The following is a 71,475-nucleotide window of genomic DNA, read 5'->3' as shown; positions in this document are numbered from 1 at the left end:
CAGAATTCCTCAGCTTTGGGGCTCCTCACACCTGTGTGAGTGCTGCTGGGGGGCAGCTGTGTGTCCAAGTCGCATTCCCAGGCTGACGACCCCGATTTTGGCGTTGGGTGTGGATGCCAGCTAAATGCTGCAGGAGAGCCACCTCCTACCTCCTGGGGCTAAGAAACAACTCCACCCTAAGACCACCGAGGCCGGGAGCACCAGAGACAGAGGATGGGACACAGCCCGGGCCATTATTTTTCCCTCCTGGGGTTCCGGCCACTTTGCACTTGTCACCAGTGCCTGTAGTTACCCCAGCTCCACAGTCAACACGCCGCCACCACGGAGGGGCGGCTGCCCCGCCTCCCCAGTCCCCAAGCAAGAGCACGGTACAGACGCGCCGCAAGGCCGCAGGGGGCGCTGGTGTCTCAGCTCCCGCCCGCGGGTCAGCACCTGGCCTTTCCCACCGGGCCCCACCGTTCCGATAGCTGCACCTGAAACTCTCAGAAACAAGGAAGAGGCCAAAAGAAAGAAAGAGGGGAAGGCAAGCGGCCCCCATCCGGCAGAGTCTGGAGACAGGGTCAGGTCCCGCCTGTGCCACTGCCTGGCTGGCCTCAGTTTTCTCTGCTGTGAAATGGGCCTGGTCTCATTGCTCACCTCACGGTGTCATGGTGGGGACTGAGGGATGTGCCAGGGGGTTGAGCGCAGGACCTGAAATCTGCAGACTCCAGTTCAAGGGCTGGCCCCGAGTGGGCCCCACAACCTCTCTGAACGTCCGACGGGGGTCATTCCAAAGCTGCTGACCAAGCCTCTCCCACTCAGCCTCCCAGCTCAGCGGCCCCATCTGCACGTGTCATGGAGGGATGCTGGCAAGACCAGCTGGGAGGACGGACACACTAATGTTTGTGCGGTTGTAAACGGCAAACTCCGGCCTCTCCTTAGGTTTTCACGTGTGTTCGCTGAAAAGCTGCTCTTTCCGGGCACTGAGAAGGAGGCAGATAACTCTGGCACCTCAGGGAGCCCAAAGCCGAGGGGAGGAGACAGGACGGGCGCACACCCACCACCCCCTTCCCACGCTCCTGCCCTGAGCTCTGGGCTCCGCTGTGCCCCAGGCCGTGGCGGCTGCTGAGGACGCTAAGGGCCGGCCAGGCATCCCACGCACACTCCGCAGTCTGCTGTGTTTCCCACCGCCCCAAGCAGAACAGGCTCCACCTGGTTTTGCTGGAGAAGATCTGGGCTAAGAAGACAGAGTGGGGGCGGCATCTTAGTAGGGGGAGGGATGGGAAACACTAGATGGACTGAGTGGGCAGCAAGCAGGTCGGGGTTGGTGAGACCAAACTGTCCCAGGTTAGGGGGACAAGCGAGGGAGACAGGGTGCCGCAGAGGGTCTGGGGAGCCGAAGGCCTTAGCCTGAAGCCACAGCACTGTCATCTGCTCACCTGGCCATTCCCTCAGCTCGGAGCTGGGGCACAGAGAGGAATCAGACACCCCCCTGCCCCAGGAGCTCGAGACCTTGTCGGTGAGTCAGACTCATGCATGGGATGCTCAGGCAACTGAGGGAGCCCAGGGAGGCCCTGACCCAGCCCGGGGCACCAGCGAAGGCTTCGGGGTCCAGGGCCTGCCTAGGCCTGAAAGACGCACAGCCGGGTAAAAAGGGGTGAAGGACTCGGCGGGGCAGGAAACGATGTGCGCCAAGGCTCTGAGGCCATGGGGGGCACATCTGAGGAGGCAGGAGGGGCTAGATGGGATCCAGAGCCTGGGGAGGGGCCCAGCCTTGGACAAGAAGAGCAGGCAGGGGAAGGAGGCCGCAGAGGCTGGTCTGTAGACGGTGGGGGTGGGTGTCGAGGATCAGAGAGGGGCACGGAGCACGGGAGGCACCTCTGCTCTCCTTCCCACCGCTCCCTGCACCCCTCGCTTGCTCCGCTCCAGCCGTACCTGCTCTGGGCTGGTCCTCCAGTGTTTCTGCACTTGCCCTGCCTCCCTGCCGTCGCGGGCGCCATGCCCTCTGCCTAGAATGCCTCTCCCTTCGTCTTCGGGGCTCCCCCTTTGTCACCACTCCACTGTCTGCCCGCACGTCCCTCCCCTGGCTGGCCTTCCTTGGCTGTCCCCCACCCTCCATCACCCCTGTCTCTTCATCTTGCTTTCTTTCCTTTCTGGACACATCACCTCCTGACACAGTATAATCCCATGGGCTTACATGCGTATTTTCTGTCTCATCCATTTAGCGTATAACTCACAGAGAACTTGTCAGTTTTGCTCATGGCTCTACACCTGGGACCTAGAATAGTGCCGGCATATAAGAGGTGCTGGATAAAAGTGTGTTGAGTGAATAAAAGACCGACTACAGCAGTGACAGGTGAAGAGTGGCAGTCTCTGGGGACCAACTTACTTACAACTTTTCTCCCAAGACACGTTTGGAAAGACCCCCACTCTCTAGCACCCAGACGGAGCGGGTGTGTGGCTTCCACTGAGCCCTGAGGCCCAGCCCTGCCACCTCCACCTCCGGAGAGCCCCCGGGTCCCTGCACCTGGCCCCCAGTGCAGGCAGAAGCAGCCAGGCCTGGGACGGACGGAGGGCTGTGCTCTAGCTCGGGATGCTGGCATGGCAGGGAGGAGGGTTGGAGTCGAGAGGTCCAGGTCGGATTTCATGGATTTCACGGAGATTCTGTCCGCTTGGCTCCCACCACCATTCCCTACACCGCCCACTCCCAGGACCGCTGTCTGCAGTGAGTTGGCCCCGGGAATGGTCGGCTGGGCCCGCGGGGAAGTCCTGCTGCTGTTGGACTAGCGGGTACTCCTCTGTTGAGCTCCCACTGAGTGCTCGGGGCCAGTCAGGCGCCATGGAGTTTAACGTGCCCAGCGATCTGACAGGTGGGGCCTGACGCCTTCCTCTCCTCTCAGATGAGGACAGTGAGGCTCGGTGGAGGGGGACTATTTCTAAACAGCATTAAACCAGTGTGGTGAGAGGCGTGTGGGGAAGTCTCTGTCAATCAGAATCTCCGTCCACAGCTAGAGCAGTAGTTCAGGGTCGGTCAAGTCAATTTCCAAAGACCTTCCAGTGCCAAATGAGGACAAGGAAGCTGCGAGAAAGACTGAGGCAAGAGATGATTGATGTGAAAGAAAGAACAGGTGTGTGAGTGTGTATGTATAGTGCACGTGTGTGTGAGAGAGTACGTGTGAGTGTGTGTACACCTCTGGAAGCACTGACATTCCATAGTTAAACACACCTCTCTCTCCTAATCCTAAACCCTAGCCCGACCATAGGCTGATGCTGCGAATTCCACCACTAGAGCCTCAGCCCTCATTCTCAGATACTTTGGTCCCCAGGAAATGTGTAACTCTAAGCGGTAGATGGAAAAGAGTTTTTAACTTTGCTGCGTGAAGGATGGCTAGCTAGACAACGGTGTTGAGAAGGATTCTGAGGTTGTATTTAGGCTCAATGAGGAAAAGTGCTGTAATTGATTAGCAATGTCTGCTGAGGCAAGGGACGGAGGAGCATGAGCAGGTATGTCACTGTCTGCCCTCCTGGCTCTGAGTCGCTGCAAAGGAGATGGGGCAGGAAAGTCCGAGTGAGGAAGCGGAGAAGGGCGTCTCTTCCTCAGCCTTCTCTTCTCTAGCGATGGGTAATTTATTTGATCTTGTTCTACTATGCTATTCTTTTTCCTTTTTTTTTTTTTTTTTTACCTTTTTGGGCACTTTTAGTTAAATTTTACTTGTAGATTTTTTTTGAAAAGGTAACACGTCAATATGAATAAGTTCAGGACCTGCTCACGTGGACAGTGTAACAGGGGACCCACACCACAGTGGCTGGGACTGCCCCCACTCAGGGCTGCATCCTCAGGGCGGGTGAGACCTGTTGTGCATCTGAAACCTGACTGCACCCACAGCAGTGGCCCCAGGTTAGCGTGTCTATGGGGACCACAGCCGGAACCTGTGGCTACTCAGAAGGCCCTATGGGTGCACAGAGGGCGTGGGGCACACTCCCAGCCACAACCACCTGCCAGATCGCCATGTCACTGAGGGATGAAGGGGGAGTCATGAGACTTGGGGCCAGTCCAGCTCTGCCACCAGCCCATCATTGTACCAACAGAGAAACTGAGGCAAAGGAAGAAAAGGGCACTTGTCCGGCCCCCTCCTCTCAGGTCGGGCAGGTCGTTTGTCTCCCAGAGTCCTGTGAGTGAATGGGAGCGAGATCTTCTCAGGCTCAAATGGAGACAGGAATGAACGACAACACGCAGCCCTCTCTCACCACGTGGCAGGCATCACTAAGCAATCACATCAGTGTTTCCCTCTGACCCAGGAAGGGCCTGAGTCCTGCTCAGGACAAGCTCTCGGGAGGACCTACCAGACAACCAGTGCCCTTCCTGTCTGAGTGGAAACCGTGCAACAGGGAGGAGGAAGAAAAAACACACGTGCCGGGCACTTTCTAATTGTCAGCCATTATACACTAATGCTAACTCACAAATTAATCTCAGTTATCCGTCCCATTTTACAGGTGAGGGGAAAAACAAAGAAACAACCCAAAAGTTCACCAAGAAGGCACTGGACAAATAAGTCCTGAAGGGTCTCTACAAACAGAATACTCGATAGCTATGAGAGAGGGCGGGCTTGACCGGGATTGTTTAGCTAAGTTGTTTAGTTAAGACCCTAAGATTCTGAGGGCCAGCAACTGTAACAGGACTCCGTGGGTTCGTCTCTTGGTGAGTGCGGAGCCGAAAAGCACAGCCAAGGCAGAAGCGGGTGAAGGGGTTTACTGCTTGCACGAGCCATGGAGATACCGGGGACACTCCCGGAGCTGTCTCCCCCGGCTCAGTGCTGGTAGGATGCTGTAGACGAGAGAGCAGAGGCTAACAGGGTTATTCGTGACAGCTGTGTAACAACGGCGCTCATTCAGGACACGTGCGGAGCTGGTCAACATGCTGCTGCATAGATCGCATGGTCTGAAAATGGCTGTTTGGACCCGTCCAGAGAAGGAGAATTTAGGATGCTAATGAGTTAAGGTAATTTTAGGACCCTTGGAGCTGGAACATTTTGAGGAGTCTTGCGGCAAATATGAGTTTCTGTGCAAGATGGCAACATCTGCAAAACGGGGACATTGATTTCTGTAAAACAGAACACATGGTTTCTTCCTGTCCGGAAAACATCTGACAGACCATGTTAGCTGTGGGTCAGGTCCTCTGGCCCCTTCTTCGCCTGGCTCCTGGTCACACAATTCGGGTGGGCTCGTCTGGGCAGTCTCTGGTCTCTGCTGGGCTCCCCCATGCGCCTCCGGCTGCTGTGAGCGGCTAGTCATTCTCCTGGTCCCGGCTGGGCTCTCTGGTCTCTGGGGCCGGCACTGGGGCAACTGGGCTGACTCGTCTCCGCTCCCTGGGTCGCTCACCCTCCAGCAGGCTAGCCCCAGGCTGACTCACATGGGGTCGCAAGGCTCCAAAGGAGTTAGCACGGGGCCGGCCTGATGGCACAGCAGTTAAGTGCACACGCTCCGCTTCGGCGGCCTGGGGTTCGCTGGTTCAGATCCCAGGTGCGGACCTACACACCTCTTATGAAGGCATGCTGTGGCAGGCGTCTCACCCGGAAAACAGAGGAAGATGGGCACAGATGTTAGCTCGGGGCCAACCTTCCTCAGCAAAAAGAGGAGGATTGGCGGTAGATGTTAGCTCAGGGCTAATCTTCCTCAAAAAAAAAAAAAAGAGCAGAAGCGTAATGCATCCTCCTGAGGCCCAGGCTCCGAGCTGGCACACCATCTCCCCCTCCACATTCTACCAGCCACAGAGAGACACATGACCAAGCCCAGGTTTCAGACAAGGAGGAACAGACTGTCTCTCGATGGGAGGAGCTACAAAGTCACGTTAGAAACAGGGACTGGCTGGCGGGAAGGACTGTGGCCAATTTTGCAGCCGACCACATATATTAAGCCGCATAAGCAAGCTGTGAACTACTACCAAACAGTGCTCACCTCCAGGGAGTCGAATCAACAGGGCTGGGCGCTTTGGACCTTTTCTTGACCTTTATTACATGTCCTTTCATGATGTTTTAATTTTGTTTCAAAAATGAATTTTAAATCAAAAATAAAGAATTTATTCTTCAGGTATTTTCTCAGACTTGCAAAATGAGATGCGTGCAAGTGAGGTCATCTAGCACGGTTCGCTCTGGCGAGAGATTGGAAGCACCCAGCATGAACACGAGTGGGCCCCGAGGCCTCCAGGGAGCAGAACTCTGTTCACGGTGAAACAGAGAATCGGGCCCCTGCAAGGTTCTGAGCGGTGGCAGGACGCGTGGCGGGAGCAGGGGGGCGTGCAGGGCATCGCGCGTGCCCGTTGGCATGAACGGCGTGCAGTCCACCTCTGGAGGGCACACGGGACCGCAGCAGTGGCTGCCTGGGGGTCCGCCGTGGGCGGGGAGGGGCTTTCTCTTTATTCCCTTTTCTACCCTTAAAATTTTGTATCATGTGAATATGGCACCTCTTTAAAAACACATGGATAGATACAAGTTTGAAAATGATTTGTTTTTAAAGTAAATCCAAGTTTTAGGAAAAAAAGAACTCTTTTTGAAATGCCTGGGGGAAGGGAGATAAAGGATGACATAGATTTTGTTGCAACCACTGACTCACTTTGCCCCATGGGGAAGTCATTGGCTGTCTCTGAGCATTAGTTTCCACCAGCTATAAAATGGGCCCAGTCTCCCTGGCTCACTCCCAGGTCACTGTGAACGGGGCCACTGTGTTACTCAGCTCCAGGGGGTGCCATTCACGTTATAGTCCATGTGACACATGCCCCTTGCAATTGTGCAGTGCACAGCATAGGCAACTGGAGGAGGCAGCACTGATGTGAGGCTGAGATGGGATAATGGTCAGGGGAGAGCTTTGGACGCCGTGAGGGTGAGCGTGTGTCTGTGTGAGTGTGGAATGTGGCAGTGTACTCCTCTGAGTGGGTGTGGACTTTCTGCTGTCATATGTCCTGTGGACACAGACTAGGGAGATGGGACGATCACCCCTCCGCTCCCAGGCTCAGGCTCATGCGTCTCCTAGGGGCCATGCCTGAGAAGAGACGGGGCCACCTGCAGCCTGCTGAGGCTCCCGTGTCACTTCTGGCGGCCCGGCCCCCAGGCGGGCTGTCTCCTCAGGCCTTTGCCACGCTCTCTGGGAGTCTCTGTCCTCAGGCACATGACGCCAGAGAGGAATTCCTCACACACCAAGATGAGTCCTGCTGTTCAAAGTGCAGGGCTGTCAGCCCAGTCAGGGAGCAGGGGCAAATTCCGGCTCTGACACTTACATCCTTGGGCCCCCTGGGCCTCAGTGTTCTTGTCTGTGAAACGGAGATACAAGCCGGGACCGCCTCACAGGGCCGTGGTGCGGATGAAACGTCCGGTGAGGGCAACGCACCGCAGGCGCTCGGGCGGTGCCAGCTCCCGGGACTGACCCCCGTGCCCTCTCCGTGGTCCTCACAATCACGGGGCGTGGATGTTCGCGCAGACAGAAGCCGCCAGCAGGACACACACCGCACTATTACCAGTGCTTTTCCCAGGAACTCCACGGGGCCACCAAGAAGGGACTTCGTGCATGTTTTTAAAATGTGCAAAACTTAAAATTTTACCAATTTACATTTTTAAAAATTTACTGCCCAGTAAAGACATTTCTTTTCTGAAAACGGAGAAATAAAGTAAAACAAACAAACAAATAAGTGGAGCCCAGAGGGTGCTTGGGGTGGTGAAACCCCGTGTGATGCTACAGTGGTGGACGTGTGTCACCGTACATGTGCCCAACCCACAGAATGTCCAGCCCCAAGGTGACCCCTAAGGTAAACCATGGGCTCTGGGTGACAATGACAGTGTCAGTGCAGGTTTATCAACGGTAACAAACATCCCAGCACTCTGGTGGGGGACGTTGACGGTAGGGGTCGCTGTGCATGCTCGGGGCGCGGGGTGTGTATGAGATCTCTGCACCCTCCTCTCAGCTTTATTGTGAACCTGAAACTGCTCAAAAAATAAAGTCCATTTAGAAAAAGAAGAACAGCTGAAGCCCACACAGGGCAGCCGTGTCCGTCACGCGGAGAGAGGCACTGCCAGCGACAATGAATGAAGACCACACAGAGCCAGACACTGCGGCTCAGGCAGACAGGGAGGGCGCTGCAGTGGGAGGCAGAGGCCTGAGTTTGAGTTCCAGGTCTTTCTGGCCCTGGCCAGCTGGACAGCCGGCACGTGGCCTGTGCCGATCAGCGTCAGGTGCCGTTCTCACCTGGCCAGGCTCCGTCAGCAACCACACCGCCCCTCCACCCTCAGGGCTTCTTGGGACAACCCCTCATATATGAAGAAGACACTACCGCCTTATGTCCTCAGCAAAGAGGGGTGTCTCAGGTCAAGGCCCCGGGGTGAGGAAGGAGACATCTGAGTGCAAAGGACCCCGGCCATCCAGCGCTGGGCCGGCCCTGAGGGCACCCCTGACTCCCGGGCTGAGCATCCATTCCTGTCACAGCAGCCCAGCATGGTGGGTCAGACAGAGCCACACCAGGTGCACAGAGGCTGGGTGACTGCACGGCCCCACGGCCAGCTTCAGGAGTGGGGCGGCCAGGAGCTCCACGTCCAACTTCTTCCAGGCGACAGATGGCGGCCTCAGCCTCTTGGCTGCCATGTGATCTTGCACGGTGCCCACTCTCTCTGCCCCAGGAGGTTCTGATGATCCAGGTTTCTCATGCACCCCCGGGGCTCTCTAGGCTGGGGCTGCTGCCAGGGGTCTGTGTGGCCTGCAACCGAAGCAGGGATTTTCCAGGGTGGGCTGGGACCAAGACGGGAGACTTCTGACAAGTGGGCAAGGTGCCCGCGCCTCAAAAGTGCTCCAGGTCTCCCCGGGAGCCTCGTAGTCCAGGCCTCCAGAGTTCATGAGGGGCAGGGCCGGTGGACCCAGGGGAGACCACCAGGCACCTGGCAGGAAAGGAAGACAGGTGTCTTCTGGCCAACTGGCCAGCCTGAAATCTACGGAGGAGGAAATATACAAGAAGGACGGAAGTCGGCTCAGCACAGTGTGTGGTGTGTGAGTGGGTCCCCAGCCCACTTTCAGTCGGCTCCCCACTGCCCAGCTGAGTGCCCTTGGGCTAAGCAGCCACTTCCCTGGTGGGGCATCCAAGCCAGAATGATGGCCCTGCGGTCACAGACCATAAGTGCCCGACCCGATTTAGGGCCAGGGACTGGGAAAGGAGGCCCCTTCAGGAATAGCCAGGAGTGATCATGGCTGAGAGCTTGCTCAGAGGACAAATGCCCCTCCCCAGAGGGATGTAGGATTTACTGTGACCCTGTGTGTCACGTAGTTGTACACAGCAAGCTCTCCGTGAGCCACAGCCCCGTCAGTATGACCACTGTTGATAATAGCCATTGTTTTACGATTCTTAGCAGCAATAACAGTCATCAGGGAGCATCCCTCTCCCCTTTCATTTCCTCATCTGTAAAAGGGGGACAGCGAAAGGGCGGGGGTGGTTGCTGGGGGGATTATCTGTATAGAGTGTTTGGCACTGTGCCTGGCCCCGAGGGAGCGCTCAGTAAATGCTGTCATGATTATTATTACTGTTTTATTATCACCGTTGTTGTCATCTTAGCTCTGGAAAAGCTCAACAAGCCAGCACAGGCTCCTCCAGCAAGGACGCGTTCACATTACCTAAACCGGGAAAGGCAGGTTCAGGGACGCCAAGTCACTTGACCAGGTCACACAGCGGGCGGGGCGGGGCGGCGGAGATGGGAAGCGGACCTGCGCCCCCTGCTCCACCCCAGGTTCCATCTGCAGGCGTCTTGGCTCGTGCTCGCAGCTGGCGCGGCGCCCGCGGGCCGGGGAGGCGGGGGCGGGGCGCGCACGCGGGGCCGCACGTGGGGCGCCCGGGAGGGGCGCACGTGGCCGCGGGGGCCGGGCGGGCGCGCTTCCTGGGCGGCTCGGCTGGGCGGGGCGGGGGCGCGGGCGTGCGATGCCGGCCAGCCCGGAGGAGGGGCGTCGCATCCAGCCCCCCACCGCCTCCCCAGAGCCTGAGTCCCTGAGCCACAGCCTCCAAAGGACAATCCGAATGGCAGACTCAAGCTGCGAAGTCACCCTGGACGTCTTCCTTTTTTTCTCTCACCCCGCACGTTGTCCGCAGCGCCTGCTGACTCTCTCGGACTGAGTCCACATGGAGCCGCCTCTGCACGCCCTCGGCCCCGGCTGTCCAGCTGCCATCCTCTGTCCCCCACGACTGCGGTAGCATCCTCGCTGTCCCCCGTCTCCGCCGCACGGCCGGCGGGCGCTTTCCCAGCGGCCAGGGTGATTGTCGAAGCTCCGTTTGGTGTAAAAAGGGCAGAAAAGGAAGAATAGGGATTTTAAGAGCTTGTATTTGCATGAGGAAGCCACTCTGCCCTGGTGGCTGCGACCGAGGCAGTGCAGAGGAAGCCCGAAGCCTGTTCAGTTGGGGGCTCCCTTAAGAAAAAACAGAAAATTAGGTACAAAAGGTGAGATCCAGAATGAGAAAAGGAGTTACAGACAATTAGGAGTTTTAGAAAGCTGATAAAGCCACAAACATAAAATTCAGAAAAATAAAATTTGTATTAGTCAGCTGTCTGACATACCTTTATAATCCCCCCCCAACATTTCATTGTTCACCTTTATATGATGGCAATTTTGCCACATTGTTTATAGAGAATTAAAAGATAATTTAGTCTTTCCTCTAATGCAGCCTGTTGAATAAAGTTTTTATTACTATAGACTGTTTAGGAAAGTTCCTTTCAGTTTCACAACATGTACTTGGAAATTTTTTTATATAAACACTCCCGCATTTTGGCACCATTGTTAGATTTGGAAAAACGTCCATCAAGTTTTTTCTTATATGACCCATACTAGACACCTTTGTTGTTTTTAGTACAGCTGTAAGTTTGTGCCCAACAGACGCAGAAATTCTGATAAATCGCATTGTTCATGATCTTCCCCCCAAAAGAAAGAATGTGTTGTGTTTTTGATGCTTACACTGCGTTAGCCAGTCTGTTCCCGCAAGAGAGCACTGTGGTTTGGACGCGGCCTGGGTGGCAGCACCGAGAACCAGGTCCTCCACTTACAATTTCATGTGATTGATGGAAGGAAGAATTTTCTGCAGAATGGCTTCTGGCTTTTTCAGTTTCAGGCCTGATTTTCCTGCGCTTTCTGGGCTGGGTGACATGGAGCATGTTCATGTGGTGATGCAAACTGTGGACCAGTATCTGTCACTCATGATCCGGGAGGGGGGCCTGGGGAGCTGCAGGCTGTTTCGGAAGCTGTCTCCACACCAGGATGGCTGGCAATAACTTCAGTATACATGGAGTGACTTTGAACCATGTACACTTATCTCAGGAAACTCAAGTTAAATGTATCTCCAGCTTCACTTCCCGTAAGCTGGATCCCCAGAATGCCCCCAGCCGCTCCAACACTACTCAGCGTGAGAGAGAGGGGTGGGTGAGAATCTTAGTGGAAAGAGACGGTGGTCTTAGCCACTTGCAGGGAAATGTATTACTTTTCTGAATTTTGCCCACATGACCAGTGGACCTAGGGCTGGGGCCCCACCTGGGAACAAGGGAGAAGGCTGTGCACAGGAGAAGCCCTGAAAACTTGTTTTCTGAGTGCTGTGGTCTGAATGTGTCTCCCCAAAATTCATCTGTTGACTCCTAACCCCCAAAGGTAATAGTATTAGTAGGTGAGGCCTCTGGGAGGTGATGAGTCCATGAGGGTGGAGCCCTCATGAATGGATTAGTCCTCATAAGAGAGACCCGCAGAGCTCCCTAGCCCCTTCCATCCTGCAAGGACGCCTGAGAATCTGAGACCAGAAAAGGGGCCTCACCCAACCCTGCTGGCACCTTGATCTTGAACTTCCAGCCTCCAGAACCATGATCAATAAATTTCTGCTGTTTATAAGACACCCAGTCTGTGGTGTTTTGTTACAGCCGCTGAACAAACTAAGACACTGAGCTTTATAGAAAAGCCCCTGTGGAGTACAGGCTCCTCATCTGTAAAATGGGGATGATGATAATAGCACCTGCCTTAGGAAGAACACTTAGAACCATTTCTGGCACATAGTAGGTGCTTATGAAACATTTGCTGCACGAATGACCCCTGCAAGAACCTCATAACCTGGGAAAGAACCATTCAGGTTCTTTAGTCCAGTTAACGTTGGCATGAGCCAAACCAATTCACTGAAGCCTGGGCATAGTAGATTTGTAAAACCTGGTTCTAAGGAGGGAGGCAACCTTGTCTACCGGGGTAGGGGGCCCGGTTCTCCTGGGAGGGTGGAGCTGAAGCAGCTCCAGGCTGGGGTTATTCGGCTTCCACACATGGCCTCAGGGATGAGGACCTGACGCCCCTGAAGGCAGCAGGCTCCTTTTTCATCTGCAGCTCCTCCCACCCATGACTCCACGCTGGCTCCACGTGGCCCCTCCCCACCGGGTCAAAAACAAGAGGACCCAAGCCGACAGGCAGAAGTCCCGAAAGATGGGAAAGACGGAAGCTTAAAGTCACCCTGACCTTGAAGATGGAAAGAACAGGATGTTTTAAACTCTCTGTAAGACAAGCAAGGGAATCAAGAAAGAGCATAGGAAGTCATGCAGTGGGAGAGGAGGGAAATGTGGACCTAAAGAGAAGCAATCCCATGGAGAGACAGGGAGCCGTGCGGAAGAGAAAGAGCGAGGGAGCAAGGCAGGGTGGGCCGGCGGAGGGGCTCCGGGAGCTCGGAAGGAACTGACCTCCCGTCATTCTCCTCGCAAACGTTGTTCATGCGGCAACTGACGTTCGTTAGACACCTGCGGTTTGGGAGGCAGTGGTGAACAAGACACAAAAATCTCTGCTCTCGTGCGGCTTAGATTTTGGTGGTGGAGACAGAAAATAAGTGAGCAAAGAAATAAAATGTGAGAAAACAATAAAGGATAATGCAGAAAACTAAGATAGGGTGTGGCGGCAGGAAGCGCCAGGGGCTTAACTGAGGAGGAGACATTTGTGCTGACACCTGAGCAGGGAGAAGGACCCAGGGGTAGGGAGGAAGACATTTCCTCTACCCTCTCTGGGTTCGTCTGGCCGGAGAACGAATTAAATTCACATGAGACAGAATAGCAGGAGAAAATTAAACAAAGCTTTATAACATGTATACATGGGAGAGGTCAGGAAAACTGAGCAACTCGCCAAAATGGCTGAAATCCCCACTTAAATATCGTCTTCAGCTAACGACAAAGGAGGATGTTGGGGGTAGGGGGAATCAGTTACAGGAGGTTAGCAGAAACAGGAATAAGATTATTGTGCAGATTTAAGTCCTTGCCTTTCCCGTTGATTATGAGTTTCTAGAGAGAAGGTCATCCCCTTTCTTCTTCCTGGTGCAGAGAGGGAGGCACCTTTACAGATGGAGATTTACCTACAAATGTAAATGTTTCTGACAAACGGCAAGCAAGTTCCACCCCTCAGAGCCCTGTCCCAGTTTATCAAAAGCAACCAGCCCAATAATCCTCATGCCAAAGAGACATATCTTGGCGTGGCCAAGACCAGTCCCCCACACAGGCATGGGAAGATGAGGGAAGTGCATTCTAGGCAGAGGAACAGCAAGTGCAAAGGCCCTGAGGTGGGCATGAGCCTGGCATGTCCAGGGAAGAGCGAGGAGTGGAGTGAGCTGGGGGCATGTGGCAGGGCACAAGCTCATACTGGTAGTAGGGAATCAGAAACACAGGATTTTTTAGCCAGGATATTGAATTTGAGTTTTGTTCTAAGTACACAGGATTTCAAAGAAAAAACCCACATCCTAGTGTTCAAATGGCCTAGATATTTTAAAGCAGTGTTGAGAAAGAAATCAAGCATTTATAGAACGCCCACTGTGAGTCAGGTTCTCGGAGAGGGCCTTTCAAAGCCATTTTTCCATTCGATTCTTCTTTTTGCTGAGGAAGATTTGCCCTAACATCTGTTTCCAGTCTTCCTCTTTTTGTAGGTGAGCCACTGCCACTGCAGGAAATGCTGACAGATGAGTGGTGTAGGTCCACGCCCGGGAACTGAACCTGGGCCACTGAAGCAGAGCGCACTGAACTTAACCATTAGGCCACCGGGCTGGCCCTGTTTGATCTTTAAATGGCGACGGAGCTGCCCGATTTCCATTTTACAGCTGACCCGACTGAGGTCCAGAAAAGTGAAGGGATTCATCCCGAGTTTCAGAGCTAGAAAGTGGCTGAGTCTAAGACTGGCTTGTGTTCCTCCGTAACACACTTCATAGCATTTCCTAAAATGGGCGTGGATGCTTTCCAGTTATAAAGTGCTTTTATCAGTACCTTATCTCTGTGCTATTACAGAGTGTTATCACCTCTTTGCAATGGCCTGGGAAATGTTTCCGAGACCCTGAATGACTAGTCACAGCTCTGCAGCTGCTCTTGAGCCTCAGTTTTCAGCAGCTTCTCTCTGAACAGGATCACTGTGACTCGAACGCAGAGTCGGATCCAGCCAGCACCCGTGGCGGTTAGAGGCAGGTCGCTGCTGGCCCGTACAGCGTCTTTGCTCAAATCAGAGAAAGGCTCCCTTTGCTGAAGACACTTGACTTCCAGCTTTCAGAAAAGTGTTGTCATAAGAATTCTGTTAGTGCATTCTTTGAGGCCATCTGTAAACAGTTATCTTCACGCATATGTGAATCTGCACTCTCTTCGACGTGAGAGGGGCTCTCAGATGCAGTCCCCTTGTGCAGTGCACAGCCTGAGTGAGTGGGGTGATTGCCCATGCACCTGCATAAAATGTTTAGAACAGCAACGCTGTGAGTCCCCGCAGAAAGATTGGTTTGGAAGTGGCCACACTAGACCACACACATGGACACATGCTGTGCCCCAGGGTTGACCAGGACTGTCCAGATTTCCAGAGAACTGCCCAGCCCCTCAGGACACTGGGTTCCAGCTCTTCCCTCACCACCATGCTGTCCACCCCCGGTGCCAGGACTACGCCCCACCCCATTGCATATGCACTTGCTCCAGGGTGTGACATGTCCTGGGCAGCACTGGCTCCCAGCAAGTTCTCCTGATACTGTGAGATGAGGGCCCTGAATTGCCCCCTTGCAAAGAGTGCCCCACCTCAACATGGGTACCACGGGGCTCCGACATTCATCAGACTCACTTCGCCGGGGTGACCAGCACCGCCTCCAAATGATGGGAGCTCATCTTTGAAGTCTTCCGGCTCCTAAATTTAGAAGCGTGGATTAAATCCAAATAAATAGAGTTATGTAACTTCATGTCGCTCTTCCCCGTCCCTCCCCTTGGAGTAATCAGCCTTAATCAGCTAATGAAGGGGCGCTGAACGCAGCCCCAATCCGCGGAGAAGCCATCAGGCTCACAAAAGGAGTGACATTGGCCTGGTGTATGAGGGGGCTTTAGGATACATTCTCCCCCTGCTTCTCTCTCTCAATCGCTCTCCCTCACTCGTACATTCTAACACACACACACACATTCCTCCAAACGCGGCCGTCAAATGCCAAAGCTGCTTAACTAGTCTGGGATCAAATGCATGTGAGCTGGGAGGAGGTTTTAGTCATCAGGTGTTCAAATTTATCACCTAAAAATAAATCACCTCAATCCGTAATGACAGCTGGAAGGCAGCACCCTGCCTGGAGTCATAGATGGTTAGAGGGAAACGGACGTGCGGGAGGGAGATCCGAGAACTTCTGACCATCAGAACCACCCAGCAACAGGGTGGCCAGCCTGGGAGCAGCGAGCTCCCCGTCCCTGGAGGGGAGTCAGCAGAAGTTGGGGATGATGGATGAGGATTCCTGCACTCAGCAGAGACTGGACGGTAACTGCCATTTGTACAGGGTCAGCTGTGTGTCAGGAATTGCGCCCCACAGGCATTAGAACAGAGATGGCAAAGAGGTGTCATCGCAAATGCCAAATCCTATCTACTGGGAGTGGCTGCCTGCAGCTCTGGACACAGAAGCGTTCTGAGGCTCAGTGAGAAAGAATATCTGGATTTATTCTCAATGTTTTCCGTGGGTGCTAAAGGAGAAAACAGATGTCTTGATCGATTAGCAATGTCTGCCCTGGATGCTGGACAAGAGAACAGAAGGTATGCTATTTGCCAATGATGTATCTCGTCATTTATTAATCGCTTTATAGATGAAGAAACTGAGATTCAGAGGCTCACAGCTAGTAAGAGGCAGAGCCAAGATTTGGACACAGATTTGGCTCCAAAGTCTGTGCTCATGGCTGCTATACTATTCTGCCTCTCAGCGATGGGAGGAGTGGTCCTGGGGCTGAAGATGCAGCCACAAGCTGGCAGTGCACCCTCACTGTCGGATGCCACAGGATCTGAGTTTGCAACCTCTGAGTTGTGGCTTCAAGGAGGTCATCTACTGAGTCCGCAGACTGCCTTGAAGAGGAGGCACGCGGACACGCCCGCCACCCACCTCTGACTCTCAGCGTTACTGGAGATGGATGTCCCCACTGCAGGGATGAGGAAACTGAGGCCACAAGCATGGGCCACCTGCCCTTTTCAGATCCCGTGGTTGCCAGAGAGCACGTTCTGTGGCAAACGCAGTGCAGGAAACGCGAGGGGTCAGAGGGGCTGTGGCAAGGACTCAGCAGGCACGACACACCTCTTGGCCCAGCCTGCCACAGCTGGCTTCTCAGCCCCACCTGCTGCGTGCCAGCTCCCCGAGGCTGTTAGCACCATGCCAATACCTTCTGATCGGGTTTCACAGCAGCCCCCAGTTGCAAGTGGAAACTGCCCCTCCCCAACCATGGGACACTCATCCCTCTAGTCCTCAAACTGCTGGTACCGTGGCCAGATCCCAGCAGTGCTTTGTCCTCTCCCTGCCGGCCACTTTTCAGCCGTTTCTCACTCCCCTCCTGTCACCCTCCTTCCTGTCCCAGGGGCTTCTCTCTTCAGCTTATTGTTCAGCTTCTATCCCTATGACTTCCTTTGGCTGGGGTGTATTTTTTGCCTAATTCCTTGCTAATAAAGGCACCATGAGAACAGAGAAGATTTCAAATGGGGCCGTGCCAAGGCCTTACGCATACAAAGTCCTAGAACCAGAAGGAGAGGCTGGTGTGGGCTGGTCCTGGTCCCAACGGCCAACTCTCTCTGTGAAGACGGGGAACTGAGATGACAAAGGCAAGGCACACACATCAAGGCCACTCAGGACCTTGGCCAGGACCTTGGCCAGGCCCTCAGAGTTGCATAAGCCGGAGGGCATGGCCGCTTTTGTGTTCTGTGCAGATGGTGTCCTGGGACATGCAGGCAGTGCGCAGGGGCCCTGACCTGGCCGCAGAGGCTGGGACCGGAGACTGGTGTCTCCTCCCCTGCCGACATTTCACCTTGGATCCTCTTCAAAGTGGTCAAAGAGTTTTACTGACGCTACAGAAGTGTCCCCACCTTTAAGATAAAGCCCAAGGCTCACCCTCCCAGAGAGATAAGTCAGGGGGTGTCTGGTCATAAAAGGTGGACCCTGAGCCGCTGTTTCGGGGATGGACTTGAGCCTTTCTTCACAGCTTGTTAACTGGGAGCTGTCTGAAAGATCACTGAGGCCAGTTGTTTCTAAATTCTTGGCATCAGGTCCCTTTTTGCAAACAAACTCTTGGCGCCTTGGTCCATGAGACAGATAAAAAACACGAGATGTTGAAGTGGGATGGGCCGGTGACCCCTGCAAAATTGCACGCACAATTATGTGTGCGCGAGTGTTTCCCTGGGCGGGAGTCCCTGTGATCTTGACTCTCCAGGGCCGCTTGCCCCGGGAAGGGTTAAAGGGCCTGAAGCGCCCGCCGACGGGCTAGGATATTGTGATTGTCACGTCTATTTTTGTCACCTGTTTGCCTTTCTAGTTCTGTGTTGCTCCAGCTGACATTTCAATGAGTTTGCATTTGTGGAGCCCACACCAACTGGTGCTGTGGGCGCAGTGGGGGCGTGGGGGGTGAGGAGCAGGGCCCAAACCCAACAGATGGAAGGGGAGTGGCTGCCGGAGATTAGGTTGTGGTCCCAGCTCATCAGAAGTTGCTTGGAGCATGTGAAATACTTTAAAGGGAAAAAGCAAGGTGCCACAGAAAGAGCTAGAATGTGGGTGGGACAGCCCCATTCCAGTCTCTCTTCCTCTGATGCTCTGTGTGGCCTTGGACAACACTCTCCCTCTCTGTTGTCACCTGTACCACGAGGACCAGTGTCTCCTGATATGTCAAGTGTGTGGCATGCAACGTGGCCTTAAATAATGTCGGCTCACACGTGGAGAAAGGGACTCCTTTCTGGTTTCCTCTGAGCCCTCCTTTCTGATGCACCCAGGCCCAAGGGGTCAGTGCGGAGCTGGGGTTCTCAACGCCTTGCTGGCCCTGCGGCCCTCTCCGGCAGGGCAGAGGCCGGGCTGGCTGGCTGGGGCGGCAGGGGCGGCCCAGGGCTGGCTCTGTGTGCCTCCCTCAGCTCGGCCGTGCTCCGCTCCTGCACATTCTACCAGTGCCCTTGCTGGCAGCCAGGTGAACCAGGCCTCTGAAGTTTTTAGTAACTTTAAGTAAAGAATGAATATGTGTCAATTTAACACGAAATATTAAGAAAAGGAAAGTAGAATGTGACAAAAATGTGGAGTTGGGGTGAGAGTGCCCAAAGTTGGGGAAGCTGGCCTGCAGGTGCCGAATGCCCCGTGTGCCGACCGTCCACCCTGTCCTGCCCTGAACAGAGGGGCCCTGGGCCCAGCGGGGGGCAGGGGGTACTCTGGGCAAAGGCCAGGGTGGCAACAAAGGAGCCAAATACCCCTCAGGTGAGTGTCTCAAACTGGGGAACACACACCTCCCGGGGACCAGGGTCTGCTCTGGGAAGTCCGGGAAGCACTGGAGATTGAGGACCTGAAAACTGACTTCTGCGTAAAGACGGTCCCCTGTATCAAAGCGATCAGCCCGGCGGTAGCAGAGAGTGCACGCTTCACAGCCCTGTGGATCACGGCCCCGGGCCCCAAGAACGGTCTGTTCCCTCTGTCACCTGCGAGGTCCCACCACAGGCCATGGCTAGGACTGGACTGGGCGTCAGGCCGCCTGGGTTTCGTGCATGTCGCCTGTGTGCACTCCAGAGCGCCCTCGTGTCGGCAGGGACTTGGGCGTGCGAGCCACAGAGGCGGGCTCACTAACGGCAGCCGGGGCTGTGGGCGCCTTCCTGGAAGGACAGGAGTGCCCTCCTGGAACTGGCCGGGCTCAGATGAGGGGCCCGGGAGCAAGGACAAGCAGACACTCTTCAAGATGAAGTCATGTCACAGATGCAAGAGTCAACGTCCCAGGGGAGAGTGTCCCATTAGCCAAGCCTGGGCCACGGGCCACCCCTTAGTCACGGGGCACTGCCCACACAAGGGGCGGGGAGGTTCCCCAAAGGGAAATCGGGGTGCCCCCACAGAAGGAGGGGTAAAGGATGCTAGGCAGGCCAGGAAAACAAATGTCCATGAGGTCACTCTGCCTCCCCGTGCCTCAGTTTCTCCCCTGTAAACAGGGATGGAAATGGTCTGGCCCTTTGAGGGCGGTTGAGGGGATTCATTGATGTCACCGTGGAAGGGTCTGGCTCTCAGTGACTAACACTCCATAAATGTCAGTGATTGGGTTTTTTTTTTTTTATTGTTTGTTATAAAAAGACACAAAAACAAGCCATTGTCATCCAGATGTGAGCCTAATGGATGCCACATGCTCCTTGGGTTACAGCCATGGAGGACATGAGGTTAGCAGACGTGGGTTCAAATCCTGGCCCCACCACTGAGTAGCTGGGAGGCCCTGGGAGAGTGGTCTCAGCCCTCCGAGCTCTGGTGCTCACTCTGGCTGCCAGCTGCCGCCTGGCATGAAGCCCCATGTTGAGATGGCAGACGGCAGCGCAGCCAGGCCCAGGGCTGCGGGGCAGACGGTGCCTCCCCTGGAGGCTGAGGGAGGAGAGGCTGCATTCCCGTCCCTGGACTGAGGTTGGGCCCCTCACCCTGCAGCAGCCACGTGGTGCAGAAGCTGTCCTAACAGGAACCACATGCTCACGCCAAGGACTGGTGCTCCTGGCTGCCTCTGACCGTGGGCCCAAATCCGGAAAGCTGGCAACGTGGCCAGGGCTGCCAGGCCCGCTGCTTCCAGTGGGTGTGGAGGCAGACCAGGACAAGGGAAAAGGCCCTCTCTCTGGGCCACCACACAGGCAACCACCACTGAGCACCCACTGTGGTCTCCACAGCTTCATCCTACTGTCACTAAATATTCCAAGTCCCGTGGGTCAGAGGCCAGTGATCTGGCTGCCAGGAAGGAGCGAGAGGGACTCGCTTGCCCTTTAGGCTTCCATAGTGGGAGGTGGGCCCTGCCTTCGCTCAGGTCCCCACCAGTGAGGGCATGGGTTCACCATAGGTGGGGATTCAGTCAAGGGGAGCCAGGCAGACATTAATGGAACTGCGGTACTCTGAACAGCAGGCTCTCTAGGGAGGTTGGATCAGAGATGCCGCAATAAGCCACGTAACAAACGACCCCAAAACTCAGGGGCTGAAAACAAGAGCCATTTATTCTCAGGGATCTGCGGCCGCCTGGTGTCCCGGCTGGGCTGGGTCCTGCTGGGTGGCTCTGCTCAGACCGCAGCGCCTCGGGTGACTGTGCTTACGCTGCGGGTCTGACGGGGCAGCTGAGGAGGCTCTGCCTTTCGTGCCTCTCGTCCTCCTGGACCAGTGGGCCAGCTGAATTGTCCTTTTCATGGTGGTGGCAAAGGTGCAAGTGGGCAAATGATGGCACAAGGTCTCCTAGGGCCCAGGCCTGGAATTGGCACATTGTCACCTGCTCAGTTCCACTGGCCAAAGCAAGTCAGACGCTCAAATCCAAAATCAAGGGCAGAAAAGTACAGGGCACACTGGAGGAGACGTCCCTCCATGCAGAGATGCTGGAGCAGTGGGCAGTGGGATCCATGGTGCATCCTGTCAAGTCCTTCCTCCCTTCTCAGATGCTCCCGGCACTTCCACTCTCTGGCCATGAGCACGGACCACCTGGCTCCAGTGGCACCTGTTGGGCCCTCCCCTCAGTATATCTGTCAACTTGCTAAGGAGATGGCAGAGCAGGAAGATGAAAGGAAACTGAGTCCTTGAGGACGTCCTTGAGATGCAGAAGCAGCTCTGAAGTGACCGCCTCTGAACTCTCATGATGAGAGCCCACCTTTTTGTCATTTAAACCGTTCCCAGATGGACGCTCTGCTACTGGCAGCCGAAAGCGTCTTCTCCGAGCGGACCATCCCTCCAGCGTTGGGATCTTACGCAGGAATGGGATGATGATAGCAGCTGACACTTAGGTAGGTTTTGGGGCCATGTCACCAGCCCAAGGTCACACAGTTAACACACCGCTGAGTCAGCATTTGACTCAGCAAGCTGGCCCCATAGAGGCCCCCTAACCTACACCACCACGCGCAGGGCATACAAATTGCTCAGCACACAGCACGCGTGAAAAAACAAATCAGCAGCTCTGTTCCTTTTCGAGTCACAGGCTGTTTTACGAATCTGGTTTAAAAAATGAAAATCTTAGAGCTCCTACGTGTAACCCCAGTGCACAAGCCCACCCAATTGTGCCTCCAGTGCCAAGGGGTTCGTGGAGTAGCTGTTATCATTCCTGTTGGAGGGAACAGCAAGGAAGGAGCTTGGCATGGACCGTACCACCAGAGGGGACCCCGTTGCCTCCCCTGCCTGCCTGCCTTCTGCAGGCCTGTGGTGGCCCCACCTGGTCAGTGCTAAGCCACTGCCCCTCGTGCCCTGAGCGGTGGCCAGGGGTGGGGGAGGATGTCTGTCTCCTCCCCGAGGCCACAGGAGACTTTTGTAGCTGGTCACAAGTTTGGGTTGGGGCAGAAGTCAAGGTTGAGGCGAAAATGAGCAGAGAAAGATCCCTTCAAATCCAGAATTTCAGTGGGTTCCACCACTGGGAACACGTTTGGGAGGGTCCTTTCAGATGTCAAGCAGGGGTGGCATACAGTCTTTGTCTCTGGAGCCAATGCTGAAGCCTGGGAGAGGCTGCCGGGCCGCGCGGTCCATGATCTGAGGCTGGTCCGAGGCAGTGGGATGGATGGGGATGGACCCATTGCAAAGGTGTTGGGTAAGAGTTGGGAGACCCTGGTTCCAATTCAGAGTTTGCCAGGTGCTGCTGTGTGGCCTCGGGCAGTCTTCTGGGCCTCCTTTTCTCTGTGAAATGAGGGGGCGGGATCAGTGATCTCTCTGAAGTGCTCTGCTGGCAGGCCCCTCCAGGCTGCTGCTCTGCAGATGATGTTGTCCCACAGCCAGGCCTGCCTGTGACAGCGTGCCTCAGTCCACATCGACGGCCGAGCTCGGTGCATTCACTGCTCCCGAGCTTCCTCTGCAAAGCAATTCATGCACACCTCTGGGCCTTCTCCTGGGCCCAAGGGCCGAGTGGTCTGAGGTCCCTGAGGACAGTTCACAGGGTCCAGGCACGGTCAGAAGGGCAGGCATCAGCCCCTAGACCAAAATATTTCCTACAACGGCTTGTCAGGCTGCCTGAAGTCAGTCCTCAGCCCACGGGGTGGAGCCGTGGCGGCCCCAGGATGGCGGGTGCCGAGGTGGTAGTTGCTGATTCGCATCACACGTGCCCCCTTCCTCCTTTCACCCGGTCCGTGCCAGCCCACCGCCTCCCCACACAAAGCCGGGGCACCCCTCCGTGCCTTCACCCACGTAGTGCTCAGCCTGGGCCCCCCGCCTGCTGCGAGCTCACTGTCCAGAATTCCTGTCTGCTTGCTCCTGTGGCTCCCTTTGCAGTGCTCAGGTTTAGAACTTAGAACGTGTGTTTGCTTTACCACGAGTCCCTGGAAGGTGCCACTAGTCTGATTATCTCTGTGGCTGCACATACTACAAGCCCCCACCCCTCGCCAGTTGCCAACAGGGTTAAGAGAACCCATCCTCACTCTTTGCGCCCCCACCCGAGGCCTAGCAGGGCCCTCCCCAGGCTCAGACAGCTGTCCTCCCACAGTGCTCAATCTCCGTAACTCCTGGGAGACCCGCCTTGTGGAGAGGGCCAGGCAGCTCTTGGGTAACTGTGGCTGATCCTGGCGTGGGGCACAAATGGTCTCCCAGGACATCAGCGTTGGGAAAAACTCCCAGATGTTCCTGGGCCCTTGGTTGTCATGGGATTTCCCAAGGGCATTGGTTAAAATGCAGAATCCCGGGCCCCCCCCACAGACCCAATGAGCCAGCATCTCTGGGCGGGGGCCCAGGAGTCTGCATTGTAAGCAGTGCCCTAGGTGGCGTTCAGCGGACTGATCAGGCCCGGACTTCTCAGAGCCACCTCTGCTACAGCACCCTCCCCCCGCTTCCATACTTCTAGGTGATGCGGGGGGTGAGGTTACACCCTCCACCACCTCTGAACAGCCCTGACAGGAAAAAAGCCTCCCTCCCTGGGGGTCTACTTGGGTGCCACCGTTCCGGCACAGCTCTCAGGGCCTAGGAAACAGGCTCCCCCTCTGTCTGCTTTTCTCCTGGCTCAGCCACCTAGACGTGGCCAAGGCTGGGTGGATGGGGCTGGGGTCATGTGAGAGGTGGAGGCCTGGGGAGCTGGAGAGAGAGACCCCAGGGCCGGGCCCCACTGAGTCCAGAGAGAAGAAAGCAATTGTCCAGGAAAGGCGGGTCAGCAGGGGAGAGGTGGGGTGAGGAGGAAGGGAGGGCACTAGTGGAGTTGGGTTCGTGCACCAGGGAAACAGCCTCCTCTGGCCCCGGGTAGCTCATACAAGTCCTGAATCTCACTGCTTCAGTCAACAAACATTCACTGAGCTGTTCCTGCTCCTTTCGCACCTGCTTCTTGGGGTTGGCCCCGGGAGCCTGCTGCAGCATCCCTGCCCAGCGCTCCAGCCTCATCTCCTCAAAGACAGGGGGCCTCAAGTGGCCCTGTCTGCCCAGCACCCGGCCCCCTCTTCTGGCTCTAGTTGCCCCGCTCATCCCCCATTTTCCTCCCAGGAATTGGCCCCCTCTTTCAGGCCACGGTGGTTTAATGGCTGACTTTACCCCAACTCCAAGGGGTCCCTGAGACCCAGTTCTAGTCAGCTGGAACATCACGACCTCTGAGCCACAGTGACTGGTTCAGGGATGGGCACACGACCCAAACTGAGCCAATGGGCGCCCTCCCACCCCATTCTCTGGAGCCAGGGCTCCTGCAGAGAATGTCCAGATTGCACAGGGCAAGTGCACTCGGCTGGGGTGACCGGGAGGCAGAATCCAGGTCACACTCTGCTCATTGAGCCCCTTGACTGGCGTAGGACTGAGCCTACCCGTTTTTTTCTGGTTTGCACCCAGCCGCCATGTGAGCTGGCAGGGCCTGGCTGAGCTCTCAGGAAAAGGGCCATCGCTTTCCCTGGGGGCTGCACAAGGCAGGGACGTCAGCCTGAGCTGCTGGGGCTGTTTGCCACCTCAAGCGGGGAGCTGGGGCACAAAGACATGACCTAGGAAAGAAGAGCTGAGAACGGAGAGAGACTCCTGGTGACATGTTTTAATTGCCTGAAACCAGCTGTACCTTAAATCCAAACTAGCCCTAAATTTTTTTTCAATTACAGGGCTCAATAAATTCCTTTTTTACCACTGAAACCAATTCGAGTTCATTTTTTCTCACTTAAACCCAAGAGCTCACGCTTGGACAGAGACCATTCTTATCCAGCATCTCATTGTACATAAAAGGAAACTGAGGCGGGTAGGGATTTGTCCAAGGTCACCAAGCAAGGTCATGACAGAGTCACACCAAAAATCCACGTCTTTTTTGTTTTCAGTTTTGTTGAGATATAATTGACATATACAGCAGTGTATAAATATAAGGTGTACAGAATAATGGCTTGCATGTATTGTGAAATGATTACTATGGTAAGTTCAGTTAACATCCATCACCTCATATAGTTACAAGAAGAAAAAAATAGCTTTTTCCTATAATAAGAACTTTCAGGACTTACTCCCTTAGCAACTTTCGAGTATACCATACAGCTGTGTTAACCAGACAGTCAGGTGCCTGATAACGATGTATTGGTCGACGACGGACCGCACATAAAATGGTGGTCCATAAGATTAGTGCCATACAGCCTAGGTGTAGTAGGCTAGAGCATCTGGGTTTGTGTAAGTGCACTCTGTGATGTGATGTTCACACAACAATGAAATCACCTAAGGACACACTTCTTAGAAGGTATTTCTGTCATTCGGCGTCTCATGACTGTAGACGCTGTGCTGTACATTATAACCCAGTACTTATGTGTCTTTGAAGTAGAAGTTTGCAGCTTTTGACCACCTTTATCTTACTCCTCCTCCCCTCACCCCCTGCCTCTGGGAACAAATCTGAGCTCTTTTTCCATGAGTTGGGTTTTTATTTCAGATTGCACGTAAGAGAGATCGAGCAGTGTCTGTCTTTGTCTGACTCATCTCGCTTAGCATGACACCCACAAGGTCCATCCATGTTGTCACAGATGGCAGGATTCCCTTCTTTTTATGGCTGGGTAGTATTCCACTGTGTATACAGAGCACGTTTTCCCGATCCACTCTCCACCAGTGGGCACGTAGGCGGCTTCCATGTCTTGGACGTTGTGAATAACGCTGCAGTGGGCCTGGGCGCAGATGCCTCTTTGACATGGTGATTTTATTTCCTTCAGAAATATAAGTCCACACTTCTGACTTGGACTCTCCGATGTGCCTACGACCTTGTACAAACTTGTCCGCTAGAGCCCCTTGGGAGCAGCCAAAGCAGAAAGCAGGGTTGTGGGGGGGGCAGAGAGGACAGGCGCCTCTCAGCGTGAGCCAGAGCAGTTCTGCTTTTGTTTAAAGCGGGTACATCCTTGCCTTAAAACACACACACACATGCGCGCATGCACCCACACATACACACGGAGTCTGCGAGCTGCTGAGATGGACCCTCGTGATTCTCAGGGTTGGGGCCTTGTGGGAACCAAGCGTGAGATGCTCCAGGCCACAGGGCGTACTGCGGAGGGCAGCTGGTACAGTTGGTTGCCAGAGGCTGCGCTCCCCGGTGGGCCACTGATTCCCTGTGTGGCCTTGGTCAAGTCACTTTCCTAGCTGGGGCCTCCATGTTTTCCTCTTCTAGGAAATGCTCATGATAACGCCGCCTCCAGTGGCCGTGTGAGGCCTGTGGGCGGTCCCTGATGCGTCAGGCATTATGGGTTGTAGGGAGTGGCCACTTTGCCCATGGCCAGAGCCTCTGTGCTCTGAGGTCAACTCAGGCAACACTTGGTAGGGTCTGTCCTCGTCAGGGTAGGCCAGGCCACTTACCCATCAATGCTGGGCCTCGGTCAGCCACACGTCCCCCTGAGGGATGAGGAGCAGGACAGAGCCCTCTAGAAGCTCAGCGATGATTAATTAATCATAACGGCGGCCACTCCGGCCCCTTCATTTCATTGCCAGTGGCTTACCCCAATTCCGGCTCCTCAGACTCAGTACTTAGAGGCGGGAGGGGAGCCCAGGCCCCACGGACAGCCTCAGGTTCCAGCACGGCGCCTGCGCCTCGCCCCTCCCTGCCACTGAGGTGAATGGACTCCGACTCAGCGTGGCCCCTTCCTCCCTCGCTCTGCGCTGCTTTAGTTGGTGGCTCCTCTATTCATTCTGCTGCTCGGAGCACAAACCTTGGAGACGCCCTTGACTCCTCTCTCTCCTAATCCACCTCCAATCTGTCAGCAAATCCTATCAGCTCCACCTTCAGAATACCTCCCGAGTCCAACCACATCTTTACCATCCCCATTGGCACCGCCAGGCCCCAAGCCCCATCACCTCTCCCGGGGCCCAGTCACTCGCTTCCTCACTGTGTCCCCGTTCCTGTCTTTCTTCCCCTATTAGTCAGAACAGCCCAGGTTATGCAGCGGTAACAAACAGTCCCATATCTCAGTGGTGTAAACATACAGACTTGTTTCTTATTCCTGCTATGTGTCCCTCTGACTTTCTACCATCTGGGACCCAGGTTGATGGGGCAGCCGTCTAGACTGGACTCCAGGACACTGCCAGTCACTGTGGACGGGAAAGAGACCACACGGCACAGAGCCCACCCTTCGCTTCTCCCCCAGAAGCGCTGACAGGGCTCTGCTCACACTCCACTGACAGAAGCAAGTCACACGGCCATGCCGACTGTAGAGGGATCAGGAGGAGACCAAGCCTCTGACGCAGAGAACTGAAAGCACGCGGTGGGCAGTGCTGTGACCACATCCCCTTAGCGCCTCCTCCCAGGGTGCCCACGGGGACTCTGTTGGAGCCCAAGGTAGCTGCATCCCTCTCCTGCTCAGGACCCTCCCGCTGCTCCCCCGCCCTCCGAGGAAACGGCAAAGTCCCCACCACGATCCACGAGGGTGGGCACGATCTGCTCCTTGGGACCCCCGGCCCTCGCCTCCTCCTCTCCCCCGACCCACTTCACTCTGCTCCGTCTCCTTGCTGTTTCTCAAACCCGCCAGGCATGCTCCTACTTCAGAATCTGCTTCTGCTCTTCTCCGTCTGGAGTGCTCATCCTAAGACATCCGTGGGCCTCACTCCCTCGGCCCGTGACCCCCACGCTCACTGAAGCCTTCCTGCTTTGGGCTGGATTGTGTCCCCCTGAAATTCCTATGTTGAAGTCCTACCCTGAGACCTCAGAACGTGACCCTAACTGGAGATGGGGCCTTTATAGAGGTTGCTGAATTAGACCGAGGTCATAGGGATGCGCCTCGTCCAATCTGACGAGGTGTCTTTATAAGAGGAGATTAGCACGCAGACATGCCCAGAGGGAGGACACAGGGAGACGCCATCTGCGAGCCAAGGAGGGAGGCTTCAGAGGAAACCAAACCTGCTGACACCTTGACCTCGGACCTCTGACCTCCAGAACCTGAGACAATGAACTGCTGGGTAAGCGGCCCATCTGCGGTACCGTGTTCCAGCTCCCCAGCAGACTAATACAGCCCCTGGCCGTGTTTTTGAAGACTACAACTTCCTTCTGCCTCTCCTTCAATCATCTCTATCCCTTCTCCCTGCCTTTTTCCTCTGTAGCACTCTCGCCTTCTAATATCCAAAATAGTTTACTTATTTGTAAAAGAAACCCTTTCCTTGTTTGTGTTGCTTAATCTATGATCTCTAATAGAATGTAAGCTTGATCAAGGCAGGGACTGGAGTCTGTTTGAGTTATTGCTCTACCCCCAGGGCCCAGAACCACACCTGGTTCATAGTAGGTATTCGATAAATATTTATTGGATGAAGGAATGAGTGGATGGATGGAGAGATGCTGTAAATACTCGGAAGCCCTCATCATTTGCATAGTACTTCCACCTGACCCCCTTAACCACAAGGCTTTCTGTGTCCTTTTTCCTGGATGGATTCAATATTGGAGGGTAGCTGGGGGTTTTTGAAAGTCTGGCCTTTTGAATCAGGCAGTATCTATCAAACCTTGAAATACACACATCCCTGATCCTCAAGTTCACAGTGAGAAATTCATCTGCAGAGGTCCTTACATATGTGCTCAGAGACGAACGTGCAGGCATCTCAATGCAGAGGCGTTTATTACACTGAAAATACAGCCACGACCCAATGCCTGTCAAGGAAGGATGGAAGGTAAGCTGATGCATCCAGGTAAATGGCGACTATGCAGAGTTAAAAGGAGTAAGAGGGACCTGTGTGTGCCGAGGGGAGGATGGCAGAGACAGCATCAAGTGGAAGAGAGGTCTGCAGCCAGGATGGCATGGAAGTCACGCTCTCACTTGTGCACCACCCAGCAACTGAAAAGTGACCTGAGGGAGTGGGGAGTGAGGCTGCTGTCTCAGTCATCTGCTGCCAGAATGATGCCGGGTAAGGAACAGCCCCAAACTGCCAGCGGCACACGGTGGTAAGCTCTGCTGGTTTGCTCGCCTGGGGGCAGCCGCTCTAGGTCTGGATCCAGGCTGCTCTGCTGATCTTGGCTGGGCTTGCTCAGATATCTGGGTCGGCTGGCTACTCAGCTAGGACAAATGCAGTGGCTCAGCCTGGTGCCACGTGTCTCATCCTCCAGCCCACTCGCCTGGACATGTTGTCATGACAATGGCAGAGGCACAAGAGCAAGCAAGCTTGATCGTGCAAAATGCTTTTAAGCCTCTGCTTGCATCTCGATGGCTAATGTCCCTTTGGCCAAAGCAGGTCACACGGCCAAGCCCAGCATCTTGGAGGGAGAGGGCTGCCAAGTGATAAGCCCAGGCGTGGATACAGGGAAGGGTGAAGAGTCGGGGCTGTTTTGCAACTTGCCGCGGTTGTCTTCCACAAAAGCCACCCCTGGGACAAGGATTTGTGCATGAGTGACTCGTCCCGGCAGTGCTCCTCGGGAAACCTGTTGGGAGGAGGGAAACAGGATGAGGAAGGAGGAGAATCCGGGCCAGGCTGTGACCAGGCACAGCGGCAGTCTCAGGCTGATCCCCCCGGAGGACCCTGGGGCAAGTCACACCTCAGAGTCTGTTCTCACTCTGGTGTCAGCCAGTCATTGGCTAACGGCCACCTGGGGTCAGGGTGGGGGTCATAAACACCCGGGCACTCCCAGCTTTCTGCACACGGGTAGTGTCTCCAGCAGCCCAAGCACAGCCTTTGGAGAAAGTTCGGGTGCAGGCACTAGAAGCACATCACGCTGCAGCTGGGGACGGGGCCCAGAGCCCCGAGGGGACCTGCCTGGGCACCAACAGTGTCTACCCTGGGGGCCAGAGACGCAGGAAACTTTTATTTTCCACTTTAGATTCTTCTGTATTGTTTTAATATTTTACCGTGAGTGCTTATTGGTTCTACAACTTAAAAAAAAAAAAACCAATAGGGCCAACCTTTTCCATGAAAGTCTCTCAGGCTATCTCCAGAGGCTCAGTGGCAATGGGCGAGCTGGTCTAAAGCTTGCTCCGGGCTGACGGGTGGCCCAGAGGAGAAAAGATCAGGGAGTCCTGGGTTTGAGTCCCTCTCTGCCTTTTCCTGCCTGTGTGCCCTGGGGCAAGTTGCTTTCCCTCTCTGAGCTTCCCCTCTAAACAGTGGGGATAATTATGGGTCTGGACTGAGTATTCAGAGTGCCAGGGGGTGAAAGCATCGGTGTAGAGTGGATGCTCAGTTACTGACTGTGGCATTCTCCCAGGGCCACTCGCCGGGGAAGGCTGGCCCCTCCCCACGCCGTCCTGACTGGGAAGGTGATCTGGAAATCCCACACCTGCGAGCTCTAGGGTCCTGGGCCACTCCGTCCCTCGGCTGTCCTGTCCTGGCAATGAGCTGAGAATCCCACTGCTCTGGCCACTGGCCTGCGCTGACCAGCAGCCGCAGACCACCCGACGGGGATCCCAGGCCTTCTCTGCCCCGGGCCCTCCTTCCGCTCAGCACCCAGTCCCCCTCCGCTCTCCGCGTTCTACTCCAGAAACGCCCGGCGCTCATGGCGCCCCTTGTGCTTCACGCGGTCTCCCATCCCTCGGTCCTTGTCCACTCTGTGCCCTCTGCTCAGCACGCCCTTCACCCTCTCACGGCTGTTTTCTCGGCGGCAATGCTTCCAGGTGGTGCTGACGTATCACGTCCCTCTTGAAAACTTCACCTGACACCCACCCACGCCCAGGCCGCAACCTGACCAGCCATACCCCATCTTCTGCAAACCCGCTCCACATTTTAACTGCTCCAGTCCTCCTGGGCCACGCCGAGCTATAGTTTATCTGTCTGTGTCTGGCTCTACCCCTCACCACCACGTCTATGCCTTCCAAAACCAGCTTTATGAGCCTCAACTTCCCCATCTGTCAAATAGGCGTACACCCACTCTCTCCCAGGGCTGTTGCAAGGATTCTAGACAATGCATGTCTGCCAGTTGGCAAGGTGTCTGGCACATGGTAAGTGTCTAATAAACAGTGGTTTAAAAATGCCTTCTCTGTGCTGGGGGCTGCCCCCGAGTTGGTGTGGTTGTGTGTCCCTGTGTGGGACAGTGGTGCAGGGACATCATTTGAGCACCTGGCCCCAGCCATGCCTGAGACCCCAGGGCCTGTGGGTCATAGGAACCAATAAGTCCCGCCACCCTTTGAGCTGGTTTTCTGTCACAAACGATGAGCTGCCAGAGAATCAGCTCGTGCGACAGAGAAGCTGCGGTGTAAACCCAAACCTTTCAGGGCCTGGTAGAAAGCCCTCGAGGCAGGACTTCTCACTCAAGTCCCTCCCACGGCCCGGCCCTTGGAACCAAGGCTCACTTTGATAAAGGTGCGGTCACCACAACGACTTCCCGTGAAATCCATCACTTGGTGAAGAGGCGGTAAGGAATTTCTGGCAAATGAAACGCTACAGATGCCCTGTGAGCCAGAGGCTGGGCTGCTCTCGGCAGCACCCCCGGGGGGCGGAGCGGGGAGGAGACCACAGAACCAGTTGTTCTGCTTCCGGCACTCGTGAGGGGAGCCTGAGGATTTTCAGGCCAAGCAGCTCTGCAGGAGGAAGGGATGTGCACGCTGTGGTCTGCAGGCCGACTGTGGGGCCAGAGAGGCCACAGAGCTCTTCTCAGATCCCTTCTTGGGTAAACTGAGGCCAGGAGACGTGAGTTGCCTGAGGCGCCCAGGAAGCTGGTCAAAGCTGTGGAATGAGAACCTGGGCCTTCTGATTCCAGCCCAGGCTGGCCCCGCTCAGCTGTAAGGTGCAGCTGGAGAAGGTGCTCCCGAGGGGCAGGGGGCGGGGAGGCCAGTTCCCCACGTTCCCCGGGCCTGGCACGTGGTGGTGCTTGTTTGGGCTGAGCCCTGAAGTATGCACGGAATTAGACAGGTGGGGGCAGTGAGGAAGGTGCTCCAGGTAGAAGGCACGGTAGGGACAAAGGCCGGAGACCCCTCTCCTCAATAACCACAGTAACCAATCCCCCCCAAAAGGAGTGCTCTCTGTGCCGGGTACTGAGCTAAGCATCACAGGCACTGTCTCATCCAACTCTCACATCCGCTCTAGGAAGCAAATGCTATTGTCAGCCCATTTTACAGATAGGGAAACTGGGGTTCAGAGAGGTTAAGTGAATCTCTCAAGATCACACAGCCAAGAGACAGGATTCAAATCAAGATGCCCCAGCCCATGCTCTCGGTGGGGACACTGACCTGCTTCCCCAACTGGTCCTCTCTAGGCCTCCCTTCTTTCACCCCTGGGAGGGTGAAGGGTCCAGAAAGGCATAGAGAAAAAACATCAGGGTCAGTAGGGAAACCCTGAGCCTCTTGCTGAGATGCAGCCCAGACCAATACCCTCATACCTAGGAACTTTCTAGGACCCTGAGCTGCCACATCCAAGCCACTTCCCTCCCTGATTTTGACTGCACAATTCCCTGTCCCCACCCTGTCCTTGTTCAAGCTTCAGACAGGCTTGTCCCTGACACAGAACTGGGCATGCACGAGGGAGGTGGCCAGTGGCAACGGATGCAGCCAGCATTAGGAAGCAGCCTCCACGGGGCTCCTATGGCGATGTGGAGTCGTCTGGTGGCCATCTGCAGCCCTCTGAGTGGGCACAAACCTGCTGTGGAGGCAGGAGCCCCCCGCCACGGGGCGAGTCCCACAGGAGCGGATGGCTGCCAGGGTGCTGCAGGAGGACGCCTGTCTGCAGTCACGGTCCTTACCGACGGTAATAATAAAAGAGCTAGCACTTCTTTGTTTAAATTAGATATAATTGACATGTAACATTATGTTAGTTTCAGGTGTACAACATGGTGATTCATGTATGTCTTATACTGGGAAGCGATCTCCATGATAGGCCTGGTTAACATCCACCACCACATGTCGTTACCATTTTTTTTCTTGTGCTGTGACGTTTTAAGATCTACTCTCTTAACGGCTTTCAAATATACCGTCCAGTGTTAGGAACCATGGTTACCTACAGAGCTAACACCTCAGGGCACTCACCGTGTGCCAGGCACTGTTGTAGGTGCTTTCATGCATATTTACTCAAGAAATCTTCTCAACAGGGGCTAGGTGCTACTCTTGTCCCCATTTCCTACATGAGTACACTGAGCCCACACAGGGGAAGAGACTCGGCAGCAGGTCAGGAGGAAGGCGTGAACCCAGGCCTCAGCCCCACGGACGAGTGCGGACTGGCCTGGGAGGGTGTCCCCGCGACCCATGGCCTTTCCCGTTCACAAAGTGAAGGGTGGGCTCCTTCTGATCAACCAGGCCAGGAGCCTAGGAGTAGGAACGCACGGGAGAGAACTGAACGTTCACAGGAAAGAAAACACAGGCAGCTCTTGAAGAGAGAGCTGAAATAAAACCGCACCGAGAAACGATTCTCCTCTTCTCCACTTGGCACAGACTAAGTGTCTGATGGCATCCGGGGTTGGTAAGAGGCGGGGGACAGCATCACTCAGGCACTGTGGCACGAGGGCCAGGGAAGGCCCTCTCCACGCTACAAATGCTCACGCCTTCAGCCAGCAGCCCGCGTCTGGGCGCTCAGCCCGCAGGCACGGTGAAGCCACAGCGCGAGAGCGTGTGCTCAGGGTCGCTGTGGCAGTGCTGCTCACGGTAGCACAGGTCTGGACACTCAGGTCCCCCGACAGGGAACTGGTTAGATAAACTGCGCTTTATTTCTATGTTGGCATACTTGCAGCCACAAAAACACAATGAGGAAGCTCTTTCCACGCTGATACGGAACGATCTATGAGATATATTAAAGTAAAAGGCGAGATGCCTGGACAGGTCACCAGAGGCACCATCCAGAGAGAGAAAAAAATGGATAAATTGGACCTCATCAAAATTAAAACTGTTTGCTCTGCAAAAGACTCTGTTAAGAGGATGAAAAGACAAGCCACTGACTGGGAAAAAGTATTGGCAAACCCCACATCCCAAGAAGGACTCGTATCTAGACGATATAAAGAACACTCTAAACTCGATAGAAAGAAAAGAAAGAGTTCAATTAAAAAACGGGCAAAAAATGTGAACAGACAATTCACCTAAGAGGATATATAGATGACAGATAAGCGCAAGAAAAGATGCTCAACGTCATTAGCCGTGGAGGAAATGCAAAATAAAGGTCTAATGAGAGCACTGCAAACATTAAAATGGCTAAAATAAAAAATGCTAAGATTGTCAAGGGCTGACAAGGACACAGAGCAGCTGGAGCTCCCACACTGCTGGGGGAATGCAAAATGGCACAGCCATGCTGGAAAATGGCTTGGCGGTTTCTTTTCCAGCCAAACATGTGCTTGCCATACTACTTAGTAATTGGACTTCTGGGTATTTATCCTAGAAGAATGAGGACTTAGGCCCAAGCAAAAACTTGCGTATGAACATTCATAGTAGCTTGATTTGTAATTGCCCAAAACTGGAGACAACCCAAATGTCCTTCACCAGGTGAATGAGTAAACAAACTGTGGGCATCCATTAGACGGAATACTACAGAGCAATAAAAAGGAGTGAATCATCGATAAATACAACAAATTGAGTTGATCTCAAGGCATTATGCTGAACAAAAAGTGCAAATCTCAAAATCTTACACACTGCGTGATCCCATTTATGTAACTCTGTCACAGTGACAATTACAGCGACGGGGAACAGAGTGCTGCTTGCTGGGGCATGGGGTTGGGGAAGGGCGAGATCAGCAAGTGTCAGCGTAAGGGAGTTTCTTTGCGGTGATTGGAACAGTCTTATATCCTGGTGGTTACAAAATCTGCCCATGTGAGAAAATTGCAGAGAACTATGCACCGGAAAAGAAAACAAAACAATTGCTGCATGTAAAAACTGGCGGAATCCAAATAAGGCCTGATTTTGAGTTAATAATATTGTGCCAGCGTTCATTTCCTGGTTTTGACAATGCGCTACGATTATGTAAGATGTTATCACTGGGGGCAGCTGGGGGAGGCCGGGTGAAAGGGCCACGGGAACTCTCTGTACTATTTCTGCAACTTCTCGTGAGTCTTAAACTATTTCAAAATAAAAAGTCTTTAAAGTAGCAGTGGTTTGGGGCTGCTTTGCTCAATTCAATGTATTTGCTATAAAAAAAACTTATAGCAAGGTGAAGAACGTGTGTGGAGAGAGTCGCATTTGTGCGAAACTTAAATGAGGCAATGATTCCCGCCTATGACGGAATGTTTCTGGAAACGTGCACAAGGGGCTGGGAATACTGGGGCCACGTGGGAGGGGACTGGACAGCAGAGCACACGGGAGAGGGAGAGAGACGAAGCCTGATTTTTTAGTTTTCCTCTTGAGACTTTTGAATTTTATAATGGACACCTATTACTTTCAAAACTTTCTATTTAATATTTTGAAAAGCTAAGAGTGGGACCCGAGGCCGTTGGGGAAACAGGAGCCATCTGTTTAGCTCAGAGATCCTCGAAGGGCTAGTCCAGAAGGGAGAAGGGCAGTGTCCTGGGGACGAAGGTTTTATCGGGGGGGGGGGGGGGGAAGCATTTTACTAAGCTCGAGGGAGGCTAGAAACATGCAAGACTAATTGGCGGGGCAGGGCGGGTGCCAGCTCCAGGCGGCAGGGCCCAGAACCCACGCCTCCTTCATCTCCATGACAACTGCGAACCGTCGCAAGAAACACAGCCCCCACGACCATGGACGCTCACCCACCACTCAGCTGAGCCCTTCTCAGGGACTAACTCATTAATCTCACAACAATGGCATTCCAAGGAGGAAACCGAGGCTCAGCTCGGAGGGGAAGTGACTTGCCTGAGGCCTTGCACAGAGTCGCAGCACTGTAGCACCTGGCACCTCCTGCCCAAACTAGAGTGATTTCCACCTAGCATCTCCTGGCCAGAATTCCACGCAGCAGACACCGGGCCGGGCCTCGTGCTGGGGGCTGGGCCAGGAGGAGGAAGGCCCCCAGCCTGGGAGAGAGGGAGGTGGGGTGGAGGCAGGCAGGCAGCACACAGGCGCCAGACTCACTCCCTGAGCTTGCTGGGGAAGGGCAGGCAGACGACAGAGCGTGCGAGGGAAAGAAGACTGCGGAAGAGGGTGTGAGCAGGCCTGAGCTGGGGCGGCCTGCGCAGCTAGTCCCAGGCAGAACCCAGCTCTCGGCTTGGCAGGTGGTTCTGGCCTCTCTTCACATCCTCCCTTTCCTTCTCTCACAGCCCTGCTCCCAGAGCCCACGTCCAGGCTCCAGAGGGCACGAGCGGGGGACGCCGCGTTAACAGCAGCTCCAGAAGGTTGGCAGTTTCCAAACCTGAGGACAACCCAGACGTCCATCACTGACAGGCGAAAGGGGAATTTGTGTCAGATTCATCTGTGGAATATTATACAGCAATGAACGAGACCAGATTACAGTTATGTGCAATGATGAATCTCCAAGAGTGAAGAGCGAAAGAAGCCAGGGGAAAAAAAGAGTACATACTGTGATATTCCATTTATATAGAGTTTAAAAATAGGCAAAACTATCTATGGCGTTAGAAGTCAGGAGAGAGAAGGGGAAGGGACTGGGAGTGCAAACGAAGGAGAGGGACTTCCAGTCACACAGCCGTGCTCATTTTGTGACAATCATCAAGCTGTATACTTGCGTTTTGTGCATTTTTCTGTATGTATGTTACACTTTCATAAAAAAGTTTATTTAAAAAAACTAAAGTAAGGCAACCTATAGAATGGGAGAAATCATTTGGAAATCACGTACATGAAAAGGGGTTAATATCCAGAATACATAAAGAACTCCTACAACTCAACAACAACAAAAAACTAAACAGCTGGATTAAAAAGTAGGCAAAGGACTTGAATAGACGATTCTCTAAAGAAGATATGCAAATGGCCAAGAAGTATATGAAAAGATGCTAATCACTGTCTAATCATTAGGGCTGTGCCCATCGCTAACGTGAGGGAAATGCATATGGAAACCACAAGGAGATACCACTTTGTACTCATTAGGATGGTTACTATTAAAAAAACAGAAACGACAAGTGTCGGGGAGGATGTGGAGAAATTGGAACCCTTGTGCACTGTCGGTGGGAAAGTAAAATGGTGCAGCTGCTGTGGAAACAGTGTGGAGTTTCCTCAGAAAATTAAAAATAGAATTACCATGTGATTCAGCAATTCTACTTCTGAGAATATATTCAAAAAAATTGAAAGCAGGATCTCAAAGAGGTATTTGTACACTTGTGCTCACAGCAGCATTAGTCACAAGAGCCAAGAGGGGGAAGCAACCCAAGTGTCCACCAATATTTTTTCCCTAGTAATGAATGGATAAACAAAATGTAGTCTATATATGCAGTGGAGTACTACTCACCCTAAAAAAAGAAGGACGTTCTGACGTGTGCCACAACGTGGATGAGCCTGAGGACATTATGCCAAGAGAAATAAGGCAGTCATTAAAGGACAAACAGCGTACGATCTCACTTATATGAGATGTCTAGAGCTGTCAAATTCACAGAGACAGAAAGTAGAATGAGGGCTGTCAGGGGCTGGGGAGGGCAATGGGGAGCTGGTGTTTCATGGGGACAGAGTTTCAATTTGGGAAGATGAAAGAGTTCTGGAGTGGGTGGTGGTGATGGTTGCACAACAATGTGAATGTGCTTAATGCCACTGAACTGGACACTTAAAAATGGTTAAAATGGTAAATTTTATATTGTATATATTTTCCTACAGTTAAAAACAATCATACGAACAAACAGGTGAAAGGAACGCAGGCTGGTCTCTAACTGGATGGGAAGTGGGGACCTGAGCCTGGACCTCACCGAGCCTGGGTCTCCTCACCGGGCAAGTGGACGCACCCAGCGGCCACGTCTGCTGAGGGCGTGGTGAGGGTCAGAGGACAGGCAGGCCGTCCTGCGGGTACGAAGGCGTCAGTGTTCTCGTGATTCCGCGAGAGGCTACCTGGGATGCTGCAGAAGGAGCAGGTCCAGAGGAGGAGCCCAGCCCGACGAACCCCAGGTCAGGGGCCACTGCCCCTACCGGTGGCCCCCACTGATGCCGGGCCAGGAGCTGGAGGGGCTCGGGGCGGGCAGCGAGCTGAAACGATTCCACTCTGTCCTCCGGGCTTTCAGGTGAGGTCTGTTGGAGGTGCCCCCGCCCCTCAACACCCTTGTAGTCTTTCTGGTCACTTCCGGGGGTCATGAGAGGTCTTGTTTAGGTCTTAGGAAGTCCAGCCTGTGCTCAATTAAATCAACATTTGGATTTTGTATCCAAACTGAGACCTGCGCCACCACCAGCTGGAGCCCGCTGGTGAGTCCCACAGGCCAGACCTGGCTCCTCCTGGGGAGATGCACGGAGGGGCAGGAGGAGGCCCCTGGGCAGAGCCACTGTCAGCTGGCATCCGACACTTTCTGTGGCAGCTGCCTCCACCTGGGGGCTCACTCTCAAGGGAGCTTCATGTGCCCCCTCCACCATGGCATGGGCGCTCCTGAGGCCTCTTGATACCTGCCCTTAGAGGACACCCACACAGTCTGCTCCTGCCAGAGTCGCCTCACCCCACATGCCACTCTCTGTGGACAAGTCCCCGAGGACAGCCCAGCCTGGCCACGTTCCCAGCCCCCTCAGCCCATCTGCCTGCAGACTGCCTCTCTCTGATCTGCCTGTCTGATAGCCTCTGGACCCTTCTAGACTGGTCCAAGGCAGTCTGGGCCCCTGCCCCATGCCCCTCCCACTCCAGGGGGAAATGGGCATCTGCTCTCGGGGTCTCCACCATGCACTCCCTGGTTCCCTGGAGATCCTGGAGTCAGGATGTTGGCCTAGCGTGAGGTGGGGTCACGTCCCCTCCAACCTGCAGCCTCCTACCTTGCTCCTCCAAGCTCCGTCCTTGAGCTGCGCCTGCAGCTGGAGGATGGACCACTTTGTAGAACGTGCTCTTACACCTCTCCTTAGAATGAAGTGGTGCTTGTCCCCATTATTCTTGACTTTGCAGCTTTAGGGCAGATGAGGCAAAGCCCCATCTAACCAGCCATTTACCTGACAGTCTCAGAAGGCCACCTGCAGGGCCCAATGACCCTGAGAGGTCTGTTATAGTTCATGAAGGGGAAAACTGGGACTCAGAGAGGCAAAGTGACTTGCCCAAGGTCACACAGCCAGGAAGTGTTCCGGTCAGGATTTGAGTTCTCTCTCCTCTGGGCTAGTCTGCCCAGAAGCCGTTGACAAGGCAGGAGCTGGGAGGTCGTCGCAGGACCCTACTGGGAGCAGTGGTTTTATAAACTCCTCAACGGAGTCCCAGGTTCACTGTCACCTCCAGGCTCCCTCCACTCTGGGGGCTTTACGGCAGGTCGGAGTGGGTGGGAAGCACTGAAGGGAAGGAGGGCTCCCCAGGAGGGGGGATGCTCCTTGACTCAAGTGCTCCGCCCCTCCAGCTCCTCCTGATCCTCCGCTGCATTCTCGGGGCAGCCGGCTCCTTCACATGGCCGGACACCGCCCGTGCCCAGCAGTGAGCCTGGCGTGCAGGAGCCCTCTGCCTCGGCCTCTGCCTCTGCACAGGGAGGACGGTCAGAGGCCAGCCGCTCAGGCTGCTGCAGGCACAGGGCTGTGTCTTGGGTTTAGGGTGTGGACTCCGGGGGCCTGAATTCCTGGGATTGAATTCTGGCTCAGCAGTTCCCTGGCTGTGTGGCCTGCGGAAGTTACCTAACCTCTCTGCGTCTCAGCTTGCTCATCTGTAAAATGAGGGTAACTAGAACAGGTCTGCTAAGATTGTTGAGAGGGTGAAGTTCATTAATATGCATAAGATTCTCCCAGGGGTGCAGGCTACAGTGAGTCCTTGGCAGATGTGAGCTGCTGTTGTCACGTTACAGAGCAGGAATCGGGTGAGGAGTTGTGCAAGGCTCCCTGCCCCGGCCAGAGCTTGTGCTCAGATGTCGGCAGCGTCCTGACCCAGTGTGCGCGCCTCCCACTCACTGCCCCACCTCTGCGGCTGGGGACTGCGGGCACCTGGAGCCAAGGGGTCTGGCCCCCGCGGACCCTCAGGGCCTCTGCTGGCTGCCTCCAGCTTTCCCAGTCCTGGCTCCAGAGCTCCTGGCAGCCAAAGTCCATGTGGCCCAAGCCTCGCCCGGCCAAGTCCTCCTGGGGAAGGATCAGGAGGGCCCGGTCGGGGGACTGTGATCAGGGCTGCCTGGAACGCTGGGTGGGCAGAGGCTAACGCAAAGGCCGCCCCCTTCTCTCCACTCCCGAGGGCCCCAGCTCCAGTCTCCCGGGGCAAGCCACAGGGCCTCTCCGACCTTCAGGTCCCTCCTCTGTCAGAGGCCTGCTGTAGGGAGTCAATGAGATAACCACGTAGCAGGGCTGCAATTGTTGTTGTTATTATTATCTCGTTGGTAGGGGTGGCTGTCTAGGGCTCAGAGATTAATAGGATGATAGAGCCCAGAAGAAAACTTGAGAACTGTGGACATATCCCCACATACACTTTGCAAATGAGGAATCAAAACCCAAGGTACCACAGCAATTGGGCAAGGGAGCCAGGGGGCCCACACAGGGATCCAGGCTCTGAATCCACTGAACCAGCATGGTCACGTGGGCAGCTTCTTGCATGGCCCCAGGAGGGGTGTGCAGAGGGATGAGCGGCCTTGTGACTGGGATGTGGGGGAAGGACGGGAGACTCCCTGGGGCGTGTGCACACATGCACACACACACGCACACACACACATGCACACTAGAAGTAGCCATGGTGGGAATCCTGTATTAGTATTAGTTCTTCAGTTCTAGGACTGAGAGACATAAAGCAGAGCCAACGTGTGCCGGACGGAACGAGGGACACAGATGCACCATCTGTGACTGCCAGAAGCTTCTGGGTGACTCAGAGAAATGAAAGAGCCTTCAGTCATCAACTTCAATCCTTCGTTTGTGAATTTTGCGCCTTTAAATTATGGAATATTTCAAACATATATAAAAGTACAGAAAATAATATAACAAATGCCAGGGATTCCTCGCTCAGCTCCGTTGAATTCCAGCAGGTTGCTGCTGCTCCTCCTCCTCCTTTTCCTCCCCTTCCTCGTCTTCCTCCTGCTCCTCCTCCTTCTTCAAGGATCATAGTAGAGATACAGCAGGAGCCCCAGGTACCCCACACCGATTGCATTTCTCTCCCTCCCTCCTTCCCAAGGGAAATCATTGCGTGAATCTGGAGCAAATCCGCCTCACATTTTTTTAGCCCGTACATCTGTGTCTATAAACATTACTGGTTTTCCCTCGTTCTCTATCTTATATAAACGGGACTATCCTGCATGAGTATACGCTCTGCACCTCGTTCCACATCGAGCTGGCGAGGTTGTTCCACATTGCGCCCCAGAGCTCTAATCCATTCATTGGCAGTCTATAAATAAACCAAGGCTCATTAAGCCCTTCTCCCGCTGATGGACAGTCAGGCTGTTTCCAGTTGCTTGCCCTCACAAATCAGCTGTCCCGGGTGCAAACGCTGATCCGGGGGGGGCGATGGCTGGGACAGGCTCCGAGCATCTTGGCTTCCCCAGACGAGGCATGCTGCTTTCCAAGGCAGTGGGGTCCCTTTGCAGTCCCAAGCTGCCTGTCAGACTTTGCATCGCTCACGCTCTCACTAATGCCTGGGGACAAGCCAAAGCCTCAGTTCTTAAAGGAGGAAACTGACGTCCAGGGAGGAAAAGGATCTCAGATCTCAGAGTCAGTGACCACTGGAGCCGGACTCAACTCCACTTCCCTCCACTTTCCTATCGCTGTGTAACGAACAGCCCAACACTTAGCGGTTTAGAAAGTCAGTTATTTATTTGGCTCATGAATCTGCAATTCGGGCAGAGCTTGAGGGAAGAGCTGGTCTCTGCGCCACGTGCTGTCAGCTGGGGCCGCTTGACTGGGGGCCTGGAAGGTCCATTTCCAAGATGAGGTACCAACGGCTATGGGGCACCCAGCCGGGGATGAGGGTGGGGTCTTGTTCTCCCCGGGCCTCTTCACAGGCTGCTTGGGCTTCCTCAGGGCAGAGCGGCTGGTTCCACGAGCTGCTGTCCCCTTGACTTCTGCAACAAGCCTTCAGTAATCTGAGGTTCCAGATGCTCTAAGAGGTGGTGGAAAAATGAGCGGCAGAAGCAGCCATGGTGGCTGCTAAAATCTACCTTGTCATCTGTGACCGTGCCACCCAAACACACTCACAGGAGCAAGAGCCTGGAGCAAAGGCCACAAAGTATTGGTTCAAGGGAGAAATCTGTTGATGCGCTCTATTTGGCCTGAAAGGAAAGGTTTTATATAAAAATAATTATTAACATTTTTTAATTACCGGATTTTACTTTAAAAATCCAGATTTCCAGAAAAACCATAAGATTTGCTAACATTGGGCCCTCATTCCCAGGTGGCCTCAGTAGCTGGGGTGAGGAGTGACCATTCTGGTAAATCTTGTTTTCTGCAGTCCCCAACCTTTTGAACTGGCCCGAGTGGGCCCTTGAGTTGGCAGCATCTGTGTCACTACTTCTAAGATGTCAGAAGGGCACAGGGGAGTGACTGCTCCCCAGAGATTAGCAGCGAGCACAGTCTGGAAAGCACAGCTGGGAGACCAGTGAGGGCACTGATATGAAGCCCTTGGAAGACGTTCAGCGTTGTGGGGAGCAATCACTTCTCAGAGGAGGTGACACCTGAGCTGAGTCTTGCAAGGTGGGAAGGATTTGTGAATGTCCTGGACTCTAGAAGCTGGGGACTGCCATCTCCAGTCGGACGTCTGCACGTGGAGATCAGGAAGGATGTGACAGCAAGTGGTTCTCCCTGAGCAGGCGAGGTCTGCACCCCAAATCCCATCTCCTCTCCCCCGAGGGGGAGAAGAGCAAGAATTGAGGCTCTAAGTCGGTGGTGATTTGAAGGACAAGCAAAGACGCCAGACCTCCAGACACTGTCCTCTTTGGCTGGCCACCCGGCCTCAACCTCCGCTGTCAGCACCGCCCCGGAGACTGCAACATTCTGTGGGGAGCACACGCTACTTGCAAGAGAGGACATGTGTCTATAAAAGTCACCCATCTGCCCATTGATACTAGGCGGTATGGATTAATCAACCCTTCAGAGTAGGCGGCATAGAGAAGGAGCTCCCAGGAAGGACACAGAAAGAGTAAGTATTGATAAAGAGGAAAGAAAGAGCTGGGTGAGGATGCCTGGGTGGGGCTCACAGCTGGCAGCCCTGAGCATCCTGGGGAAGCAGGAGATCTCAGGCCACCAGGGAAGGCGAGGCAGAGGCGGGGGGTGAGAAGGAAAGAGCCTCCAGAGCCACCGTTGGGGAGGCTTCCTTCCGTCTCTCTTTGGACAGCAATTTCCTCCTCTGCCCAAGAGGAGATGGAAGCAGACCTCTCGACACAGGGCTCCGGGAGGCTCGGCTCCCCTGAGCCTGACCTTCCAAGATGCCGTGACTCCGTGCTCTCAAGGACTCTGAGAATTGTAAGATTCTTTTCTTAAATATTGTCTTTTGTGGTATTTTTGAAAATGCTGTCAAAGATTCTGTGGTTCGAACACTCTACTTTTAGGGCTCCAAGAGTTTATGTTTTGATGTTCTCCAGGGTCTACGTTTTAAAATTCAGTCATTCTAAGATTTTGTGACTCCATCCTACTTTCTCATCTAGACCCATAGCTGGAACCCCATGATTTGCAATGAAGCCAATGATTTATTTGTGTGTTCCTTGTACTACAATTTTTCTTTAGGTTTAAGTTTTAAATTAAGAGCCAGTCCTGATGGCTTAGCTGTTAGAGTTTGGCAAACTCCACTTCAGCAGCCCAGGTTCAGTTCTCAGGTGGGGAACCACACCACCCGTCTGCTGGTAGCCATGCCGTGGCGGCACGTCATACAGAAGAGCTAGAAGGACTTACAACTATACACAACTATGCACTGGGGCTCTGGTGGGGGGTTGAGGGGGAGGAAGGAAAAAAAGAGGAGGAAGATTGGCAACAGATGTTAGCTTAGGGCAAATTTTCCCCTGCGAAAAAAAACAAAACAAAAGAACCTAGCCTGTACTCTAAAAACAAAAATTAAATTAAAATTTAAAATTTTTTCTTTTAACTTAACCTTATTCTAAATAATAATAGTATCTGCGAAATCATGGACTTGAAGGACAAATTACCATTTTTCTAAAAACACACCAAATAAGCTTTGGTCATGGGGGTCCTGGTGCCCCCTCGAGCCCCTGCAGGCTCCATCAACAATTTGGATACCACATTTCAGAAGCCCTTGTCCAAAGTTCCAGCCTCTCATTCCTGCAAAGAAAGAAGTGCGAAGGCATCCATTTGCAAGGGGGCAGCAGGTCACCCTTAGGGCAGGAGATCTCTGGGCGCTGATGTGAGGTGGCCCACCCATGGGTCTCCGAGGCTCGCTGTCCAGTCCTGTTTGGGTGGAGGTCAGTGCCCTTCTCCTGAGCTCCCAGCCCTGAGACTGGACTGGGCCGGAACCACAGGGGGATACTATGCGACACCACCATCTAGTGGCCAAAATGCAAGACACGGAGGGAAGGAGCAGAGAGGGTGCAGGTCCTGCACACGGGAAAGTCAAAGAGGAGACAAAGGGACAAGTGACTGAGAAACAAGGCAATCTGGAGCTCATCAAGTACTAAATGGGCAGCACAGAAACAACGTGAGTGTCCACCCGTGGGGGACTGGTTAGACAAATTATAGTACACCTTACGAATCATCTGCAGGCATTGCCAAGGATGCTATTAAGATGTTATTGCTGAGGAATGATGCCCAGCCGAGGGGGGAAAAGAGCACCGATCAAAGCAATTCCATGCAGGTTACGTAAAATGGAAGTCTACGTCCACTTTGGGTGCCATCTAGAGAAAATGTCTGCTACCCCCTGTCTTCTCTACGGCGGTAACTGCACCCCATCCTCACAGCTGCTTAAGACAGAAACCTGGATATCACTCACCCTCTCTCTCCTACTAACCCCTGCTCCAGCCCACCCACTTCTTTGCCTCTCCGCAGCCACCACCTTGGGCACAACAGCATTGTCTCTAGCCTGGATGACCGTAGTGACCTCCCAAGTTCCAACCTTGTCCCTCTGCCTTTTCTGCTCCACAGCCAAGAGAGCTGTCCCAATGCCAGCCAGATCACGCTGCCCCCTGATTAGCATCCTTCAACGGCTTCCTGTTTCATGTGGGACAAAAGCCAACCTCCTTGCTGTGGCCCTCAGCCCTCTGCCAGCCTCCTCTCATACCCATGACCCTCTCTGACCCCGTCCCTGCTCGCTGAGCTGCTGTCACTGCCTCAGTCCCGGGAGACGCGCCTGGCTCTGCTTGCTCCTGTCGAATTTCTGCTTGAACTGCAGGCCTGGGCACACACCTCCCCAGAGACTCCTCTGTGGGTAAGGGGATTTCATCCTTGTGTTTTCTGATTTGTCAAGGGAACAAGTATTATTCTGATATAATCAGAAGAAAGCAATAAAATTATATTCATTTCAAAGTAAAATCAGATGTATAGACCCCTGGTGCATGGAGAGTTCTAAGATGGGGCGGTCTGTGTAGGCTGGAAGGCTGGGAAGTTTCCAGGGAGGGGGGATTGGAGGAAGAGAGACATTAAACCTGGGAAAAAGAATGACATTCCAGGAAGGGAACCAGCACAAAGGCATGGAGGTGGGCAGGGGCAGCTGGAGGAGGTGACGTCTGGTGCTTTTGCCTGCCTGGCACATTTAATTCTGATTGCAGAATTCCCTCTCAGGATCCACGCTTCCCACATTCTCAGACCATGTATTTCCAGTGGGGCTGATTCTCAATATAGGTGTGTGAATTGATCTGGGCCAATGAGAGCCTTTCCTGGGACTTTTGCCTCATCTATTGAAAAGGGATGTTATCTTTCCACTGGAGTTACCAAGCTGGGAGGATGTATGCCGAATCTTCATTGCCATTGCAAAAGGAGAATAAAGCTCATACAGGAGAAACCAGCATCAAAGACAGAGAGAGTCACCTTCCGGATGACAATGTTTGAACACCTGGATCCAGCCACACCTGAAGCCATTTCCATATAGACTTTTTAGATCTGTGAACCAATAACTCCCCCTTCTTTTGAGAGTTGGGGTAGTTTTCCCTCTATTTCTGTCACTTGTTACCCAAAGATTCCTAACTTTTTAAACTAGTCTGGCTGGGACAGAGACTTGCTATGGAAAGCAGTGAGGGTGCCCAAGCAGAGGCAGCACAAACAATAAATATTGTGGCCGTTCTTTGATGGAGAGCCTTTATTCCCAGTGGACTGAGGCATCTAGTGTGGGAATTGGAGAGTTTGGATCTTTGGGCCAAGGCAGAAATCTGAAACAACGATGGGCCCTCTCCCGTGACTGCCCACAAGCCACAATCTCTCTCATCTCTCTAGAAATCCTTTGAAAGGAGACCCAGGGACAGAAATGGCCTGGGGCAGCTCTCCTTCTTGGCTTCCTGGGGCTCTGGAAGGAAACTTTCTAAGTCTTCCCAGACCACATTGGGAAGGCCAAGAATCCACAAGACAACTGGGCAGGGGATGAAATGGGCGAGGGTGGGGATCATCTGATGCATTTTCCACTGCTCTTTCCCTGTTTATATGTGGTCCCACCGCTCCCGAAGGCCTTTGATCCCTAGCAGGGGGATGCTGTGGGACTGGAGGAGGGAGGGACAGGCCCTCTGGTTCTAGCCCAGATCTGGTTCCTTCTAAGAGCTGCATGAAGGCATGACATGTGGGGTTCCTTGAGGGCCCTAGAGGGTCAGTACCTGTGTCGTGAGTGCCTCCCTGATGCCCGGCACAGGGTTATATAAAAGGAACTTGCTTCCTTTTGGAAAACAGATCCCAAGTCCTGGCTGGGAGAGAGCGAGCAGCAGCTCACAAGAACTGAGATGGGGGCTCACATGCGTCCCTGAGCGGTCTCCTCGGGGTGCCTCGCGCTCCTTCCCTCCCGCAGCCATCTCATCGGGCTCTCGCTCGCTCGGGTACAGCTTCCTCTGAACCTCTGGCCTGAGGGCAGCCGCAAAACACTTCCTAGATTTTGAGAGCTGCAGCTGTAGCTGTGCGTTAAAATCAAGAGATACAGAAAAATATTTGTTGAAATTCAATGCCCATTCATGATAAAGACTCAGAAAAAGAGTGTCAAAGAGAACTTCCTTAGTCTGATAAAGGGTATTTGCCAAACACACAGACACTCAGACACACACACAGAGCTAACAGCATCACCAATGGTGAAATACTGAATGCTTTCTCCTAAGGATAACAAGAAAAAGGTGTCCACCACTAACACTTCTATTCAACATTGTGCGGTAGGACGCAGTCATTTCAATAAGGCCAGAAATGAAAATAAAATGAAGAAGGATAGGAAAGGAAATATACAGACTGTCGTTATTTTGGATGATAATACTGGACATAGAAAAATCTAAAATAACCTACAAACTAGTAGAGTGAATAAGGAATTTTAGCAAGGTTGCGGGATACAATCAAAACACAAAAATCAGTTGAACTTCCATATACTAACAACAATTAGAAAATGAAAAACTTTAAATGTCGTTTATAATAACACAAAAATCATCAAATACTTATGACTAAATCTAATGAAAGAGGCAGAAGACCTCTACACTGAAAATGACCAACATTGCAGAGAAACTATAAAACACCTAAATAAATTGAGGGCCATACCAGGTTCGCTGATTGGCCAACTTAACGTTATAAGATGTCACTTCTCTCCAAATAGATTTGTGTGTTCACTGTAGAACCAATCAACAGCCCAGCGAGTATTTTTGAGGAAAGTGCATGCTGGTTTTCAAATTTACACGGACATTTAAAGGACCTAGAATAGGGCAAGGCCAACGTCAAAAAAGAACAAAGCTGGAGGACTTACACCACCGGACGTCAAGGGTCTTTATAGCGGCCGGCCCCGTGGCCCAGTGGTTAAGTTCGCGCGCTCCGCTGCGTCGGCCCAGGGTTCCGATCCTGGGCGCGGACATGGCACCGCTCATCAGGCCACGTTGAGGCAGCATCCCACATCCCACAACTAGAAGGACCGGCAACTAAGATATACAACTGTGTACAGGGGGGGTTGGGGAGATAAAGCAGGAAAAAAAAAAAAAGATTGGCAACAGTTGTTAGCCCAGGTGCCAATCCTTAAAAAAAAAAAAAAAAAGAGTCTTTATAAACCCACAGTAGGTAGGACAATGTGGTATAGCCTCGTCATAGTCAAATGGACCAGAATGGGGAGCCCAGAAGAGACCAACAAATATTCAGTCAGCTGATTTACAGTAAAGATGCACTATACTTCAGTGGGGGAAAGATGGGCCTTTTAGCAAATAGTATTAACACAACTGGATATCCATATGGGCAGAAGATGAACCCACCTCATACTATACACAAATATCAATTTGAGATGGATCACAGAGCTAAAGTAAAATGATAGATATTGTAGAAAAAAATGGAAGAAAATCTTCATGACCCTAGGGTAGGCAAAACTTTCCTAAACAAAACAGATTGAAAGAAGATATTTGCAGTATATCTATGAAAAAGAACCCACACCCAGAATATATAAAGACCTTTTATAAATTAATAAGAAAAAGATAAACATTCCAATTTTAAAAATGGGCAAAATCTCCTCCCCTTTCTCTTCACAGGCGCTGGTCCCTAACAGACATCTTGCAACGCAAACTCCATGGCAGCACCTGCTTCTGGAGAAATGCTTGTGACAGCGAGGGTGTGGACGTGGAGCCCCTGGAACTCTCAATCATTGCTGTTTGCATCATAATTTAAAACCACTTCAGAAAACTCTTTGCAGCATCTACTGAAGCCGGAGGGGCATACAACCTATGACGCAGCCATTTCTCTTCGGGGTAGATACCCAGCCCAAATCGGGGCTTGTGTCCACGAAAGCCTTGCTCACAGAAGCTTTATTCATGATATCAAAAGTGGGGATCCACCAAATGGCCATCAACAGGAGAGCAGATGGACACATGGTGGTAAATTCGTACAATGGGATAGCACACAACACGTTAAAAGAAAAAACTACTGCTAAACACAACAACGTGGCTTAGTCTCACAGGCAATATGCTGAGCTGAAGAAGCCAGACACACAAGAGTGTGTCTTGTAGGGTCCCGTCTATGTGAAGCCCGAAACCGATCTCTGATGATAGAAGCCAGAGAAACTGATGCTGAGGGAAACTGCTGGGAGCTGGAAGAGCCCAATATCTTGATCTGGGTGGTGGCTACATGCATGTCCACACGCAAAAATGGGTCAAGCTCTGCAACTAAGATCTGTGCACCCTAGTGAGTATTACACCTTGATAAAGAAAATAAAGTGAAAAACATAAGAAATCTCAAGCCTTCATAACGACCCACATTTATCAAGAACTTACTATGTTCCACACCCAGGGCTTTACGTGCAGTAGCTCATTCACTCCACACACATCACACACACACACAACACGGGCACACCAATGAATGCATATGCCAAACACACACACCAACACACCGCGACACACATACCAAACACACACACAGACACATAAAACCCCAAACAATACACACCTACTCACACACACCCACATGCGTGTGCACACACACCCACCAGCTGCAAGGTACAGCTGAGCGCTGAGCCTTCGGGAGGATGAGAACACGGGCAGAGCTCCAGAGTCCTGCTGTCTAAGCTCCCTGTGCTTCAGTCTTCCCATCTTTGAAGTGGGAGTGAGCACAGACATATGGTCACATGCCCCAGTTAGCACAGGGCCAGGTGCACCCAAAGCGCTCACAGCCAGCCCTGCTGAGGGAGGACACACCAGGAGAGAGTGGTGTGGGGGGCCGGGCAGGTGGATGGCCTGGTGCAGCGTGTCCTGGGAGGGGGCGGGGTGGGGGCACCTGTTGGTGTGAGTGTTCGCATCTCTCTCCCATGTCAGTTTTCTAATACCTTTCAAGCTTGTCACTGTATTCCTTCCTCCCAATAGCCGGGAGGGACCATCATGCTAATTCCACCTAAAGAGAAGTCACGCCTCCCCTTGTTGTGAGGGGATAACCGACTACACAGCAGTTCTTGTTCTTTATTTTTGAAAAGCAAGGAAAATTGTGATTTCTTTTCAAGGACTGGCAGGTTTGGAACTCACAGAATCACTAAGGCACAGCCAGGTGAGGAATCCGAGGCACAGAGATGGAGAGTGGCCACTTGCCAGGTCACACAGTGAGTGAGGGGTGGGACCAGAACCTGTTCAAAAGTCAGATTTTGGGGTCAGGCCAGTGGTGCAGCAGCTACATTCACACGTTCTGCTTCGGCAGCCCAGGGTTTGCCAGTTCGGATCCCAGGTGCGGACCTACACACTGCTTGTGAAGCCATGCTGTGGTAGGCGTCCCACATATAAAGCAGGGGAAGATGGGCACGGATGTTAGCTCAGGGCCAGTCTTCCTCAAAAAAACAAAAGTAAGATTTTAACTACACTAAAGACTGGCTTTTAATGCAACAGCATGAAATGAAGGTGGGGTGAGAGGAGAAGTAAAACCCAGCTCTGCTTCCTCCCCAGTTCTTCAAAGACCCGCCTCCCTGTCGACTAAAACCCCCACACAGCTCCTGTTAGAACAGACACCGAGTCCTGACCTCCTTTCTTGCTGGAGGGTCACCAAAGATGCAAACAAGAATCAGGCTCAAGACTTTCCCCACCCACACTCAGAACCACATCCCAGCCAGAGGGAACAGAGGAGAACTCAGACCTCATTAGTGTTGCTCCTGGGACCCAGGCAAAACACATTCCCAAAGGTCTACGGCTTCAGACGAAGCTGTCTGGGAACAAAAAGATGGAAAAGTCCCGGATCTCAGGGCTGAGCTGTCAGGCGAGCATCAGTCAATAGGAAGGATTGTGGCCTAGCCATCCTGAACACTGAGGCTTGGCCGACGTGTGGGTAGGGCAGTCCACAAAGGAAGCTGTCTTGGCAGTGGATGAGAGAACTTCTAGCAAAATCCAAACTTGGTGCCATCCCTGAAGTCTTAAATTGAGCTTCTTACGTGATGAGTTAGTGGTTAATCCACTCAGCTGAGACCTTGGGCCTTCAGGCTGCCTGGAAGGAAGGCAGAGAAAGGACCTTGGTTTTGGTTACTTAGCCCCAGTCCAATAACCGCTGGGAAACAGTGCAACAGACACATCCCACGCCTGCCCGCAAGTCTCTCCAGCAAGCAGCCTCGAGAGCTCCTCCCACATCTTCGCTTTATCCAGTCTTCGCCGTGTACCTCTTGCCCACGCGAGCTCCACTTGCCAATGCCTCTGGGCCCACTGTGTCGTGATCTTCCCAGTTACGACCCACGTGCTTTGGCCAGCACACAGGGTACTCTCCATCCTTTCTGACCTGCGTTTCCTGATTTCAGCACCCCTTCTGTCCTGTGTAACAGCACAGCTCAGGCAGGGGCGGACAGTAGCGCCCCCACCAGTTTCTCCCCAGCCCCACGAATAGGACCTGATAGGGGGCCCTGGGGCTGAAGCCATTGTCTCAAACACAACCAAAGGGTATGAGTACACCAGTCCCTCTGCATGGCCGGGGGATTAGTTCTGCCCCCCTCCCCCAAATCTGTGGAAGTTCAAGTCCCTTATCTAAAATGGTGCAGTATTTGCCATCCTCCCACATACTTTAAATCATCTTTAGGTTACTTATACAATGTACGTGCTATGTATGGAGTTGTTATACTGTATTATACAGGGAACAATGACAAGAAAAAGAAAGTCTGTGTGTGTTCCATACAGACGCAACCATTGTGGATCTTCCATCTGCAGTTGGTGGAGGTCTGGAACGGCGGACGTGAAGGGCATCTTGCAACGCCCTGGAATGCTTCCTGTAGGAAAAACGAACTAACAAATCAAGTCACCCGATTGACCCATGCCTGTTGGGGACAGGTGTGGAAGCTCGGAGGACGAGCCTGATGACAAGAGGTTCCTGCCCTCCAGATGCTCCCGTCCTTGGAGTGAGGCTGACACACAAAGAGGGAGTGACCCCACAGCTTTGGGGACATTTTTAGAGCTGCACAAGGGAAGCAGGCCTTCATTGGAAACAAGCACAGCTGAAGGTTGGGGCGGTCCTTACAGGGTTGTGGAAATCCTGCAGGAGGAAAGATGGCTTCCCTGGGGGAGGCCACATCCAGTTGTCTGTCTCTCTGTGGGTCTCGGTCTCCTTGCCCTTCTCTCAGGCTCTCTCTTTGTCTTCCTTTGTCTCTGTCTCATTCTCTCTTCCTCCCTCCTTCCCTCCTCTTTGGGTATCTGCTGCTGTTTCTTGCCACCAGCTCGCCTCCTCTGCTTCCTGCTCCCCTGCAACTCTGCAGGCCAGCGTCCAGTGCCCAGGTCTCTGGACTCCTGTCCTAGCGCCCTTCCAGCTACAGGACACCACCCCCAAAGGAACCCAGAGAAACAAAGAACGATAGCGGTACTCCTCCCAGAATCCTAAACTCAAGAGAATTAGAAAGACTTAGGAGAGAATCTAATCCAACACTTAAAAAAACCCATTAAGGTATAATTTACATATAGTAAAGTGCACACATCTTAAAGGTACAGCTTGATGGCTTTGACACACGTATACACACACGTAACCACCACCCAGATCAAGAAGAAGACACTTCCGGCTCCTCAGAAAGTTCCTTCATGTCCCTTTCCAGTCAATTCCTACCTCCCCAGAGGCAAACCCAATCTGAACCTTTCACCATAGTTTTGTTAAGCCATCCTAGAACTTCCTTTAAATGGAATCGCACAGTTTATAGTCCTTGGAATCTGGTTTATCACGTTCAGCATAATGCCTGTGAGATTCATCCGTATTGTTGTGCGTATCAGAGTTCGTTCCTTTTATGGCTCAGCGGCTGAGCAGTATTCTGTTATATGGGTTTGTTGTATGGATATATCCCAACAGGTTTATTCATTCACCTCTTGGTAGACATTTACGTTGTTTCTTGTTTTGGACTATTATGAATAAAGATGCTATGAACATTTATATAAAAGTCTTTATGAGAACTTCGGTTAAGCAACAAAGTGAATATGCTGGCGCAAATCACTGAAAACTCCAGTGATGGTGAAGGCTTCAGGCGTGGCTTGATCTGGAGGCTCCCAATCTCATCAGCCTCCCCTCCATTTCTCTACTATGATTTTAACTTTGCTTTCCTGTACGCGTGAGCTCATTCTCAGACTGGTTGACCTCTCCAACCCCACTAGTAGCTCAACCTTTGTCCTTTGCTTATCCAATTAGCAAACATTTATGTAGCCAGCTCTGTGCCAAGCACTGAGCTATAGGTGGGGAAACAATAAGTGAGCAAGATCTGTCTTTGCCCTCATGGAATTCACGATCTCCTGGGAGAGACAGAAAGATGAAAACATAAGCCCACAAATAGCTATATAGAAGCCAGGAGCTCCAAGTGAGATGAGGGATTCTGGAAGAGGACGGGGAGACATGTCAGTGACCGGCCTATTTGGGGACAATAGGATAAGGCCATAAAAGTTTTATTGCTTTCAGCTCTGTGTGTTTCTCTGGGAAGTCTCCCTGCTGCTGCCCAGATGGAATCTTCCAGACGTCCGATGTCCACACGGGCCTGTTTGCCTCTCACAGACTTGTTTATGAGGCAAGCCTTGGGGAAAGCATTCCTTGTTCAAATAGATGATTAACCCCCTGCAGGAGAATGCTGTGGCCTTGAGGCTGGAGAACTCTATGTTCCACATTAGTGTTAGTCTCTCCTTAAGGACCTTCCGGTCAGCCACCGGGGCTGGTGGGATGGGTTATTTATTGGCCAGATTAAGTGTGTCCTGTCTGCTGGCTATAAAACTGGTGCCAGAGTCCCAGGCAACACTTCCAGGGACAGACCAATTTGTCTCCCAAGGGAAGAGCTCTAAGGGTTGTGGCCTCACTCCCCTCCCATATCATTTCAGGATGGAGAAATTCCAGATGAGCATGGATAGTCTGCCCCAAAGGGGTTTCACTCAAGGGCATCTATTCATTTTACAACTATTTTGTTCGTGCCTGGTACACACCAGGCACTGGGCCAGGCTCCGGGGCATGGTAACAAGCGAGACAGACCCAGCAGAGCTCACAGTCAGGCAGGGAGACAGATACCCATCAAACCATTACCCGTATGTTCCGTATGTAGGTATAAACCGTGGTAACTGCCACAAAAAAGCACAAGGTTTTTAGGTGGATATATAAGGGTGATCTTAGATTAAGGATTCAGTGACATCTGAGTTACAGAGATCTGAAGCACAAGTCATGCAAAAAGGAGGGGAAGGCAACAGAACAGCATGTGCAAAGGCACTGAGGGAAGACACACCAGGGCGTATCTAAGGTGCTAAGAGAAAGCAACGTGGGTAGAGCAGTGTGAGCACAGGGGAGAGAGACTCAGCTCGGGGGAGGGCAAACCTCACAGCCCGTGTGTGGTCTGAGGAGTCCGGATTTTCTTCTAAGAGCCATGAGAAGCTATGGAAGGTGGAAGGAGGAGGCTGACATCGTCAACCTCCCTCCTTCAGGCTGTCTCTCTCTCTGATTCTTCTTGCGCACTGGAGGATCTTTCTAAACTAGCTCTTATCCCACCGCTTCCAGCTTAGGACCCGTCAGTGGCCATTCATGGTGGATATGAAATCGAATCTCCTGAGCAGGGCCTTGAGGTCTTCAGGATTGGTGGGGATTTTTAAGAACAAAGAAGTGACTGTGAGTTCCTTGGAAGTCAGTTTGTTGCCTTTCTTTTCCTGTGAATAACGTCGTGCCATGAGCTGCTTTAGGGCAGAGGTCGTGAAACCACCTTGTCTCATATTCCTCGCAGAGGCCTGAGCACGGACACTGTCATCAACATCATCATCATGGCTTCCATGATAAGCTGTGATTACTGTGCTAAGCATTTTACAGGCTGTATTGGTTAGCTGTTGCTGTGAAACACAACAGCCTAAAATTAGTGACTTATAACCACAATCATTTTTTTAAATCTTTTTTACCTCCTTTGCCCATTTCTCCCACCCCCAGCCCCACCTCTGGCAATCACCAGTCTGTTCTCTGTATCTATGAGCTTGGTTTTTTGTTTTTAGAGTCCACATATAAGAGAGTACATATAAGATTTGTCTTTTCTGTCTGACATTTCACTTAGCACACTGCCCTCAAGGTCCATCCATAATGTCACAAATGGCAAGATTTCCTTCTTTTTTGTGGCTGAATAATATAAATATCACAATTTCCTTATCTATTCATTTATTGATGGACGCTTCAGTTGCTTCCATATCTTGGCTATTGTAAATAATGTTGCAGTGAACATGGTGGGTGAAGATATCTTTTCGAGTTAGTATTTTCGGGTTCTTTGGATAAATACCCAGAAGTGGAATTGCTGGGTCATGTGGTAGTTCTATTTCTAATTGTTTGAGGAACCTCCATATTGTTTTCCATCTGCACCAATTTACATTCCCTCATCTCCACATCCTCGCCAACACTTGTTATTTCTTGTCTTTTTGATAATAGCTATTCTCACAGGTGTGAGGTGATATTTCACTGTGGTTTTGATTTGCATTTCCCTGATGATTAGTGATGTTGAGCCCCTTTTCATGTACCTGTTGGCCATCTGTGTGTCTTCTTTGGAAGAATGTCTATTCAGATCTTCTGCCCATTTTTTAATCAGATTGTTTGTCTTTTTACTATTGAGTTGCATGAGTTCTTTGTATATTTTAGCTATTAACTCCTTATCCTTATTTTCTCCCATTCCGTCAGTTGCCTTTTCATTTTGTTGATGGTTCCCTTTGCTGTGCAGAAGTTTTTTAATTTGATGTAGTCCCACTTGTTATTTTTGTTTTTTGTTGCTTTTGGTGTCAGATCCAAAAAATCATCACCAAGACCAACGTCAAGGAGCCTACTGCCTATGTTTTCTTCTAGGTGTTTCACAGTTTCAGGGCTTACGTTCAAGTTGTTAATCCATTTTGAGTTAATTTGAGTCTATGGTGTGAGGTAGTGGGCCAGTTTCATTCTTTTGCCTGTGGCTGTCCAGTCTTCCCAGCACCATTTAGTGAAGAGACTGTCCTTTCCCCATCATGTACCCTTGGCCCCTTTGTTGTGAATTAATTAACCATATATGCAGGGCTTTGTTTCTGGGCTCTCTGTTCTGTTCCACTGATCTATGTGTCTGTTTTTAAGCCAATACCATATTCTTTTAATTACTATAGCTTTGTAATATAGTTTGAAATCAGGGAGTGTGATGCCTCCAGCTCTGTTCTTCTTTCTCAGGATTGCTTTGGCTTTTCAGGGTCTTCTGTGGTTTCATACAAATTTTAAGATTGTTTTTTCTATTTCTGTGAAGAACGCCATTGGAATTGTGATAGTGATTGCATTGCATCTGTAGATTGCTTTGGGTAGTATGGACATTTTAACAATATTAATTCTTCCAATCCATGAGAACAGAATATCGTTCCATTTACGTCTCTTCTCCAATTTCTTTCATTAATGTCTCGTAGTTTTCATTACGCAGGTCTTTCACTTCCTTGGTTAAATTTATTCTTAGGCATTTTATTGTTTTTTGATGCAATTGTAAATGGGACTGTTTTCTTCATTTCTTTTTCTGATATTTTATTGTTAGTGTATAGAAATGCAACACATTTTTGAGTATTGATTTTGTATCCTACAACTTTACTGAATTCATTTATTAGTTCTAACGGTTTTTTGATGGAGTCCTTTAGCTAGCTCACAATTCTGGGGGTTGGTGACACAGGCTGGGCTCAGTTAGCAGTACTCCGCGTATTGACCAGTCTCTCTAATGCATCTGTGGTAAACTGGAGGCCAGGAGGCTAGCTCTGCTTCTGGGGATTGACTGACTGTCACTGGATTGATGCGGACGACTGGTGCTATGTCTCCCATCATCCTTCAGGTTAGCTTGGGCTTCTTCATATGGTGATGTCAAGGTCCCAAAGTGAGAAGGTGCACTCACTCAAAATGAGAAGGTATGTTCGGTTGGCCAAATCAAGTTACAAGGCCATCCTGTACTCAGGGAAGAGGAGAAAGAGACTCCACCATGAGATAGGAGGCATGGATATCAGGGAGGGTGACAAACTGGGGTCATTTTTACAAACAACCCATCTCACAGGCATTATCTCATTTTATCCTGAAAAAGGCAAAATTGAAGACCTATTTTACAGATGAAAGAGGCCAAGGCACAAAGAAGATAGGTATCTTACTCAAGAAGCTAATATTTAATAGAGTTGAGATTCAAACCCCAGAGTTTATGACGCCACAATCAACATGTGGTCTTAACTGATAAAATGTACTGCCCACTCCCCACCTCCTCGTATAGAAAGACTTAGGAAGTATGTTTCCCACTAGGCCAGTTGTCATTGTCGTTGTCATCGTCATCATCATCATCATCTTTATGAAACGTCAGTGATATGCAGGCACTATTCTAAGTGGATTACATATATTAACTCATTTAATTCTCCCAACAGCGCTATGGGGTATACAGATTAATAATCCTCCCATGTAATCTAGGTCAGGATTAGAAATTTCATGACAGCAGGGAGATTGTACTCATTTTGACATTCCCCACAGGTAGCACAGAACCTGGCACACAGTGCGTACACTCTTACCAGATGTTTGCTTCAAGAGTCAATGAGTGAGTAGCAGCCCCAAGGGAACAATCATTAGTCCAATGTTACACGAAGTGGGACTAGACCCCGGATCCCTGACCTCCGTCCCACGGAAACTTTGTCATCAGGACCTCCTGCTGCTTCACTTCCCCAAAGTGGCTGAAAAAAGAACAAACAAAAGATTTGGGATGTGCTGTTTCTGTCTTCCAGAAGGTGCCCCAAACCACACATAGCTCCCCAAATGTACATCTGCGAATATTTGGCATCCGTATTGCACGTGGAAACAGCACTGGGCCCAGAGTCCAAAGACTCAAGTGAGTCACCCACTTGATGTATGATCCTGGGCAAGCCACCAGGGTAAGACTTAACTTCCTTTGTCGGAAACACAGGGCTATGAATCCCTGCCTACACATCAGGGCCACAGCGGAGAGCAGGGGAGCTAGCAGACACAAACTACCACACAGCAGGAGATCGCACCCAACTCAGCCTACAGACCTCCCCCGGGTCACTCAACTCCACCAACCGTGTCCCAACCTCGGCCTCATTTGCTTGCTCAGGGGAGCCCTGGCCCCACCGCAAGCTCATCTCCTAACTGCTGTGGGCCAGCCTCCCCCAGAGTCCTGTCTGGATGTCGGCATGGCTTCCCCTCACCTCTGCTGCAGGAACCACACCGCCCCAGTGCCCTGGTCCAACCAGACCAGACACTCAAAGGCTCTTGTTTCTAGATTCAGGGGAAGCGCTGTGCCCTGGGGTGTCCATGCTGTGCCCTGGGGTGTCGAACCTGGATTCCCCAGTAGCTGTCCAAAAGGGCCGCACAAAACATTCAGGGGAGTTAAAGCTCCATGGGGTAAATTTGGACCAATGAAAGACAGGAGATGGGAAACCATCATTGGATAAATTCCTCTCCTTCCCCTCCCAGACACTCTTCAAGGTGTCCCAGTTCCATATGGCTTCTCTGGAGACAGGGCGTGGCTGAGAGACCTTTCTGGTGCTGCTGTGACCAGCTTAGCAATGACCACCTTGTGTTTGCTTTCTCTCTTTCCCTGCTTCCCCTCCCATTTTCCCTCTATCTGTACACCTCACCCCCACCCTGCAATGAAATATTGGTACCTAAGCTTTCCTTCCAACTCTATTGTCTGGGCAACCCAGCCTAAGATAAAGAGAAGAAATTGAGAAAGTTGGCAAACTTTCAAAACTCAGAAACTCATAGGAGGACTGCCCGTATCTAGTGTTGGCGAGGACGTGGAGCAACTGGAACTCTCGTACACTCCTGGTGGGAATGCAAAATGGGACAGCCACTTGGGAAAACAGTTTGACAGGTTCTTAAAAAGTTAAATATACACCTACCATGTGACCCAATATTTCCACTCCTAAGTCTTTATCCAAGAGAAAAAATACATATATCCACACAAAGATTTGTATATGAATGTTTACAGTAGCTTTATTTATGATAGCCCCAAACTGGAAACAACTGAAATGTCCCTAAACTAGTGAATGTATAGACAAATGGTGGTATATTCATGTCATGGAGTTCTACTCAGCAATAAAAATGAAAGAACTATTGGTATACACAAAAGGCGTGAATTTCAAAATAATTATACTGAGTGAATGAAGCCAGACAAAGAAAGAGCACATACTGTTTGATTCCATTTACATGAATTCTAGAACATGCAAACAAATCTATAACAGCAGAAAGCAGGTCGGGGTTGCCTGGGGACAGGGCTGGAGGAGGGATGGATTGCAAAAGGGCACAAGGAACCTTTTGGGGGTGATGGAAATATCTGTCATTTTGATAGTTTCATGGGAACATACTTAAAAAGATATAAAGAAAAAAGTCACCAGGCCCGAAGTGAATTCAACCAAATCCTTAGAGAAACAATAACTCCAATGCTATTTAAAGCATTTCCGTGCATAGAGAAAAAAGGAAAGCCTCTAAATTCCTTTTATGAAACCAGCGTAACTTTGATACCAAAAACCAGGCAAAAATAGCACATTAATGAAGCGTATGCTGCTCTGTGTGTGCTTGTGGAGTTATTATTAACTCTGTAAATCAGCTACACTGCATCTGACCTAGTTTCAAGATTTTTCTTTGTCTTTGGTTTGCAGAAGTTTAATTACACTGTGTCTTTGTGTGTGAATATCCTGTTTGGGGAAATTAGCAACCAGGTAAGACGGGAGGAGGAGGCACCGGGACCTCTAAGACGGACGCCGATGGGAGGGCTTCTGACTGGCGGGATCCAGAGCTAGGAGGGGAAACTCAGGCCTCCAGTGTGGTTGACGCCTCCATGCCTCTCTTGGAACATCTCTCCTTGCCTGATCCACCCCCGCTCGCCGGGCCCACAGCTCCCACCTTAGGTTGTGCCTTCATCATCTCCTGCCTTTTCTTAAAAAATCTCTGGCAGTCTCTGAGCTGCTTCTCCCTGCAATTCATCCTCTGTGATGTGCAGAAATCCAATTATGTCACGTAGCTATAATCCTGTCACTCCTCTGCTCATTTCTTTTCACAGACTCTGCTCCCCTGTGGCCCACAGGACCAGGTGCAAACTTAGGTGCACAGCCGGACACCACAGCCTCATTCTCCACAACACTGTCACCCCACGTTCCGTAAAATGTTCTGGCCAAAAGACTTCACCATATTGTTCATGTCAACAAAATGAAAAGGCAACCTATGGAATGGGAGAAAATATTTGCAAGTCATGTATCTGATAAGGGGTTAATATCCAAGATATATAAAGAACTCATACAGCTCAACAGCAAAAAACAGCAATCAGATTAAAAAATGGGCAGAGGATCTGAAAAGACATTTTTCCAAAGAAGACATACAGATGGCCAACAGGTACATGAAAAGATGCTCAACATCACTAATCATCAGGGAAATGCAAATCAAAACCACAGTGAAATATCACCTCACCTCTGTCAGAATGGCTGTTATCAAAATGACAAGAAATAACAAGTGTCGGCGAGGGTGTGGAGAAAAGGGAATCCTTGCACACTGCTGGTAGGAATGCAAACTTGTGTGGCCACTATGGAAAACAGTATGGAGATTCCTCAAGAAATTAAAAATAGAACTACCATATGATCTAGCAATTCCACTTCTGGGTATTTATCTGAAAGAAATGAAATCACTCTCAAAGAGATATGTGCACTCTGATGTTCATTACAGCATTGTTTACAGCAGCCAAGATATGGAAACAACCTAAGTGTCCACTGATGGATGAATGCATAAAGAAAACGGAATATTGTTTAGCCACAAAAAAGTAGGAAATCTTGCCATTTGCAACAACATGGATGCACCTTGAGGGCAGTATGCTAAGTGAAATAAGTCAGACAGAGAAAGGCAAATACCATAAGATCTCTCTTACATATGGAATCTGAAAAGACCCAAACTCATAGAATCAGAGAACCCATTGGTGGTTGCCAGAGTTAGGGGGTGGGGGAAATGGGTGAAGGGGGTCAAAAAGTACAAACTTCCAGGGGCCAGCTTGGTGGCATAGTGGTTAAGTTCACGCGCTCTGCTTTGGCAGCCCGGAGTTCGCAGGTTCAGATCCCAGGCTCAGCCCTAGCACCACTTGTCAAGCCACGCCGTGGCGGCATCCCACATAAAATAGAGGAAGATTGGCACAGATGTTAGCTCAGTGACAATCTTCCTCACACACAAAAAAGTACAAACGTCCAGTTAGAAGGTTAAAAATTTCTGGGCATGTAATGTATAGCGTGGTGACTATAGTTAATAATACTGTACTGCATATTTGAAAGTTGTTAAGAAAGTAGATCTTAAAAGTTCTCCTCACAAGAAAAAATTGTAACTATGTGAGGTTATGGATGTTAACTAAACTTATTTTGTTAATCGTTTCACAATATATCCATATGTCAAATCATTATGTTGTACACCTTTAAACTAATACAATGTTATATGTCAATTATATCTCAGTAAAGCTTAGGGGGGATGTATTAAAAAGTAGAAAAAGTCAATGGAACAAAGATCTGGTTCTTTACACAAGATAAATAAAATTGCTAAACCTCTAGCAAGACTGATAGAGAAAAAAAAAGACACAAATTGCCAACATCAGGACTAAAACAGAGGATATGCCTCCATACCCTGCACACATCCAAAGAATAATACTGGAATTGTATGAGCAACGTACAAACATAAATTAGACAACGGACCAATTTCTTGAAAAACACAAACTACCACAACTCCCTCAATATGAAACAGATAATTTCAATAACACTATAACTATTAAGGAAATCAAATTTATAATTTAAGAAACTCTCAAAAAAGAAATCTCCAGGCTAGACAGTTTCACTGGAGAATCTACCAAACATTCAAAGAAGAATCAACACCGATTCTATACAATCTCTTCCAGAAAATAGGAGAGGAAAGTATCAGTCAAGATTCAATCAGTGAAACAGAATCAGGGACACCATATACATATGTAACATCATGTAGATATCATTCTATATATAAAAGGACTTATTGCAAGGAATTGGCCTGCGCTGTCGCAGTAGGCAGTCAGTAAGGGCAGGCAGAACTGTTGGCCACATCATGAAGCTGCAGTCCATAGGCAGAATTACAGAGAATTTCAGGGAAACCTCAGTTCTGCTTGCAAGACCTTTCAGTTGATTGAATTAGGCCCAGCCAGACAATCTAGGATAATCCCCTTTACTTACAGTCAACTCGTTATGAATATGAATCCACCTACAAAACATCTTCACAGCTGCACCAGATTAGTGATTTGCTGAATAACCGGGGAACTAGAGCCCAGCCAAGCGGAGGGAGAAAACTGAGCCCCACAGTCCACCCCTTGTTAACTTGGCACCCATACACACCTCCTGAAACCATACACAAGCTCCGAAAAAGGAATCGCTAGATCTTCCACCTAATATAATGTAACTATTCTGCCTACAGCTGAAAACACGCTAACCTTTGCCCCAGGAGAGAATGCAAAGCCTCGGGTGATGATACTCCCCTTGCTACGCTGAGACTTAAACACTGTGATGTAAGATTAACTGTTATTAATACGTCTCATGTTAGATGACAGGGGGATAAGGGAGGAAAGACAACAAAAATATTTGCCTAACAGATATACACAAATATTCATAACAAAATAAGGAACGAATACTCATAACTATTCAATCCTCATTTCTGCAACTGGTTATGTGGTTGTCTGATATATATAACTACCTACTTCTACTACCCATGCCATATTCCCTTTGGCCTCAGCTGGTCATGGTTCTTTATCTGGTGGGGTGATCCAAACCGTCATAGCTGAAGGGTCTGGGCCATTAGCAGTTTGGCCTGAATTGGGGTGTCATAGTTTTCCGTTGATGTGAATCACAGGACATGGTGGCATTAAGAGACATCCTAATGGATTTCTTATATTCCAGACATGCTTTTCCTTATCTTATCCAAAAGCCATACTTTGCATATCTTTATTGCCACATCATACCAAGATCTACCAGCGTCCTCTTTACCACTGCGAGTAGAGTCGCCAGTGGCTTTAAATCTAATCCATGAGAGGAACCGTTCCAGTAAACCCAGAACTGATTCAGAAAACTCTTCCTTAAGGCTCTGCTCCTCCAGGACCACTTCTGGTGTCAAAGTCTGCTATCAGTCAGGGTTCAACCAGAGAAGCAGAACCTGTGGGATATATATGTGGATTTATTGCAAGGAATTGACTTACCCATTTGCGGGGGAGGGGGCCGTCTCGGCGGGTCTGAAACCCATGGGGCAGGCTGTCCGGACTCTTGGGCACCAACTGAAGCTGCAGTCCACGTGCAGAGTTTCTTCACCTTCAAGGAAACCTCAGTTCTGCTCTTTAGGCCTTTCAACAGACTGTCATAGATTATTTAGGATAATCTCCTTTACTTAAAGCCACCTGATTATGAATGATAATCACATCTATAAAATACCTTCACGGCAGCACCTAGTGTTTGACTGAATAATTGGGGACTGCAGCCTGGCCAAGTTGACCCGTAAAACACTCCCTAGTTCACTTTTTAAAGCTAGTAAGACCTTGATACCAAACAGGCAAAGACATCAGAGAAATGTCCTGGGAAGAGTGGGAGTCCCATGGGGCTGGCCTCCACCCTCCCAGCAGCCTTGAGAGCACGGTCGCATTTTTCAAGGAACATGTGGCTGCCCAGTTTCCATTTCATGGGGGACAATTCAGCGCATTACGTCAGTTTCAGACTACTTGTGCCTAGTTTGGGAACTCAGTGCTGTGAATAAAAGGGTTCCCTGCGTGTGTGTGTGTGAGTGTGTGTGTTTATTTGTTTGTTTATTCCTTTATTCACTCATTCATCCATTTACTTGGTTTACATTTATCGTGCTAAGCTTATCATGCACTGGATGAAGGAATTTAACATCATGAGATTGTTTCATCTTCCCAATAATTTGACATTTACGAGTGATGAAGCTGAGGCTCGGCGAGGTTATACGGACGGGCCTGTGGACGCTCAGCTGGTGGGTTTTGACTTGACCCCAAAGGCTGTCCTTTTCACGTCCACACTAGAGCTTGGTTCTGGGGCTGCAGACTGTTACCTGAACTTGGGCACCTGGGAGTTCTGTCAGGTACAAGTTCTGTGAATCTCTGGGAAAGGTGCCCAGAGCTTTACGTTGGCTGAGAACCACTGTCGATAACCTGGCTGTCCCAAGGTTCTTGGTCTTGCCCACCTCTGGGCCTCGACTCACGACGTTCCCTCCTAGTTTCCAAGGGTGGGGTAGTGATAAGAGCACAGGCTCTGGAATCAGTCGGGACCCAGTTGTGTGGCCTGAGTCTAGTGGCTTCACCTCACTAAACCAACTACTTATCTGTAAAATGGGGATAATAGTCTGTACCTCATTGGGTGTGGTGGAGATTAAACGACACCGCGCAGGATGCAGCAATCATTAACTGTGTCTACGACTCACCTGGCCATCTTGTTAAAATGCAGATTTGAATTCAGCAGGTCCCAGGAGGAGCCGGAGATGCTGCACGTCTGACAAGCTCCCAGCTGATGCTGTTGCTGCTGGGCCCCGGACCACACTTTGCGTAGCAAGGAGATTGTTCATGTGATGCACTTAGTGTGCTGTCTTGGTAGGTAATAAATGCTCCATGATGGTAGGTATAATAAAGATAATAATAAAAATTCACCTGTCTCTGGAAACCACCCAGATAGTTGCCCTGCCCTCACAGGTTCCTCCGATAAAAGGAAATGTTCCAGTTCACTGGGAGGACAGATTTTTTTCCTAGCACTGACTTCTATGAGGAATTTATCACCTGGATCCTCAGATAAGGGACCCCGATTAGAACAAAGGGTCATGTCTTCTAAAAATAATCCTGCTGCAGGAGCCAGCAAAGAAAAATAGTCACACACAGGTCTCAGGCCAGCTCTGTGTCTGCGGGACCCCAGGCAGGGAACTCAGCCCCTCTGACATTCGATTTCCTACGGGCTGGCCCAGAGCACACGCTTCACAGTGGTGGCTGCACAGCCCTCCCACGCCCTTGCCTGGAGCACAGATATGACAGTACCCTCCTCGTACGACTAGGGTGAGGGCCACAGATAGCATATGTCAAATGACCATAGTTAACGCTTTGGGTCAAGAACTTTAGGTTGAACCGTACGAAATTGCTGCTGGCAACCGTTTTTGACCTGTAAAAATAGCTTGAGCTAATATATGACTTGTTTAATCCTTACAACAAAACTTTGAGGCAGATACAACTTTTATCATCATTGCCACTGTTCCACAGATGAGAAAAGTGAGACCCTGCCCAAGGCACATGGCTGGGGACGGGCAGAGCCAGGATTCAGATGCAGGCAGCCTGGCTACAGAGTTCCATGCTGGCCACCACACGGTCCCCCTTTCCCCTTCCGGGGCCACAAAGAAGACCCTGAATGTGTGTTTCCTCCCACTCAGCTGTGTCTAACGCAGACCCCTACAAAAGCCAAGGGCCCATAGCTAATTGTCCTTTTCTGGCAGCATTTCTGCAAGGAGTTGAGCCAATTCATTCTGGGAATGTTGCTTTCTGGTCATCTGCTAGAGCTTGAGAAGCTGGAGAGGGAAATAGGCTCGGCTGGGCCTTCACAAACAGTACTTATCTGAGTGGCCTCCACCCCAGGAGCTCAATATGGAGACCCAGCATCTGTCATGCAGTCAGGCCTGGCCTCATGGCTGTCAATCTGGCCAAATCACTGGCGACTCACCCACACCTTAGCCCCGCCTGCAACCTGGTCCTGAGATTAGCCCTGGCTCTCTCATATCCCCTCTCACATAAATCCCTCCCTGGGAATGTTGGGCATCATTTTCTGGGCCAGGCACTGTGGTCAGCACCAGTTTAATCATGCCTGCAGCCAGCAAGGAAAGTGCCGTGAATTTCCAGTTTACGAATGAGGCTCAGAGAGAGGAGGGTATTTACTCAAGGTCTCTCACAGTGAGTGACCAGCGAAACCCATTGAACTCTACCTCCACCCTCCTTCCATCATGCTGGATACCACGACCTTCCAGCCAAAGACTCTGAAGAGTCGATGCCTCTGTATCATTGGGAGGAGTGGCACTGGGGTACCTCAGGGGATGGGGAGTAAGGACCGTTCTCAGTCCATGTGGTTGGGTAGGCTTACTCAGTGGGAGTCCCACATTCATATGGCTGCAGGGATTGGCTGAGAGATGGGTATGTGACTCAAGCCAAGCCAATCAGAGTTATCCTGGGGCTTTAGCTGGAACTATTGGGAAAAGATGCCCTCTTTCTGTTGAGGCCACTGAGCAGATAGAATGCTAGCCTGGAGCCGCTGGGGGCACCCTGGCCTCTCCATGGGGAAGGATCTACTTGATATGGAAGCCAAACTAGGGGGAAGTGGAGCCGAGACAGGGAGAAAGACTAATTTCTGATAATACCCTTTGAGGCTCTGCATCCAGCCATGCCTCCATATGTTTCTACTTTCACACCACCCTTGACAGCTCATCACCTTGCAAAGTAGCCCCTTTTGTTCCTGACCTGAAACCCGCCTCTCTGCAACTTACACCGACTCTCCAGTTCTACCAATCTGAGGGGCAGCAAAAGGCTCTAGTGGCAAATGAATATGGTTTCAAATCTCAGGTCTGGCATTTACTCTTCAAATCTCGATTTAAAATTGGAATGATAATATTTATGTTCAAGGGATGTCGTGAGGATTAAGAGCTATTACAAGTGCTTTGCTTTTGTTATCTTGTCATAGCATCACTATTATACTTGTTACCAGATTGTCCCTAGACAGCAGGGACCTCGTCTTATTCAACTCAGATTCCCCAGCACTCAGTAGTGGTTGGCACAGAGTAGGTGCTCAATGAACGCTTGTTGAAATAAATTTGAAGTATATTCTGGCCTCCCACCTACAGTGAGCTACTTGGGGACAGTGGCTCTATCACCCTGAATCTCTTCTTCTTGTCCCTGCCCTCATCTTCACCATTTCTTTACACAACACGGATGGTTTCCCTTCTAAAGAAATGCACTAACTCAATTATTCTGTGAATATTTATCAGTTACAACCAAAGGAATGAAAATAAACTCCCATGGTACAAAGAACCCAGATGTTTGAGGTTAGTTTTCTAACACAATGTCAACTATTTTACTTATTTGATGTTTTTCTCAAGAAACAAAGCAAAGCCAACCGACCCTAGAATTTGGAAATGGAGTCTCTTTCTCACAGTGTCTCTGCTCTCTGTCTCGCTCTTGGGAGTGGTGCGGGCATGCTTGGCAGTCACAGCGGGCTGCTTAAATGGGACACGCAGGTAATGGGAAGCAGCTGCTTGGCCCGTGCTGTCTCTAAGTCCCAAATCGGTGATGAGGTGCTGCAGACAAAAGACAGGCAGTCATGCTTTGGGTGGAGGCCCCACAATCAGCGATTAACTCCTACTTGCTAAGTTCACCAGGCAAAACCGAGTCTGCTGCTAGCCACAGGGCACCAGGCCACGCTCCCTGCACAGACACTGTCCGTCTTTAAAGCCGTGTGCTCCCAGAGAGATGAGCTCTCTGGGCCAAGCCGCGGCCTCCCTCTCTCTGGTGCTGGAGAAATCATCAGCCAAGAGGGACCGAAGCTACGAAAGGCTTCACCTTCCTGTGTGTCCTGCAGTTGCTTCGCGGCTCTATTCCATCATGCTACCCCACACGACAGCCAGATAACCTTCTGAAAACAGTGCTTAGATGGGGAGTCAACAGACTGCCCTGGAAAGGGCCAGCGAGTCAGGGATTCAGGCTTGGTGTGCCAGGTGGTCTCTGTCACAACCACACAGCTCTGCTGTTGCAGCGTGAAAGAGCCACAGAGGAACAAGTGAGCCTGGGCTCCGTTAAACCTTCACCACAAACAGGAGGCAGGCTGGATTTGGCCCTCATTCAAAACTCTGTAACAGCCTCTCGTCCCCGGCAGAGTAAAACCCAGGCTCCTAACGGTGGGCGTCAGGGAGCTGCCGGGGCAGGCCCCTGCCCACATCTCCACCCTTGTTTGGGACTGGAGTCCTCACTCACCACCCCCAGTCACATGTCGAGCTCACTCCTGCCTCAAGGCCTTTGCACTCGCTTTTCCTCTGCCTGGAACACTCCCCCATCCCCACCTCACATGACTCACTCGTTCCCATTATTTAGGTCTCAGCACAAATGTCGCTGCCACCCTCTAAAGGGACCACCCCTTCAACCCTCTGAAGTGACCGTCACCTCCCTCCCATGCCACTCTCTACCATAGCACGTTGTATTTTCTGCACAGCACTAATCACAGTTTTCTCCAGGAGGGTGAGAACCTTATCCCCAGGGCCCTACGCCTGCAGCTGGCGTGCAGCACATACTTGGAGAACGAATGAATAACGGACTGAAGGATCCTTCAGTAACCTCCTAACTGGCTTCCCTCGTTCCCTCCATCCCACTAGCCACTCTGCTGACAGATCTCTGAAAAATGAATATCGGATCCTGGCCTGTCACTGCTTTAAACTCCCTAATAACTTCCCATTGCTCAAAATCCCAACTCCTCACCACTGCGCCAGAGGCCCTGCAGGAACGGACTCCTGCCTGCCGCGCCCAGCCCATCTCTCCCTTTCTGGAGAGCAGGCTGCCCGGAGGGTCCATTGATGTGACCCCAAAGGACACCGCTTGGCATTAGAGGTGTTTTTGCATTGGTATCAGAAAATGGGTTATGTTCCAGGAATTCACTTTGAACAAAAGAATGAGGCCATGAACACCTGCCTCGTGAGAGGCTGGGAAGCTGTCCAGCTTCCTCAAACCCCCCCGCCCGGCTCAGGCTCTCCTGTGACGCGCTCCGGGTTGAAAGAGAGAACACGATCTTTGTGGACTGATGCCAAAGCCCAATGGTGCTTGAGTTTTGGGGGAGGTTGTGGAACATAGAGCTTTTAGGGTTCTTTCTGGCCTGACTGAAAACTACCTGCAAATCAGAGCGAAAAAGATGAGGGGTGGAGCTGCCAAGAGAACAAGTAAGCAGAGTGGGTAGCAGTGGGGTCATGGACTCCTATACAACCATGCAGTTTATACTGTTTTCTCCACTGCTGCAATTCAACTGGATGAAATTCTACAGCAAAGATAGGGTCACGTGGATCACCAGCCCACACGGGTCTGGTATAGCTTATTGCTTTGGCTATATGGGGAAGTTTAGAAAGCTGCCACTTTATGGCTTCTTCTCAGCTGGGCCTAGAGAATAACAGCAAAGTGGCTAAAAGTAGCACCAATTCTCTAACTGATGTTGCATAAAGTAGGTAATTGAAGTTAGAAGAATATCCCTTCTTTCATGGGAGTTGACAAAAATACTTTCATTTTAGGGGTGTGTGTGGGGAATGACCCTTAAGCATCTCTGTTTTTCTGAATTGGCTTTCCTGAACAGGAGCTCACTGATGATGCTCTACAGTGCAGAGTTATCAGCAAGACAAAATGAGCACCCCACTTCTGGGCAATTTTTTTTTAAGGAAGATTAGCCCTGAGCTAACTGCTTCCAATCCTCCTCTTTTTGCTGAGGAAGACTGGCCCTGAGCTAACATCCGTGCCCGTCTTCCCCTACTTTATACGTGGGACACCTACCACAGCATGGCTTGCCAACTGGTGCCATGTCCGCACCCGGGATCTGAACCAGCGAACCCTGGGCCGCCGAAGCGGAACATGTGAACTTAACTGCTGTGCCACCAGGCCGGCTGGGCATTTTTAAAGCCAGGCCAATGCACCAGGCATCCCACCCTGTCAGGCTTATGAAAGTGACCACATAGTATCTCTGTCCTCCGACCCATTTGACCTTGACTTTTCACTTTACCTCTTCTCCACTAGTGTGAATTCTTATCTCCCTGCCCTGAATTCCTACCTCTTTCTGATTATCTCTGGATTTGGCCCCTTCCTGACACTTAGGTCCTGGCTCTCCTTCTAAGGGTCTGCCTAGCTTGCTCACTCACCTCATCTTAGTTCCACTGTCTCCTGTGGCCCTAAGTGGTGCCTGGTGGGGAAGCCTTGGCCCTGAGCCACTGAGCAGGGTGGAGAGGTACTGTGCTAGGTTATGATGATATCATGGAGAACAGAACAGACATTGTCTCTCCGCTCGATGCATTTGCAACCTCTTCTGCAACATCCCATCCATCGGTTACCCTCCACTACCAGAACATCTCCAAGGCCAGGACTTCCTAGGACTGTCCTTTTCATTTTCTGACAACTTTATCGGAAAGCTCAAGCTGTCAACAAGCTTGAGAGCCGCCCTGAAGTCATCTGTTTCCTGCAGAGTGCTGACGGTGTGGTGTGAACTCCGAGACAGCTGTCAACGTACATTCCGCCTCACACTTGCTGAGACCAGTGCTGGAGCATGCGACACAAATTAATCACTTCCACTTCTCACCAGCACAAGCTCCTTGTGCTCTTTCTGCCTCCGGTCATTCATGCTCAGCAGATAACCGATAGCCGTAGCACTGTGTGGAACATGGGCAGGATTCCGGGCGAGCCAGATATAGTCCGTTATCGCTGCCGTTACAGTGTGTGGGCTCATTGAGAAGTTACGGGACACTTTATCAATGAGGGAGGCTGTCCCAGAAACGCTGGCGTTGGGTTTCGAGTGAAGCAATGGAGGTCAAGATGAAGGTTGCTGAGATAGCAGGCCCTGCTGTCTGACATGCTTTCCCAGTGAGGTCAAACATCAATGTCACGGCCATCTTCCCAGGGGAAACAAACCACAGAGTGCCAGAGCTGGAAACCCCTGGAGGCTTTACGTGGGAAGGAAACCAGACCCAGCAAGAGGACAGGACTGGCCCAAGGTCCTATAGGGAGCCAGTGTCAGGGACTCAGGTTTACAAGAAAAAGAAGGGCCCCTTTGCCCTTTGCAAGCAGGATCAGGCTTTGAGAAGGGGGAACAGCATCTTTGAGGGTATAAATGTTCTGCTTTTCTGCCTTTAAAACAAATAAGGAGGTCAGTAGGGAGTCAGGGATGAGCCATTTCTTTAGAATCCCACTTGAAGCACGACTTACATTTGATGTACACGAAATATCTGTTTTTCAAAAAAAATTTCACTCGTTTTGAGTTTGAAGTTTTCTTATGTACGTGTGAAAACTAAAATTACAATGATAAGTATTGGCTCCGTTAGAAGAAGAATGATGCAAACTGTTAAATAATGATAGTTTTACATGATTCAACACATTACATGATTCAAATAGAAAATTAGTTCCAATGACGTTGGGTTTTTTCATCCAATTCACTGAAGTTCATTCAGCCAAAGACAATGTGTCTGACATTATTATGAAGGCTTTGTAAATTCAGTTTAAAGTTCAACTAAAGAAAAAAATCATTTGTTTTTGAGGTGGTAAGACGCACAAAAATTTTATTGGGGCACAGCCTCATGATAAAACAATATTCTTACTAAATAAAAATAAGTAAAATAAAAAGCCTACAGAGAAGAAATGTCCTTAGAGCCGTGGTGCACACACACTTCCCAGGGGTTTCACAACAAGCTGCAATGTTAAAAGTCTGAATGTTTGTACAGCTCCGTGGTTAGCATAACAAAACTACAAAATATTTTCATGACAAGACGAATGATAAACAAATAAACAAAAGAAGCCCAGTTCACAACTCCAATTAGCAGGTGAGCTCCTCAACACGCCCCTGAGATCCACATGGAATGAAGACAGACTCACCCACTCATTGATTTAGTAACGGCAATTGTTTATCGAGCACAGCCTCATTCATTCCTTGAGCACACCCTGCTCCAGGCACGGGGCTACAAAGGTTAACCAGACACGCAGCTCCCGCTTTCAGAAAATTCACGTTCTGGTCGGGGCAGGTGGATAATAAGCAAGAATATAGCAAATATAGAATATAG

At 51.4% G+C, this 71,475-nt stretch overlaps 2 long non-coding RNA genes across 2 annotated transcripts; both read right to left on the bottom strand.

Annotated features, from left to right (window-relative positions):
* Window positions 1-28,064: 28,064 nt before the first annotated feature.
* On the bottom strand, window positions 28,065-64,741 carry LOC139075911 (uncharacterized). The gene is made up of 3 exons (XR_011526833.1): window positions 64,090-64,741; window positions 62,861-63,012; window positions 28,065-29,198 (listed from the first exon to the last, which is right to left on the bottom strand). It is a non-coding gene; the product is annotated as an uncharacterized lncRNA (long non-coding RNA).
* A 1,915-nt stretch (window positions 64,742-66,656) lies between these two features.
* Window positions 66,657-70,647, bottom strand: LOC139075912 (uncharacterized). Its single transcript, XR_011526834.1, has 2 exons — window positions 69,571-70,647; window positions 66,657-66,984 (listed from the first exon to the last, which is right to left on the bottom strand). It is a non-coding gene; the product is annotated as an uncharacterized lncRNA (long non-coding RNA).
* Window positions 70,648-71,475: the final 828 nt, after the last annotated feature.

This window comes from Equus przewalskii, chromosome 15 (genome assembly GCF_037783145.1).
Source record: "Equus przewalskii isolate Varuska chromosome 15, EquPr2, whole genome shotgun sequence".
Taxonomy (NCBI): domain Eukaryota; kingdom Metazoa; phylum Chordata; class Mammalia; order Perissodactyla; family Equidae; genus Equus; species Equus przewalskii.
The sequence above is the reverse complement of the archived record's forward strand: the minus strand, read 5'-3'. Positions and strand labels throughout refer to the sequence as shown.